This window comes from Chelonia mydas, chromosome 1, assembly GCF_015237465.2.
Source record: "Chelonia mydas isolate rCheMyd1 chromosome 1, rCheMyd1.pri.v2, whole genome shotgun sequence".
Taxonomy (NCBI): domain Eukaryota; kingdom Metazoa; phylum Chordata; order Testudines; family Cheloniidae; genus Chelonia; species Chelonia mydas.
In genome coordinates this window covers 254,498,521-254,550,639 of record NC_057849.1, presented here as the reverse complement: position 1 = coordinate 254,550,639, position 52,119 = coordinate 254,498,521, and the positions used below count along the sequence as shown (strand labels likewise).

At 52.5% G+C, this 52,119-nt stretch overlaps 3 protein-coding genes across 9 annotated transcripts; all 3 read left to right on the top strand.

Moving 5' to 3' along the window:
• Nucleotides 1-3,894: 3,894 nt before the first annotated feature.
• On the top strand, nt 3,895-14,022 carry RAC2 (Rac family small GTPase 2). 5 transcript variants are annotated; one of them, XR_006289596.1, is made up of 8 exons: nt 3,905-4,127; nt 7,367-7,438; nt 9,246-9,363; nt 10,592-10,654; nt 11,523-11,682; nt 12,940-13,072; nt 13,778-13,852; nt 13,979-14,022. XR_006289596.1 is itself a non-coding variant. In XM_007062634.4 (7 exons), the coding sequence occupies exons 1-6, from the start codon at nt 4,093-4,095 to the stop codon at nt 13,068-13,070; spliced, it is 579 nt and encodes a 192-aa protein (XP_007062696.1). In that variant the 5' UTR covers nt 3,895-4,092; the 3' UTR covers nt 13,071-13,072; nt 13,778-14,022. The 5 variants fall into 5 exon arrangements, 3 of the variants coding, with proteins under 3 accessions (XP_007062696.1, XP_043398856.1, XP_037736928.1); XR_006289595.1 differs by having other exon boundaries at nt 3,906-4,127; nt 13,772-13,852; XM_007062634.4 differs by having other exon boundaries at nt 3,895-4,127; nt 13,778-14,022.
• Nucleotides 14,023-16,478: 2,456 nt separating this feature from the next.
• On the top strand, nt 16,479-23,669 carry SSTR3 (somatostatin receptor 3). The gene is made up of 2 exons (XM_037880991.2): nt 16,479-17,999; nt 21,433-23,669. The coding sequence occupies exon 2, from the start codon at nt 21,470-21,472 to the stop codon at nt 22,697-22,699; it is 1,230 nt and encodes a 409-aa protein (XP_037736919.1). The 5' UTR covers nt 16,479-17,999; nt 21,433-21,469; the 3' UTR covers nt 22,700-23,669.
• Nucleotides 23,670-30,465: 6,796 nt separating this feature from the next.
• On the top strand, nt 30,466-39,236 carry C1QTNF6 (C1q and TNF related 6). 3 transcript variants are annotated; one of them, XM_007062635.3, is made up of 3 exons: nt 30,466-30,573; nt 34,798-35,047; nt 36,467-39,236. In XM_007062635.3, exons 2-3 carry the CDS (start codon nt 34,804-34,806, stop codon nt 37,012-37,014), a joined length of 792 nt encoding a protein of 263 aa, XP_007062697.1. In that variant the 5' UTR covers nt 30,466-30,573; nt 34,798-34,803; the 3' UTR covers nt 37,015-39,236. The 3 variants fall into 3 exon arrangements, with proteins under 3 accessions (XP_007062697.1, XP_037736906.1, XP_027680897.1); XM_037880978.2 differs by lacking the exon at nt 30,466-30,573 and adding an exon at nt 33,310-33,515; XM_027825096.3 differs by lacking the exon at nt 30,466-30,573 and adding an exon at nt 33,548-34,085.
• The last annotated feature ends 12,883 nt before the right edge of the window (nt 39,237-52,119 follow it).

The following is a 52,119-nucleotide window of genomic DNA, read 5'->3' as shown; positions in this document are numbered from 1 at the left end:
CTCTTCCTCCTCCTCCTCCTCCCAGCTTCTTCCTCAAACTCTGTGAGAGAAACAAGACATGCTGGAAGCCAGCCTCCCCTTCCCCCCCATCTCCAGGGCAGCAAACCCTGGCCAAGAGCACCCCTTGGTGGCTGGAGAGGGGCACAAGGCGAATCATAGCATGCTGAGGATGTAGGTGCGCCAAGTAATTCCAGGATATAAGCCTCTTCTGCCCATAGGCCTCCAAGCCCATGGCACCTGCACTAGTAGGTCTTAAGGGGGCAGATGCCACCAGTTCCCCTAGTCTAGTGTTGGCCTTTCTTAACGCTGCAGTGCTTGACTTTGCAATCTTAATGTTCTTTTAGCACAGATTTTTCAGAATGTAAATTTCTAAGTTTTTTAAACATTTAAAAGCCAACAATTTAATCACATGGAACCACATTGACTGCCCTCTCCACCTCCCTATGGGTCACCAGCAGGGTTGTGATCTTTAGATTCACAGCACAGTCCTGTAGGCCGGAAGTAATGGCGTAACTGGTAGCAGTAAAAGTCTGTTACCTTCTCTGTGGACCTGCCACTAGAGGGGGATGGAGACACATACTTTGCCAGGGGGTTTCACAGCTATTTGTTAGACAGCAGAGGAATGGTGAAACTCTGGACTCTTGAGTTCTGTAAACTTTCAAGTTCTGTAGGGGAGTGTGCTCTAGTGGTTACAGATATTTTCCCCCAGCCTCTCCCTGTCCCCTTCTACCCTTGTCCCCATTCCTGCCCCTGTCCTCTCCCTTGTTGCTACCCCCTTGGCAGCTTGCTCTCCCTCTGTCCAACTCCTGTCCCTGTCCCCCCATTCCAATCCTCCCCTGGCTCCTGCCCTTGCCCCATCCTCCCACTCCTGCCCTTGTCCCCAGCTCCTGCACATCTTCCCCACCACGCCCCACTCTTATCCTCCCATTTCCATGACTCTTGTCGTCCCCCTCCGCCATGCTATTACCCTCCCCAATCCTTGGTTCCTGCCCCTCCCCACCCTTGCTCCGATCCCCCCATATCTGTCCCCCTCTGCTCCTGCTCCAACTTCCCTTCCCCCCCCCACTCCTTTGTATTTGAGACAGGCAGCTTCCTCCTTCTCCTCCATCCTGCCTGGGTGCCAGCAGAGGGAGCACTGAGAGTGTAGGAGGGACTGGGTCCCTGCTCTCAGCTCCTGTGCCTGGAGCCACAGGGTACGTGTACGCTGCACCTGGGAGGTGCAATTTCCAGCTCAGGTAAATGTATACATAGGGTGACCAGACAGCAAATGTGAAAAATCAGGATGGGGTGAAGTGGAATAATAGGCATCTATATAAGAAAAATCCCCAAATATCAGGACTGTCCCTGTGAAATCGGGACATCTGGTCACCCTACACATACGCGTTAGCTTTGCTCAAGCTAGTGTGTTAAAAATAGCAGTGTAGCGGCTGGGCTAGCCCACTGACTATACATCTGCTATCTCCGGCGGGGCAATATCATCACACTGATATTGTCAGCATGCTAGCTCTGCGTGAGCTGGAATGTGTATGTCTCAGCTGGGAATAACACCGGCCAGCGGCAATGTAGACATAGCCACAGCTGGTAGCTCCACGTAGAATAAGTAACCAGGAGTTTTGGAAGGGCTGCACACTGTCATGTTTCAGCACTAATGCCAACCTCTAGCAACCGGAGAAACTTCCCCTGGGGGCAGGTTATCCCGTGACTCCCTGCTGGGATTCTTGCGCCTCCCTCGGAAAGATCGGTGACCGGCCGCTGTGGGAGGAAGGACACTGGAGAACGACCTTCCCAAGGACCCCATTCCCTCCCAAGCCCCGTCTTGCTAACCCCAAAAGTTCAAGAATTGTGAGTCAGATGCCCCCCAAATCAGGAGATTAGCCCCAAAATCACGAGGTTTTTTATAGCTAATATTGTGGTTTTGGTCTGCCTGCTGGTTTTTGAACTCCCCCGGCCCAGCCCCAGTGTAGTGTGTGTGTGTGGGGGGGGCATGGGGTGCAGTAAATTTATATACTAAGATGGCCTTTGTTCCCATTACAGGGCTACCTCTGGCTGCCTGATGGTGCCCCAAAATTATAATTAATTAATTCTGTGTCCCCCCAGTCCCACACTTGCCCCTTGCCCCTGAGTGAAACACTGCTCCCCCTGCAGCTCCAGGCATCCCATGCCCCCTTCCAGGCCTGGGAATGCACCAGGAATGGGGGTGCAGGAGGAGGAGCAGAGAGCAGACTGACCCATTGTTCACAGGAGGGGAGGGAGGAAGGTAAAGAACTGCCCAGAGCTGCTAGGTGCTGTCTAGTCCCTCCTCCCCTGCTGTGAGAATGGTGTTGGCTAATCCCTCTAACTCTTCCCCTACCCAAAAACTCCTTTGGAGTAGGGGGAAAGCTCTGCCTGCTTGCTGCAGCAGTTGTGATTGGCTGCTCTTTCCCAGAAGCAGCCAATCAGAGGGGGCTCTACCACCCATCCCAGGCTGAAATTCCAATGCGGGTGGCAAGGCTGGCTGGTAGAGGTGGTCACACTGCAGTCCCTGCCTCCATCCGGCTTGGTTCTCAAGATGTTGCATTGTACAGAGTACCAGGATGGAGTCCTTGGGTCCTCTGAGAGAGAGACACAGGCACCATCTGAGACCCAGAGTCCAAGGGTCTGCCCTGCCCTGCTGGACAGGAGGTTAGGGCTTGTGATACTGGCTGGGACAATGGCAGGAGGTCTGAGATGCTTATGTAGCTAGTGAACTGCCAACCCCTACTTTATTTGGTTTGTTATATTTTCATTGAATGGCTCACAGTCTGGCCCTCCATGGAGTGTGTGCGTGTGTTTCACAGACTAAGCTAATTTCCCCTTTTGTTATACAATTATATCCCTTCCAGCCAGCTGGGGGTTCCTTGTTTAAGAATAATGCAAGCAGATTGGATGGAAGGGAGACCATCTGCTCAGGATCACAGGACAAAGTGGCTGGAAGGGGGTCTGTAATGATATGTTCACTTGCAGTTATGCTATTCAGCCACTAGATGTCTCTGTGGATTGTATAGGATTCCAGGCAGGGACATAGTTCCTGGTAAACAAAGGAGACAAAGCTGGGGCTCAAGCTGCAGGGAAGCCTGGTTGTACTGTAGTTGTAGCTGACTTGTTTAATAAAAGTCTCCTGTATGAGATGGACTGGGTCTCCATATATCATGAAGCTAGCCAAGGAGGCACTTAGATACTACAGTGACCGGCACAGTATAAAAACGTAGCTGGGACAGATAGATCTTCCTTTAGGGGAAAGGAGATGGATAGGAGACTTGTCTAGGCTGGGACACTTCTTCTTCCTCCATCAGGAGCTGCTACTGCTGCTCCACGTATGGGTGAGTATGAGGATATGTGTGTTGTTTCTTCACAGTAGCAAGCCGGGCAGGAGGGGGAGTGGGGAAGGTTTGAGGCAGAAGCTGAGTAGTGAAGCAGAGGGAGAGGCAGAGTAGCAGTAGGGATAACGCTGCTTTCCTGATTCTAGTAAAGTTCCTTGTTCAGCTTTCTCTGTGATTCTTTACCGCTCTCATCTGACAATTGGGAGGCCCTGAAACTCCTCAGTCAGGAGCTGGCTCCTCCTCCTGCACCCACAGCAGATTACCCTGACTGGTGAGTCCTCGCTGCACCCGCCCGAGAGGAAAGGAAGCACTGGGGAAGACAGGAAGAAAAGGGGGACTCCACCCTTTGCTCTCTGCAAAGGGGCGGGAATGGTGTTCCTTCTTTCTTCACCTTAATTGAACCCCTGGCTGGAGGCAGCACAGCACCCCCTGCTGCTCAAAGCTGGGGGACAGGAAGCATAGAAAAGAAATTACTTGAGTCATCTGGCTCATGAAACTGTCTTTCAAACTGCTTGCTTGCACATGCCCCGCCTTCAGCCAGTGGCCTCGACTACCAGAGGGGAGGGACTGATGGGAAAGGGAGGGTTAAGTAACATTCTCTCTTCCACTTCCTCCCTCCCCACGATCTGCTGCTCCCTTCAACGCTAGATTTGACATTACATTTGTACAGGTCTTTCCTCTGGTCACCTGAGAGCATTAGCTCTGCCTGACTCCTCCTGCCCCAGGAGCCGCCCTCCTCCTTGAGGCCAGAGAAATGCAGGCCATCAAGTGTGTGGTGGTGGGAGATGGGTACGTACCCTTCTATTTTTTGGTGGGGGTGGGGGAGGGGAGGACAGAGAAGGGGGAAGGTTGTTTCTTGGTGACATTTCACCTTCTTTGCTTTTGACTTCCTCTGAACTGCTTTCGCTCTCTTTCTCTGCCAGGCAGGGCATGCAGGAGGGCAGCCTGCGACAGAGGTCGTGCGTTATGTCGGGATGGGGGATGGGCATTTTCTGGGGCAGGTGTAAAAGGCCCACTGAAGCACGAACTATTTGTAGGTTGGCCAATCTCCCCTAGATGAAGGTGTCGCCTCTACAGTGCCTCCCTCACTGCAGCTATTGCTGGTAGAACGGGAGTCAGGTGTAATATACAGTGGGGGAGATTGTGGTTTCCCTTCTACTGGGCCACGCCACAAGCCAGCGGTGTGGGTGACTGACACATGGCAGTGATGCATGGATAGCGCCGTGGGTCCTCTTCCGTGGATCTCAGAACCTATGCTCTTTCCATGAGTTGTCCAGGAGATCATTCAGTGGGACTCCCATGGACGCAGCAGGGAGGAGATGTTCCTTTCCCCTTCGTCCCTGAGACACACCATGCCCTCCGTCTGCCTTAGGTATGTGAGGCAATGAAACCCTGGGCATCTGAGCACAGCATAATCATAGCCTGGCTTATCCATCGCTTGGCCAGTGTGCACCCTGCTGTCAGTGGATATGGCCCAGCCAAGGCCTTCAACAGCAGGAGCTTCCTCAAGGTGGGCCACAGGGGGCTACTGCCCCTGCAGGGGCACTAAGAGACAAGCAGCCAGGGCCCAGGAGAGCATCTGCGAGGCGGGAGTAGTGTCTGGCACTGTGAGGGTTAAACCACTTCCAGGCTAGGAGCTGGTGATGCTGTTATCTGGGGCAGCTATCGGTAGCATATGAAGTGACATTTGCAGAGGCCCTGCACCCCGCAGTCACTTCCTCCTTTCAACTGGCCCCAGGAGGAAGTTTGCAAACAAACGATCAAATTATAGAAACCACCTTGGAGGCAGGGGCAGGCGAGAGGGTGGGGGAGGGACAAAGAAATACAGAGCAAACCCCAAACAAATGTTGGTACCTGCCAGAAAAATACCGTAAAGACCAGAAACTAGGGGCTACAGAGCCGTACCTGAAACCACCTGCACAGGAAACACCCTGGGACTAACCCCACAGTTGCCCCACAACCTCTCCCCAGAACTCTGCTAATCCCCCAACACAATGCCAGTACTCTGCCCCATAACTCTACCACCCCCAGAGCCTCCCCCATAACTGTTAATCCCATAAACCCTATAGCTCTGCTAGCCCCATATCCCTCCCCACTGACCCCATCACTGCCCTCCAACACAATAATCCCACAACCCTCCCCCATAGCTCTGCTAGCCCCATATCCCTCCCCACTGACCCCATCACTGCCCTCCAACACAATAATCCCACAACCCTCCCCCATAGCTCTGCTAGTCCCATCTCTCTCCCCACTGACCCCATCACTGCCCTCCAACACAATAATCCCATAACCCTCCCCCATAGCTCTGCTAGCCCCATATCCCTCCCCACTGACCCCATCACTGCCCTCCAACATAATAATCCCATAACCCTCCCCATAGCTCTGCTAGCCCCATATCCCTCCTTCAGCTCCATGGCTCTATCCCCATAACCGGCCCCCAGCACAATAACCCTATAACCCTCCTCCAGAACTCTGCTAATTCCATTGCTTTAAGGTGCTGCCACCCACCTGGGAGGCAGGTCAGTATTGTTATCTCCATTTTACAGATGGGGAAATGGAAGCACAGGAAGGTTATATGACTTTCCCAAGCTCACCCAGCGAGTCAGAGCTGGGAATGGCCAGTCCATTAGCCACTAGGCCATCCTTCCCCTGTTTATCCTGGCTGTGATTCCTTTCTCTCTTTGTAATCTCTTTTTTCCTTCACAGTTGGCTCCCTTGCCCTTCACTAGAGATGGTTGGAAACTTTTCTGGGGAACCTTTTTTTGTGTGACAGAAAGTGCCAACTCATTGAAACGCTGTCTCAGGTCCAGGATGGAATTTCTGGACACAAAGAGAGCCTGGTTTCCCCCAAATATCCCATAGCCTAGTGGTTTGAGCACTCAGGCTGTGGGGGATGTAGGTTCGAGTCCCTGCTCTCCCTGCATTTCTTTGAAGTCCCTTTGGCCTGGTCTCTCTCACACTAGCACTCTCTTCTGGGGTTGGGATGGGTTGGGATGTGTTGTGGCTCTGGCCACCTAGTGCTCCACCATGCTCCATTGAAAGAGGGGTGGTGCTGGTGGCCTGCAAGGGTAGGTCTGCACAGCAAAGAAAAACCCGTAGTTGCCCGTGCCAGCCGACTCAGGCTTACAGGGCTGTTTCATTGCTGTGTAGACTTCTGGCCTTAGGCTGGACCCTGGGCTCTGGACCCTCCCACTGTGCTCCAGGCCGAGCCCAGAAGTCTACACAGCAAAGAAACAGCCCTGCTCTGTGAGTCAGAGTCGGCGGGCACAGGCCAGCCGCAGGTGTCTAGTTGCTGTGTTATACAGGAAGTCAGACTAGATGATCTGATGGCCCATTCTGGCTTTAAACCTTATGACTCTATGAGAGGAGAAGGGGAGGAGGGGGGAGGAAGCTTTGGCTGCTTGCTCAGAAGCACCAAGAGCAGCCTCGCTGCAGGCAGCCCAGCTCATGAGTGCCATGTCAGCTGGAAGGAGCGTGCGATGACGTTTGGTAGGTAGCCTCAGGAAAGCCAACATGGTGCCGTGCGCATACAGCGTGAGGTGTCCTTTCCCTCGTACTGACGCCATGTCTCAGTGTGGCATTAGAAGGTGCTGTCCTGTCGGGGGTGCCATCTGGGCAACTGCATTCTGTTACTCTGCGTTGTCACTGCTGTATCAAATGGACACATATACTCCTCCGTCTCCTGTCAGAAATTCTTTGTTGCTGTGCACTGAAAAACAGCTGCTGTGCTCTACCCCAGAATGGCTGCATTTCAGCTGAGCGGTCCCTGTGTAAGGTCTGTAAAATGCCTCAGCTTTCAGGCTAGAAAAACACTAGAGCAATGTAACATCTTCTCTCCTTCCCTTTCCCTCTAACACTCTAACCCTGCTTGTGCAGTGATTAGGGCTGGGAATCTGGTTTCTCTGTTCTTCTCCTCCAGCTCTCTGCTATGTCTGGCTTTCTGGCCAGGGAAGACGTGATATTCCCCCTCCCCCCCCCCAGCAGGAATCACAGTAACAGATCCTGGGTGTGTTTTCTGTCTCTTCCAGAGCTGTGGGTAAAACCTGTCTCCTCATCAGCTACACCACCAATGCCTTCCCAGGCGAATACATCCCCACTGTGTAAGTATCCAGCAGATGGAGGGCTGGGGGCCAGGCAGAGGGCAAGCAGGAGGGCAGAGGAACACACAGTCATTGGGAGGACCAGCTCTCTGCACCCATAAGTCAGTACTGGGTCACGTCTCGACACCAGAAAGCTGTTCATTTGTAGGCTATGGGGTTGTCCGGCATCTGGATAGTCCCAGCCTTCATTTCGCCAGCTGTGAAAGGGACAAGGGGTCCACTTCATCATTGCCCTGTGACTCCTTTACACCAGGAAGCCTGACCTAAAGGGACCACAAGGAAGACATAAGCCCTGGCACAGGGAGCCTTCATACCTGGTGCAGAGCCAATTCTGTGCTGCCTCAGGGGGAACCCTAGCTGTAGGGGACAGGGTAAAGGATGCAAGGAGCGTGTCCAGGCAGCAAGGTGCAAGGCCAGGACAGATCTGCACCACTGCAAACTCCTATAGGGGCCACTGAATCAGGGATGCAATTTAGGATGGCCCCAAGCACAGGCTACTAGCAGCTGTTGATTAGGGATGGTGCAAGCTGACGTTCCTCTCTCCCTTCACCACCGCTGGCATGTGCCCTTGTTCTCAGTGAATAGCACCGTACTGCACAAGAAGTCCCACTGAAGTCACTGGGGCTACTCCCTGTGTGTGGGGGTAAGGGTGTCAGAATCTGGCCCTTGGGGTTCCAGCTCCCTGGAAGAGCCAGGTGTGTGTTGCTGTTATACTACAGTAGCAGAGGAAAGCGTCCTGGGAAGCTGCATATAAATCACTGTGCAGACAGGGCTGGGAGCACCTGAAATCCTCGCCCTTTGGCATGGTCAGTTTGAGCTGAGCTTTTGGCCATGAGAAGCCGCCTCTTCTTGGCAGCCGGATTGTGCTGCGATACTGTCACCTCCTGCGTGCCAAACGGTGTGGTGCGTGTAGCTGTGCGACGACTTCTACTTGCTGTGCACCACACCGGTTCGTATCTAGGACCCCTGCCCTGTGTGCCGAGAGAGGCAGCCATTTTGTTCTCTGAGTTGGGGCTGCCTGTTCCAGAGGAGAGATGCACACGGTGTGCTCCCTCACGGGGACTTTACTTTGGTTCTTTCTTGTTGCTTTTTTCCTTCACTTTAGACTGAGAGCTTGTGGTTGCTCTCTGCACAGGGAAAAATATAACAAATGGGTTCAGGATGGGAGACCTACAAGGAGCACCTGTGTGGGTGGCAACTGTTCTCTGTGCTGCCAGTGAGCCTGTGTCCCAGCACGCTGCCAGGGGACGCTCTGCCCCAAGACAGGAAAGCCTCACTGGCTATAGGCATTAGAGATACCACAGCATGTTTTCTACCAGTTGGGGTGCAAGCCATGGCGTCCTGACCCAGGTCCAGTGGGGGTTTGGCAGGGAGCATGGTCCTGTGTGATACAGAGAAGGCGGATGGCGTGAAGCCGGTTAAGAGGGCAATCTGACTTCTAAAACAAAAGGGTGCAGACGAAGGCTTAGAGAGCACAGAGCTGGAGCGGGGCGTGGGGAGAGCTTGGCAAGGGGAACTTGAGAGGAAGTAAGAGATTGGGACTTCGCAGGCAGGATGGAGCCCCAAAGGCAGTGGGAGAAGCTGGAGCTGGGAAGGATTTCGGGACAGCTGGGCTATGGGGAGGTAGGTTGCGGTGGGATGGGTGCAGGCATTCGGTGAGCCAGCAGCACCGGAGCTCTGCAGGGGGGTGTCTCTTTCCCTCCTGGGCGCATGAGGAAGAGGCGCACTGTGGCCATGGCCTCCTGCCCCCTGAGCTCTCTTCTCCCTGGTTTGAGGAACCGACTCTCTCTCTCTCTTTGCGTTGCAGGTTCGATAACTATTCCGCCAACGTGATGGTTGACAGCAAGCCCGTAAACCTGGGGCTGTGGGATACAGCTGGACAGGAGGATTATGACCGGTTAAGACCCCTCTCCTATCCGCAGACGGTGGGTCATTTCTCAGGGTGCCCTGCTCCCCCACTCATCGCACCCAGGGCACATTCCCTTGGCAACATCTCCTCCCTGTGCTGGAGAAGTCGGACTTACTATTGGCCTGTGATGGAGCAAGACTTCCTCTCTTAATTTGCTCCTCTCTCAGAGCTCACCAGCCCCCGAAGACCCCATCCCCGTTATTTTATATGTATGCATTTGGGGGTCCAAAAGGGTGCAGGGATTATGGGGAATATTTTGGAGAGCCATCTAAATATCATACGGTATCATTCAGCACTAAGGTGTCTCTCACAGGATTTGAATGACTCTGGGGATTTGCAAATGAGATATGGAGACTTTCATGTCTTCTTGTGTCCTGATTGTGAGACTGGAGCGTTCTGAGTCCATGAAACAGAGCTTCTTACCTTTAAGAAGTGGGGGTGGTGGTACTTTACTCAAGCTCCATCCACAGTCTGCTAAAACAATCAGGAGTGAAATAGTTAATTGTGTTGATATGATCATCAGTAAGATTCAGAGTCAACACACATTAGTGCTATTGCCCCAGGCAGTCTGGCTGCAGATTCAGGAAGACAACACTGCATCAGTTCACATTCAGCAGGTTTCCTTCACAACTTGGAAGGGCTAGAAACAAAGGCTCAGAATTGTTGTTTTTAAACTAAAGCTTAAATTGTGCAGTGATGGGGCCACCAGAGAAGTATTTTTCTGAGTACCCAAATACCCACTGGGTCTCACTCCTGCATTTATAGTGACCAGTTTGAATCTGGCCCCACCTTGGCAGAGACCAAAACCATCCCCATCTGATGGTTGGTTGATGATCTGTGGGAAATGAGTGAGGGGGCGTCAGTCCATTTCCCAGTAGGACAGGAGTCCACATCACAAAAGCTCCACCGCCACACTTAGCAATGATAGATTCCCTCAGTAACAGCGTCAGCTGTTACCAAGGGCTGGCTGCACCAGGAGACTGAACAACCTTCTCTCCCCTCCAGGCGGCTCACAAATGTCAGGACTGAGTTGCACAGATTGGGAGCGAAAGTGCATGGTGCTGTACCTTTTGGGGGGGGATAACAAGAGAGCTTGAGTCTCCAGGGCTGTCAATCCAGCACCTTTCACCGGCCCACCCCCCTCCGATGCTGGACAGAATGCTCCAGTATAGTGCTGGGAGGGGTCCCCCTCACGCAGTGCGACGTGCACAGCCTAATCCTCGAATGTTGCTGTGTCCTTACAGGACGTCTTCCTGATCTGCTTCTCTCTGGTCAGCCCGGCCTCTTATGAAAACGTCCGCGCCAAGGTAAGCGCATCGTGGCTGGCGTGGAGGTGTCTGTGTGCAGAGGGCCGAGGTAGGCACTAACTCGCCACGTGCAGCTCAAGGAGCCAGCGAGAGCCGCATGAATAGACACTGGCCTTGAAAAAGGAACGCTTGTGCAGTGAGTGTGGGTGGTAACAGCTGATGGATTAGCTGGATCCTGAGAGCTATTTTTCTTTGTGTCTCTCTCAGGAGTAGCTAGAATATTAGCCTACCACAGCCTCTGGGTTGTCCAAGAGAGATTAACGAACAAACCAGGCTAGATTCTAGGGCCCACCAACTGTGCTGCTCCAGGACATGAGAGTGGGTAACACACTGTTCCCCGTTCTCACCTGGGTGCTTCCTTAGCACCCGCCCCCCCTCTCCTGCCCCTTCACTGCCCTGGCCCCAGCAGCTTTCACTGCTGCAGCCTGCACGTTCAGGGGGCAACTTTCAACCAAGACCAGCTCAGCACAGCTCTTATGCGTGGGTAATTTCTGGGGCATGGGGATACGTTCCCCCAGCATTCAGCTTGGGGCGGGGTGGGAACCAACAGTGTATTTCCCCGCAACTTTCAGCTCCTACCTAAAGGGGAGGGAGGCAGCTGGGGGGCGAAGCCTGAGGCTGTTGCATAGCTCTCTCCCTTCCGCCGCTCCGGTGTCTCAGCTCCGGGGGAGGGAAGTCCCACTTTGGGCTCTCTTGTCAGGGGCTTTGCCTCTGGACCCCACCATGGAGCTGATTGGAGTCTGGCTGCAGTTGTCCACACTACCACACAGGACAGTGTAGGAGGAAACAGTGGCAGCTGGATTTTATTTGGTGTGTGAGTGTGTGTCTTTCTCTCTCTCCTCCTGGCCCCTTCTCGACCTCCCTCTAGTGGTTCCCTGAGGTCCGACACCACTGCCCCAGCACTCCCATCATCCTCGTGGGCACCAAGCTGGATCTCCGCGATGACAAGGATACGATCGAGAAGTTGAAGGAGAAGAAGTTGTCGCCCATCACGTACCCGCAGGGCCTTGCGCTGGCCAAGGAGATCGGTAGGTAGAAGGCCGTACTGGCAATACGCCGAGGCCGCTGGGGGAGAGGACGGGGGTGTGTGTGTAAGCTCTCCACCAGTTTGGCATGTGCTTCCTTGGCAGGGGATGGGGAACATGGGCAGGATCCCATGAAGCTGAGTGGGAGCTGCTACCGGGCACCTGGAAGAAATGCCAAGGGGTGTGTGACAGAACAGGGTATTGGGGGCTCTGGAAGGACAGGCCTGGCCTTTTCTTTTTGTGACATTCTTTGTGAGGGGGTCCCACCCCTCAGCTCCCTGTCTTCTGCCCCTCTTCTGGCCAGGATCTTTTGCTGACACATCCCCCACCAGCTACCCCTCCCCGGCCTCTTCTAGCTGGTCAGTCTTTTCTGTGAAAGCCACAGCTGCTCTGCTGGCAGAACCCTCCTCCCCAAGTCCGGAAGTAGGAGGGACAGTGAGGTCTTTAATTTGTCTCAGAGAGACCCAACCGCTGCTTCCTCTTCCTGTCCCCGTGATCTGGAGTTTGTGCGAGTGACTCGGGGAAGATGGTAGCTCTGCCCCACCCTTTTTTGTTCATCTGTGTGTGTCTCTTTCCCCTGCTCCGCTGCACAGTACAGCACTTCCTTGCCTCGTGTAGCCCCTGAACCCGAGACGTAGCTAGGTGGGAGGAGAGGGGGAGACGCAGAGGCACAAGGTAGGGAGAAATGGGGTGTTTTCAGCTGGGATTTCAGAGAAGAGGGGGCTAGTCAGTGAAGCACAGCCATTCCCCCAGGGACGAATCACAAGCACTCGCCCCCAACCTACCTCCCATTCTCCACACAGCCACCTCATCCTCCCCTCTCAGAGCGAGGATGCTCTCCGCTCCACCAGCCTGGCCACATATCTTGACAGCCCGACCAGGGTTGGGGATCCATCAAATCTGTCTCACATAGCTGTGAAGCAGGTTTGACAGGGCTAGGGCCAAGTCAGTCTCTCTGAGCCTCAGTTCCCCAACTGTGAAATGGGGGTAATAGCACTGCCCTACCTCACAGGGGTGTTGTGAGGATTGATGTGTTACTTATTGCAAGATGCTCAGCCACTGCAGTGTTGGGGGCCAGAGCAGACAGACAGAGAGAGACAGATGGATGCATCTGTTCTGGCTGACATTGGCCCCTGAGATTTCTTCATTGATGGCGTTTCTTCTGGGTGAGGACCCTTCAGAGTTGCAGGGCTGGGCTGGGGACCTCCTGGATTCACTCTCATTTCCTCCCAGTGATGGTGCAGTCTTCTCTCCTGGCAGATTCTGTGAAATACCTCGAGTGCTCGGCGCTGACGCAACGTGGCCTGAAAACGGTGTTTGACGAGGCAATCCGAGCAGTTCTCTGTCCCCAGCCCACCAGACCAAAAAAACGGGGGTGCAGCCTCCTCTAGGGGTAGGTGAAAAAGGGCTCCCCTCCCCTCCAGACCCCAATCTATCAGCACTAAGGGGATTTGTCTCTGTCGATAACCCCCTCGCCCCTTCTCTCCCTTGAAAGGACCCTGATGCTGCCTTGATTCCCCTTCTCTCCCTTGAAAGACCCCTTGCAGGACTCCCCTTCCTGCCGCACCACACTCCTGAACTTCCTGACTCTACCCTGAAGAGAGGCTGCTGTTGCCAGCTTCCCGCAATGGGACCCCCAAACCTGCCTCTGACCTGGGACCTCAGTGCTTCCTTGGAGACAGGGGCGACCTGTTGTGGGGGGTGTGGAGCTTAAGCCCCTCCCCTTAAAAATCAACTCGACATATACGGAAAACAGCAAAAAAGCCCCTCCCCCTGCAATTTTCCTGCTTGGCCACTAGGGGCTGCTTTGTAGCTGTCCATTACCAGGCAGCCGCTGCCTCTCCTCCCTCTTCACATTGCTTCCCCTGCTCTTCCCCCACCCTCCGCATAAGACCCCGGGGAGGCAGGAGAGAGGCACAGAGTGGCCAGGGACAGGAGACAGAGCTGATCAGGGCCAGGTGAGGGAGAAAAAAAGGCTCTCTTCTCTCCTCACACCACAGCTGGGCTGGAATGGGAGGGATGGATGAGGTGGGGAAGGCAGGATGGAAGGGTACAAGCTGGTATCACAACCTGCCTCCTCTTGTTATTCCGGACACAGATTCCAGCCCCAGTCCTCAGCTCTCTCACGACACCAGGCTCTGCTGATGTAACAGTGGTTGAAGGTTTCAGCGTCTCGGACCTTGGTACTGCTTGGTGGTCACAGCGCTTGTTTGTTTCTGCTGCCTAGAAGGACCAATATGGGTCTGTAGCACTCGTTTGTCCATTTGCACAACCTCCCTCCCTCCTCCTGTCAATTTCTGTGTAGGGAATGAGAGTTAATAAACCGACTGTTCCTTCCTGCCATTGGTGTCTTGTGTCCCTTCCCTGGCACTTCGCTGCAAGCTTGGCTGTCCGGGTTTGATGCTGTGGCTGCACCATGCTGGCTGAGGCGTGTCTGGACACTCGGAGGGACCACAGCCAACCAGCCGAATCCCTCCTGCAGCCGTCAGACTGGCTGGGCGTCACCGCAGCTGAGATTCAAGCTGGGGACAGTGGCGGGGGGTTCTGAAGGCAGTATCAGCTGAAAGGGAGTGGCCTCCTATCTCAGGCTGAGCTGGTAGGTGCCTGCATTTAGCTGTTGCTAACCTTCCTTCAGATCTGCCTGTATCTGTGGGAGAAAGTCTCCTCTCCTCAGGGACCTATCAGCCAAAGGGCCTAGCCTGACAGAGCCCAGGCAAGCCTCTTCCCCAAAGGCAGAGGAAAGGTAAGGCTAGCACGTCTGTTGTGAGGGGCACAGGAAGGGAGCCTAGGACTACCTGAACTTATGGATCCTCTAGAGCACCTGCTAATACAGTCTGTCAGAGCTTACATACTTTCCTCAACGGACCTGTACACACCGTCACTTATGCCTACCCCCATACACACACCTATACATACATTGGCACTCACTAACATAGCCAGACATACAGAGAGGTAAGCAGAAAGAGGGGGGCGGGGTGGGAATGAGTCATCAACCAAGGCAAATAGCCCACCGATCTGCTGAAATCCAACAGATGAGAGCTGCCCCAGCAGGGCGATGGAATCTGCAGCTGACGGCACCTGGATGACTGATTCACTGCAGGGGCGCCAGGAGCCTTGGCTGCTGCTCAGAATAGGGAAAGTAACATTACGTGATGGCTGTAAGGGCAGATTCCCGAGCAGACTTCTCCCGAGCACTGCAGATCCTGGCTCACCCAGGCTTCCCTTCTCCCCACTCCCACTACCAGGAGTCTAACGAGTTGGAGGAGGGTTCAGGACAAAGCAAATGGTAAAGAAAAATCCAGAGGCAGTAATAGGAAAGGGCAGGTGGACTGGATTGAACCAGCTTTCCACTCTGCAACAAAGAGTTTCAAGGTTAATGTCAGCTAAGGCCTGTAACAGAAAATTCCACGGGTTAAACCCTGGTGGTGGGGAGTTCCTCAGGTTACTTCAGGGGTAGCTCAGAGGCAAGGCGCACCTCAGAGACAGCCTGTGGCACTATGTTTCATGCATTAACCCCTGATAACATTCAGTGGCGGTGGGCTCCGCAGATGCCTGCACTGTGAGATGAAGTGCCTGGGCCCAATTCACAGCTGGTGTGAGTGCTGTAGGCACAACACAGTGGAGTCTGGTCTCAAGTTCCCTACACACACAGATGTATGGGGGGGTGTAAACACCAGAATCTATCACCAACCCCAAGCTTTCAAAACTCATGAGTCAGGCAGGCCCCCTCCCTCCCCCAAAATCATGAGAGTGGCTTAAAATCTGAGGACTCATCCCAGGCCGAGGTGTCGGCAGAGGAGGTTTGGGAACTAATCGATAAATTAAACAAATGACTTTTTCACACCCCTGAGCGCCATAGCTATGTTGATCTACATTTTAAGTGTAAACCAGGCCTAAGCCAGCATTGCGGTCCTTTTATTGCAGCTCAGCTGACACAAAAAGGTTCCAGCAGAGCCCAGAACTGGGATCCCAGTCTGTTGGCTGCAAGCAAACCGGGAGGGGTTGCAAGCACTTTGCAGGATAGGATTAGAATTCAAAATGACCTTGACAAATTGGAGAATTGCTCTGAAATCAAGATGAACGTCAATGAAGACAAGTGCCAAGTACTACACATAGGAAGGAAAAATCAAATGCACAACTACAAAATGGGAATTAACAGGCTAGGCGGTAGTCCTGCAGAAAAGGATCTGGGGTTTATTGGATCACAAATTGAATATGAGCCAGCAGTGTGAGGCAGTTGCAAAAAAAGGCTAATATCACTCTGGGGTGTATTAACAGGAGTGTTATACGTAAGACATGGGAGGTAACTGTCCTGCTCCATTCTGCACTGGGGAGGCCTCACCTGGGGAACTGTGTCCAGTTCTGGGCGCCACACTTTAGGAAAGATGTGGACAAATGGGAGGGAGTCCAGAGGAGAGCAACAAAGAGGATAGGGTTAGAAAACCTGACCTATGAGGAAAGGTTGAAAAAACTGGGCGTGCTTAATCTTGAGAAAAGAAGACTTGCGGGGCAGGGACCTGATAACAGTCTTCAGCTATGTTAAGAGCTGTTATAAAGAGGACAGTGATCAATTGTCTTCTATGTCCACTGAAGGTAGGACAAGAAGTAATGGGGCTTAATCTGCAGCAAGGGAGATTTAGGTTCGATATCTGGAAAAACTTGCTAACTACAAGGGTAGTTAGGCTCTGGACCAGGCTTCCAAGGGCGGTTGTGGAATCCTCCGTCACGGGAGGTTTTTAAGAACAGGTTGGACAAACTCCTGTCAGGGATGCTCTACGTTTACTTGGCCCTGCCTCAGCACACGGGACACGGGACTGGAGTTTCGTCTCCAGCCCTACATTTCTGTGATTTTATGTTCAGTTGATGGAGTTGCACTTGTGCCCATTTGTATCAGTTCCGAATTTGGCCCTAGGAGCTCAGATATTGAAGGTGGGAAGTGGCAACCAGCAGGATCTCAGATGCGCCCCCACAGAGGAATAAGAAACAAACAGAAATCACTCTCATGAAGGAGGTGAGGAAGGGAGCCGGGGAAAGAGAAGCCATTAGTGGGAGGCCCACAGAAGGAACAATGCTTGGCAATGTGGGGTTATTGTTTTTATCCAGAGGGACGTGTTTGCAGAGGGGGCTGGATTTCTCTCCTTGGAGCCAATCCCTTTCTGTGCCTGAGATCCGATCACCTGTTTGCTGAGGTGAGGCAATGGGCAGAGGAAGGGGGGGTCTCGTTCCCTAGGAGAGCTCCAGCAGGGAAATGGAATGTGCCCTCAGATAGGTAGGTGGTAGAGACAGAAAGATCCCTACTCCCCCATTCACCCTCCCTTGTCCTATTGGAGATGCTTGTGGGACAGAGGCGGGGAGAAGGGTGCAGTGGAAGCTGGGGTTCATGCCCCCCCTCTGAAACCCCTACATATACCAATGCGCGGTGATCATGATGAAGCCCTGAGGGCACCAATTGTGCCTGCCTAGACTGTAAGCCCCTTGGGGCAGGGAACTCCTCTGCTGCACATCCATAATCCCCCACCTTGCCCGCGGCCCTATAGAAAAACTCCCCCTAGAAAGTAGGGCTCAGCCACCTGCTCCATCCAGCCTGCCTCCCCTGCACTGCGTTCTCACAGCACCCAGCCGCTCTCTGCATCTCTCCTTTCCTGCTTTCACTCTCCTCCACTCCCCCTCATTCCTTCTCCATGTCTGGCTTGCCCTCCGTCACCATCTGTCACAACCACCCCCTCATTCCTGTTCTCTCTCTCCCTCCCCCTCTTCCTTTCTCCCTCCCTCCCTCTCTCTCTCCATCATAATCACACTGGTACTCCCCTCTTTTCCTTCTACCCGTTTCTCCCTCCCCTACCATTCATTCTCTCTCTCTTATTCTCATGCTCGCTCTCCTCCCCACCCCACCAAGTCTATGCTGATTGGCTAGTGGGATCATTCCCGGGAGTAACTGACACGCTTGATATACCTAACCCTGTCCACCAAGCCCCCACTTCAGTGGATAGAGAGCTGGAGAGGTGAGTCCTGGCTCCACCGAGCAGTGCTGGGAGCTGGGTCTGGTCCCTGCAGCAGGCAAGCCCTGGAGACCAGATGGGAGAGTGTGAACAGCCAGATGTGGCAGTGCTGGAGGAAGGCAGAAAAGTCCCACCACCTCTGGAGCAGCAGAAGAGGTGAGGGCAGCAGGCACCTCTGGAGAGAAGTGTGACAAGCAATTCCAGCCCCTCAAGGACTCAAACCACACAGAGATTTCATTGGGAAATTTTTTTTAAAGGAGAAGAAACAATATGACACACATTCTCCCTGCGCGTGGAGGAACATGTAAATTCCATTGACGCGTAAGTACCAGGCAGATCTGCCTCCTCTTTCCGCCCTCTCCTCCAGGCGCTCTCATGTGCAGAAGTTGGTTCTGCAGTCCCCCCACATGGAACCTGCTGCCTTCCCTGCCCTGCTCCGTCCCCACAGACTGGGGGCTGGCGTTGGCCATGGTGTCTGTACCCAGTGCAGGGGGTGAGAGAGTCATGAACTGGAGTAGGAATGAATGGGGGCAAGGCAAGGTGGGAGGGACGGAAAAGGTGCAGGATTCGAGAGGGATGCTATGTACATTGTTGCAGGGAATTCTAGGTGGGTTTCCCATCACTTACAAAGCTGATCTATACTTGGGTGATTCCCCCCCCCCCCCGCCAATTTCTCCCTCTGATTCCTCATTTCCCACTGACAATGTGGAGTAAAAAGGTTTCTTATTCCTAAAGACTTTGGATTTATTAGATAAAAATAGAAATTGGCATTTACCTCACAAACCCCCACCTCCCTGGGTCCCCAACCCCTAAGCACAAACACACTCGTACTACTGTTATTGTTTATTTGCATTACTGGAGTACCTAGAGACTCCATCAGGTGCCCCAGTACAAAAAGTCCTGGCCCCAAAGAGCTTATAAGCTAAGTAACCAGGTTTTTGATCCTATACCCCAATAGTTTCCTCAACCTCATTGGGTCCACCACATCTGCACCCCCCTCCCAGAGGTCCAACTGCACCAATACTCCCATGATCCCCATGCCTGCAGTCAGAGCGCGCACTGAGATCCCTTGCCTCTACCTGCTGCTCTTTATGGGACTTAGATTTCAACACTCCTTACTTCCTGCCATCAGCCTATTCCTATTCTCTAGGTATGTCTACATGGCACACTAAGTCTGGGCTCTGACTCAAGTTTGAGCCCAAGCCCCCTTCCGTCCACACACAAATCAGCCTGCCTTGGTCAGCAAGCATTCAGGACCTGGGTGGGTCAGAGCCTGAGTCCAGCTGAGACTCAGGTCCAAGCCCTGTCACTGTGCAGTGGGGAGGCAGGTCAAGTCACTGACCTGAGTCAGAAGATCTGCGTAGCGCAGTATGGACATGTTAGCACAGCTGTAAGACTTGGGGCCAGCAATTGTAAACTCAGGCTTACAATGCAGTGTGGATGCTCAAGTGTGAGCTTGGAAACACTGCGTCCACAAGCCCAGGTCCCACAGACCTGGGCTTTACTGTGCAGTGGGGACATACCCTCTATCACTCTACCTGGCCCGCATGCCTGCCACTCCCCTGAAAAAATGAACATGTATATACATCACTGAGAAGGCTCTGGAAAAGCTTGGAGAAGAGCTCAAAGAATCATAAAGGTTAGAAATTGGAAAGGATTGAATCATAGAATTATAAAACCAGAGGGTTAGAAGGGACCGCAGGGGTCATCTAGTCTAACCCCCTGCCAAGATGCAGGATACGCTTTCTATTCCGTCCATCTTTCCCGGCCAGCGCATGGCAGCCCCTTGCAGTGTATTCTCAGGGCTTTGCCAGCCTCGTATTAAGTGGCCCAAGTGATGGGGCTTCCATTGCAAAGTTATTCCACAGTCCAATGGACTTCACTGTCAGGAAACCTGAGCTTCCCATTGTTCAATTTCATCCCATTACACCCCCCTTAGACTTCCCTAAACAGTTCAGCTCCCTCTCTGGGCATTTCCAGTCTATCCCTGTCATAAACCAGAAGCTCATTCAACACAGATAACAAGGATAACGTAAGGATGTCCTAGTTGTGTTTAGTAGAGAATCAGGGCAGAGGGTGCCTGCTGGAATGTGGGTACAAGTAGAAGGTGTGAAACACGGGAGGCGCGGTGGTGACCAGAGGAGGTGTATCTGAGAGGTTCATCACAACACATTCCGATATGATAAGAACCAGCCCAAACCTCAGACTTTGCCTGATGCTTCCAGAAGTTTGATTAATGTTTTAGATTTTTAATATCAAATTTTGCCTGCCCTGGTTTTGTACAGTTTGAAAAACACCATGAGGGAAAATAGTTCTTAGCTAATTTCTGAGCTGCTGGAGGTGGGTAGGATTGGAAATCGTGTCCTTTGAGATTCCCAGCCCTTGTTACTAGGGAAAAGCTGGGCTAAGCTTTGAAACATTGAGGGGTCTCCCGGCCCAGACCCTCAGGTGCGACTGCGGTGGGGAAGGTGCCGTCTATTCCTGGGGCTAAGCATCCATCCCCTTCCATGCAAGTCCTCCCCACTTACAATATGACTATTTGAGGAGCTAACCAAGCAGTGGGATCAATACACCAAAGGGTGACAAAGGCATGGGGTTGCCATTTGAAATCTCAGAGGGACTCTTCCAGATGCTAATCCAAGAGCATCGCAGACATGCCACCATAGAAGCCTCCGGCATAGCTTGGGGCAAGAGGCTGTGTCTCCACGCTTTGCCCTGTGCTGGGCTGCGGCTCCCACATGGCCCCAGCCCCGCCGCAAAGAATCGTGTCCCTCCTGTCCCATGTTCAATCTCTGCCATTGTCAGTGGAGATCTGGCACACACACAAGCTGCTTGTTTGTGCAGGGTTCACTCAGTGTTTCCATGCCAAAGCCTGATGTGATGGGCAATTGGGCATCAAAAGATTAAGAGCCCTTGAAGTTTATTTTGGTGCTGTGGAGTGGTAAGGCAGGGACTGCCCCTTCCATTAGGGACTTGGATTCGAGAAGGCTGAGAGCTGCTGCTGCGGTGCAGAGAGAGTGAGGGCGGGTGGTCGCTGGATGTATAACGCCATCTGCCTCCAATGGGAATGTTAGAAATACTCCATCTCCTCCTTTATTCATGTGCAGGGATGACGCAAACCTGCCTCTCCTTCTTCCAGGACACTAAGCCAAGCCTCTGACAGTTGCTCTGGACTTCAAGGGGATTTCTCAGCCTCAGTAGTGGGGGATGGGGGTGGGGGTGGACAATAATGTCCTGGTCCAATTGCCCAGGCAGCAGTGTTGATGCAGAGAGCACTTAGGCAATGTGGAGGCAAGGTCTGGGTGGGGCAGCTCCACTGAGGGACCCTGCCTGGGAGTTCTTCCCCAGGACGGACATAAGGAATATGCTCCTGGGCCAGTGCAAAGAGGCTTCAGCATACACGAGAAGCAGGCCCCCTGAAACTAACTTCACCAGCCCCTGAGCCATTTGCAATAGGAAACGGAGGCCTGTGATTGCTCCCTTGGGCTCTTTCCCCTGGGAAGTCCCTTGGCTGTATACCAGGCCATTTTCCTGCTGGTCCTGATCACCCAATGGTGGTTCTTAAACAGCTGGTCACATCTGACATTCTCCCATGTGCTCCAGAGACTCTGGCACCTGAACCCCCCTCTCCTTCTCACCTGTGGCTGTGCCCACGTGTCGTTATGCCTGCTGTTTTATCTGTGGCTTGTTCGGCTCTGACTTTTAAAGTGTAAATACCTTTCTTCTTCCTCTCCTCCTGCCTCCAACTCTCCAGCTGACCCAGTGGGAGCTCGCCCCATCCTTCCTCTGCCATGGACTCTCCTGCTTTTGCCTTCCCCACTCCTGTGGCTTCTGAGGAGGGGAACATCTCCACCAGCTGGGCAAGTTCTACCCCGGGGAACCTATCCACAGCTGCCAGCCCGGGCATGGATGTCAGCGGAGTCCTCATCCCTCTGGTCTACCTCATTGTCTGCGTGGTTGGGCTGGTTGGGAACTCCCTGGTCATCTACGTGGTCCTGTGCCACTCAGTGAGCGAATCGGTGACCAACGTCTATATCCTCAACCTGGCGCTGGCAGACGAGCTGTTCATGCTGGGGCTGCCTTTCCTGGCTGCGCAGAACGCTCTCTCCTACTGGCCCTTCGGCTCCTTCATGTGCCGCCTGGTGATGGCCGTGGATGCCATAAACCAGTTCACAAGCATCTTCTGCCTGACTGTGATGAGCGTCGACCGCTACCTGGCCGTGGTGCACCCCGGGAAATCATCAAAGTGGCGGACGGCCCGCGTGGCCAAGGCCGTTAGCGCCACGGTGTGGGTGCTGTCGTCAGTCGTGGTGCTGCCGGTGGTGGTGTTCTCGAACGTCCCCCGGGGGATGAGCACCTGCCACATCCAGTGGCCCGAGCCAGCCTCCATGTGGAGAGCTGGCTTTATCATCTACACGGCCGCGCTGGGCTTCTTCGGGCCGCTGCTAGTGATCTGCCTCTGCTACCTGCTCATCGTCGTCAAGGTCCGCTCTTCCGGCCGGAGGGTGCGGGCCCTTTCGGCCAAGCGCAAGCGGTCAGAGCGCAGGGTCACTCGCATGGTGGTGGCCGTGGTGGCTGTCTTCGTGCTCTGCTGGCTTCCCTTCTACGTGCTCAACATCATCAACGTGGTCTGCCCGCTGCCCGAGGAGCCGTCTCTCTTCGGGGTCTACTTCCTCGTCGTGGTGCTGCCCTACGCCAACAGCTGCGCCAACCCCATCATCTACGGCTTCCTCTCCTACCGGTTCAAGCAGGGTTTCCGCAGGGCCATCCTGAGGCCGTCCCGCCGGGTGCAGAGCCAGGAGGTGCAGAGCCAGGCACGCCCCCCAGAGAAGACTGAAGAGGAGGAAGAGGAGGAGGAGGAAGCGGAGGAGAGCGGGGTCAGCAAGATTGCCCAGAATGGCAATGGCAGACAGGAGTGTCCCCTGGCCAGTGCAGCAGCAGGAGGCAGTGAGCAGAAGCCACTCCCGGAGGAGCCTGGGAGCTGTGATAAACCCAATGCACTGCACATCAGTTATTTGTAGAGAACGGAAGGGGGAGGCTCTGTCCCTCGGTCTCCTGGACACTCCAGTCTGTATCTGTGGGGGGTTGTGGACTGCGAGGCAGCAAGGTCTAAGGTTCCACTTGAAGATGAGGCGAGCTCGAGGAGTGTCGGGAAGGGCAGAGCGCCTCCTGTGACTTCAGAAATCCCTGTGGGAGGGGCGGGGCAACAGCATCTGGGCTGGGCTCGGAAGGGGGACCGGATAAGGGCAGACGGGGGTGGGGAGCTGCAGAGAGGAGTCCAGCACTGAATCCCCCTATAACCCACATAGAGTATTATGAGTGGTTGCCAATTACTCTAATGCCCTCGTCACTGCCCAACTTCTTCCAGTGTCCATGGGAACCAGACACTCTGGAGCAGGATCATGGGAACAATTCCCACCCCCCAACAAATACATAAAGTCTGCCCCCTAGGGCTGTCATAGAATCATAGAATATCAGGGTTGGAAGGGACCTCAGGAGGTCATCTAGTCCAACCCCCTGCTCAAAGCAGGACCAATCCCCAATTTTTGCCCCGATCCCTAAATGGCCCCCTCAAGGATTGAACTTACAACCCTGGGTTTAGCAGGCCAATGCTCAAACCACTGAGCTATCCCTCCCCCCTGTCCTCCCCCGCTGCTCTAGTATCTCTTGGGGACAGCTCCCCACCTCCTGTATGACCTGATACCGTCTCAACTGCATGGAATATCCTGGTTCTTTAAAGGGTTCTCATGTCCCATCTGCAGACTGTTCTGATAGGGCTGGTTTAGGACAGTGGGGCAGAGTATAAGACACACCCTTCCCCATCTCGAGATCCCAGGGTTTCGTGGTGTTATTGTGCCCTGGTGGACGACTGAAGAAGACTAAGAGGCCACGGTTTGGGGGCAGGGCGTTCTGCAAGCTGTAATTTCCACCACCCTCCTCCTCTTATCATGAATAGACATAAAGATTTAGGACCCCGTGAACAATTTCAAAGGATCAGTCTGTGTGGTGTGCGTATGATTATGCTGGGAGGATGAGGGCACATGTGTGAAAAACGGGGGTGTCTGTGGGCAGTTAGGGTTGCCAGGTGGCTGGTTTTCGACTGGAAAGTCCAGTCAAAAGAGGACCTGTGCAGTGTCTGGTCAGTACTGCTGACCGGACACCAAAAGTCCGGTTACCGCACTGACCAGCCTCCGCTGCCGGGTGGGTGGGAAGAGCAGCTGCTGCTGGAGAAGCTCAGTTGATGGACTGGAGAGAAGCTTAGGAACTGGCTCCCAGCTCCGGGGGAGAGGAGGTAGGTACCGCCTTCTCAGCTGGGCCCCGGCGTTCTATGGCCCCTCGCTCTGGTAACCAACCGCTCCCCTCCACCCTCCCATGTCCCCTCACTCTTGCTCCAGGGACTGACACCCCCCTCTGCTGGGCCCCTGATTGCCCCCTGCCCTGCCATGCCCCAATTGGGCAAGCAGGCAGGCTCCATGTCAGCTCCTCCCAGCCCGCTCTGCAGGTGGCAGACGAGTCCCATGGGAGAGTGGAGCGAGCGGCTGGGAGGGGGCTGTAGTGTCTGGTTTTTAAAAAATTGGAAAGTTGGCAACCATACTGGGAGTGAGGGTGTGAATTTTTGAGAATATGGTAATGCCCATATAGATGTATGGTGGGCAGATTTGTGTGTGTGTGTATAGGGGTTTGGGACTGTTTTTTCCATGGGTGTGTGTATGTGAGGTTTTTGTACAGGTACAAGGATTGATTTTGTCTCTGTGGGGGTGTTTGTACAGGTGCAGGGATTGATTTGTCTTTGGGTGTCTCTGTGGGGGTATCTGTACAGGTGCAGGGGGTTGATTTGTCTCTGGCGGTGTCCGTGGGGTGTCTGTACAGGTGCAGGGGGTTGATTGTCTCTGTGGGGGTGTCTGTATGGGTGCAGGGGGTTGATTTGTCTCTGGCAGTGTCCGTGGGGTGTCTGTATAGGGGTGGGTGCGCATGGGTACGAAGGTGGATTTATCTGCATGTGTGTGGTGGAGAGGTGGCTACATATGGGGGTGTATGTGTGAGCTTCTCTCCCTCTCCCTTGCTCCATTCCTGCAGGTTCTGATAAATGCCTCTCCCCATATCTTGAACTTTTCTATAAATGCTGTTGCTAAGATACAGTGATCAGTACGAGCGACTTTAAATCCAGAGTCTTCGGTAGGATTCTGGGCACCTTCCTCCAGGGGCGGCTTTGGGGAAATTGGAGGCAGCGTGGGCGTGTGTGTGTTAAAGACCAGCCAAAAGGAGAAAGTGCTCCAAGAGATAAGGAAGATCCTGCGGGATGTGTAAATGGTGTCTCTCTGGGGCAGAAATACTTTTCAGTTCAAGGGGCACCTCCGAGAGGGAGGGGGCGAGACTGTGAGGGGCTAGTTGTATCATCGTAGGGAGCAGCCACAAGACCAAAAACACAGAACAGATTTGAAGCCAGGGTAGAAAAATGCAGCGGGAACAGCAGAGAAAGCAGGCTTGAATGGTAAGATCAGCCGCACAATGGAATCACGTTCCTGAGGAACAAATTCACTCAGAATCAATATGTGGCTAAATGAGAACTTGTTGGTCACTGTGGGGATACCCAAGCCCAGGGAAAGCAGCCAGGGCTGGGCAAGGAGTGTACTAGGGTGGGTGTCTTCCAGCTGGACTGGCTGTCAGGGAGGGTTAACAGATACTGACCCAGCTGTCTTGGTGCTGGATTGTCTGTGACTGGGGGTGGGGTTGGGGCTGATACCCCTAACCCTGCAGTCCCAGCACTGGACTCTCTGTGAGTAATAACCCTCCCCCCACCCCAGGCCCATCGTTTCTTCTCTTTGAACCCAGTATTTTGGTACCAGACAATCCATGAGTGAAGAGTAATCCCCACAAATCCCCTTTTCTGATTCCTGAAGCATCCACCCTTGTGCCAGATATTGCAAGACTCTCTTTGGTGAAATGAATTCCCTTTGCTTGGCCGGGAAAGGGGTGCACATATAAAGATAGGTATATATCACAACGTGAGATTTCAGGGCCTTAGTATCTGATCTCTTTCCTTGTAAATCACTTGTTGTGGTGACTCTTCATGTCTCCTCCTTTCTCCTATATCTTTGGAGGCTCAATCCATGCAGAGATACACTCTCATGGACTCTAATGCAGTCTACAGTCTAAGGAGCAAACCCACAGCAATTGCAGGGAGTTAGCCAATCTCAGTGGCTAGCCAAAAAGGCCATTCTGACTGTGGAAAGAATTCCAGCTGTCATCTGGTCACCAGGAAGAGACGGGATCATGAGATCCCCACCAAACCATGACGAACTTCCAGAGCTCCCGTCTATGGCATGGTATAAGAGGCAACAGGTACTGGAGAGGAAAGGGCCTAGATTCCACAATGATAGAGGTAAATAGAAAAGGAGTACTAGTGGCACCTTAGAGACTAACCAATTTATTTGAGCATAAGCTTATGAAGTGAGCTGTAGCTCACGAAAGCTTATGCTCAAATAAATTGGTTAGTCTCTAAGGTGCCACAAGTCCTCCTTTTCTTTTTGCGAATACAGACTAACACGGCTGCTACTCTGAAACCTGTCATTATGAGAGGTAAATAGGTAGATGTCTTGATCCTGCTATTAGGTGGTATCACAGCAAGGGCAATGCTGGGTAATTCTGGAGCAGAAAGGACTGCTGGAAGACAGTAGTGAAGATGGCACTGGACTTCTGGGAAGGGAGACAGCTGATGGCTTATTTCTGAGCAGTGGGTGGAATGAGTGTAGCAGCCAGGAGAGGACACAGCAGGAGAGAGGCAGCTCAGAGTACATGGAGAGCAGACACATGAAGGTTTCCCATCTCCTTTTAGACTGGCTACATGACTGCTCTAGCTCCTGCCTTAGGGAGGGAGGGATCCCTGGCTGTCAATTATATTATCAATGTACTATGAATGCCACCTGGGCCATAGGATGAAATAGAAACCCTTTGCCAGATTCATGGATTAGGGGGAACTCATGGTCAACCTCTGCAGCCCTCTCTGCTACAAGAGATCAGGAATGAAACCTCAAAGACATTTTTGCCTGCAACCCCTAGGTGCAGAAACACTAGGCTGCTCAGCCCTGCAGACGGGACTCAGAGTGCCCATTGGAAAGGCCGCTCTTTGTCTCCCAACATGGAGCTGGTTGAAAAACGGTATGTTTGGGGGGAAATGTTCAACCGTTTTTATTTTTTCAAGCTATTTCGTGAAAAATTGCAACATGTTCTAATTTTTGCACAGAAACAAGTTCGCCCTCCCACGTTTTCTACCTTTCCCTCCTGGTTTCCCCCCTTTTTTCCAGTTGCAAAATGGGGGGGGGGGGGGAAGGGGGCGGAGAAAACAAATAGAAAATGAAAAACAAAGCTTTTTTTTTTTTTTTTTTACTTTTTTCATCAAAAAGTCAGAAAAAAAATTAAAACCAAAAATTGTCTGCAGAATTTTCCCTTGTTGATGAAAAGGCTGGTTTTCATTGAGGGAGAAGGGGAGTGAAAAATGTCAGCTAGTTCTCTCCCACAGCCCTACCTGCCCCTGCTCCTCCCACTGCTGAGTTCACAGCTGCAGTCTGCTTGTGTTGCCGTGTGCAAATTGCATTCATGTGGCTGGCCCTGTGCGTCCCTTCTGGTTTGGGCCCTGCAGTGGGCTGGCTCTGGGAACGATAGGGGCTGAAGTCATGCACAGCAGCTAGTTGAATTCTGGACATGTTCAGGGGGATTTGTTCTAATCAGACGTGGAAATGGATTTTTCTATTCTGGCTGCAGAGACACAGAGATAAGGGTGCCATCAAACCCTCCACCACACAAAGGGTTTCATTCTTATCACGTAGAGACTAGAGCTGCAAGTCTAGCAGAGGCCACAGCTCTTCCAGCAGCCCCTGCAATGCCTCTTTCCTGCTTGTATTTGATCATAGTCAGGGTGCTTCGAAATAAAAGGACCCCGTTCTGCTGGCACTGCAAGAATGTGTGTGTGCGCTCGCCAGCAGCCGCGTGTGTGTGTATTTAAAGCTGGGCTCTGATTACTGACCTTGAAAATATACTCCCAACACAACACCCTATGTAACCCCACTAAGCCACAGTCTGCACCCACACAATCACTGAGCTGTACCTACTCTCTGCTCGACCATACCCTGCTGCTGTAACTTTGTTGAAGAGAACTTTGCAGAGATGAAAAGGGCCACGTGGAGGGGTTCAACCTCACTGAGGAGAGGGCACGTTACAAGGCTGTGCTGCTTACACAGCCTGCACTTGATATCCTTCTCAGCTATTTTCAGGAAGCCATTGTTTACACGATCCGTATGGTAAAACAGCAGCTCCGATAAGGTGAATGGCAAACCCACGCAGGCACATGGCATGTGCCTTCGCTTCTGAATTGTTTGGAGCATGGGTCAAGGCTGCAGGCTGGGGGTGGTTTCTAAACAGTTCTTGATGCAGGAGAACCAAACAGATAAAAATGCAGAGAGATGTGAACAGATTAGATGCTCCCTGCTCTCCTGGGGAATGCAATAGCGAACTGAAACCCTTTATCTGCTTGAACGAGGGGAAAATATGCAAATATTTGCTCATGAAAACTTAGTGTTCTTTGCCTTCCCAAGCTTCAAATATGCAAACGCAAACATAAGGCACCCACCTTGCACAGATCTCACACCCAGACACACAAAACCCCCGGCACAGAAACACAGACGCAGCGCCCATCTAAACACATGCACGCTCAGCGTAACAGGTACCATCTAATAAGTATACACTCTCCCTGTGGGACACAAATGCAACCCTAAAAATATACACGCAGATGCATACATGTAAAAACATATCATAGAATCATAGAATATCAGGGTTGGAAGGGACCACAGGAGGTCATCTAGTCCAACCCCCTGCTCAAAGCATATATGTGCATGCTAACTCATGTATGGTGCCTATTCAGGCATTTAGAAACACGCTTGCAACACATCCTGTTCCCTGCAAATGGTGTTATATCGGCATCTCCAGTTAGGTGAGGAGCAAGGGGCTGTAGTACAGGAAGACACCTTGCCTAGCACATTCTGTGCCTGTTGTCAGCCATAGGTACAGCTGCACCCATGTTTTTAAGGCCTGCAGTAGGCAGGGCTAAACTGCTTGGCCACCATGGCTTCATCCGACACTCACTGCAATAAGTGGTAGTCTTTCCACTGACCATAGTGGGATTTGGGCTGGGCCCCATGCGAAGAAGACTTATAGCGTTGCCAAGACAGGCAGCTGCACTTCCTGCTCACAACCGGGCCCAGAACATGCCAGTGTGGACAAGGCTTGAAGCAGAGAGAAAGTCTAATCGTGACTGTAAGTGCTGCTCCCCGTTTCTCCTGCAGGGGGAGCTATTTGCTCACATTGGCCCCTATCCCGCTACACCTGCCCCCCCCCCTGCAATGTCAGGGGCTGCCCAGTTCCCAGCACAGCTGTCAAGGCAGATTTGAGGGGGCAGGAGTAGGGGTGAGCAAGGCCTAAAACATGAGATTCCCATTACTCCCTTGCAGACAGTTCCTAGCGGTGGCCAGGGTAACGCTGCCACACGTGCTGCCCAACACAAAGCATGCAGAATATTTCCTCAGGGTGGGAGGTGGGTAGTTCTGTCCTGCAGAAGTGGGGTCTCCCCACCTGGAGGCGCCCTGTGCTGGGAGGGGCACAGTCTCCTCCACTCTGAAAATGTGGAATTGTGCAGGGCAGCTGACTGTGGGGCTGGACATGAGGCAAGTGGGAGGAGAGTGGGCCATGTGAGCAAATGAGTCCCTTGTGTGAAGAGCCAGGACTGAGCAAACGGCTTAGATGGCAACCCAAACCAGCCCTGCACTCCAGCTATCTGTGAGACCCCTCTCATTTAGGTGACTTTAATGTGCTCCTCGCTGGGGGAGCCTGGGCGAAAGGCCCTGCAAATGGGGCAGACGCAGGGGTGCAATGTCACCGCCTGTGCACCACGAAGCAAGTGCGTTCGCGCTGAGCTGCTGCACAGGAAGAACAGACGAAAGCAGAAGCAAACCTGGACGCAGGCTGTACTTCACATTTTCCAAAGGCGCCCTAAAATCCTGCAGCTGCCCTCCCTAGGACGTGGACCAGTCTGGGGCTCTCCTTCGCTGTCATTTCAGGCTCCATCTAGCCTTAATTCATCCTCTGGCAGAGCTGTGGGTGGCACTGCACTGGGTGCATAAAACACAGGCCTCGGAGGGTCTACTAACACGAAGTAATTTAGCCTCATAACACCCCTGCAAGGTAAGAATTAGGGCTGAGATGATCAGATGTGACTAGTAATTCTGGGGGCCCAACCTGAGCTGCCTTAAAGGGGCCTGGTTGTCAGAGGGCAGGAGCTCAGCACTTCCTGACAATCAGGCCCCTTTATGGTGTCTTTTAGGTACCCAAATATTCAGGCACCTAAAATGACTGGTCATTTTTCAATATCTTGGCCTATTGGCCCATTTCACTAAGGCCAGGAGAGCCTAAGTGACTTGCCTGTAACACAGTGAGTCAGTGGCAGGGCTGGGAAGATAACAGAGGACTAACAACTCTCTGCGTTGACTATTAGAAAGCACTCACTCCTTTCCAGGACAGAGCTGGCTCTGCTTCTAAGGAGTAGGCCCTGCTCTAAAAGGGGAATCAGCTGTTGAGTTGAACAAGTAATGGGGGCGAGGGGGGGGGAGAGAAAGGCGGGAGATTGCTTAGCCTGGTACAGTCCAGAGCATGAGGGAGGGACTCACAAAGGACCAGACCCTCCTCCAAGGGAGGATGGAAAAGACAGTAATTACATAAGAGCCCTTGGCCAGCAGCTGGTTTCAATCAGCTGGGCCTCCTCTCACGGGCTCCTCTTGCAGTGCTAACAAGGAGCAGCTGAGGATACACGTAGCTCAGTGCAGGACCTCTCTTAAGGGGTTCAGAGGTAAGGGGTTCCCTGTCTTCCACTTGCAAGGCAAAGCACCTGGAGAGTGGGAAGGGGTGGAAATAGAAAAGCTACTTAATGATAAAGGATAAGTGGCTGGGAAGAAGTGGGAAGGGGCTATTTGCCTTCCTCCAGATATGCATAATGCCTCTAGCCTAGAGAAAGAGCCAGCTCTGCTCAGTGACTGTGGATGATGCAAGGAAGCGTGTGTTTGTGCGTGCAGTGCTTGGATTGCAGGGGGTTGGAGGAGCTCCTGTGATTAGGCCAGGAAGGGGTCAGTGCAGGGGAGGGGACAGTAGTCCTTCTCAATGGGTTAGGGGCCACTTGCAGGGGATGGGTGGCCAGGAGACAGGGCAGGGGTCAGTCTCTGTAGATAGGTTAGGAGTCATGTGCATGTGATGGGTGGGGAGGGACAATGTAATGAAGGGGACAGTGGGGAAGCTCATTTCTTTCACCCTCCAGGTTTTGTCCAGTGGGGGGCGGGGGAGCAGCTGCACTTCAGCAGAGAGTACTGGAATCCAATCTGGCAAGAGCTTTCCCGGGTTGGCTTCAAGGCAGAGAGAAAGCATATGTGTGCGCGAGCGCAAAGCCCTGTGGATTCCCCATGTGCTCTTGATCAGATGATAAAATAGCCCATGTAAACTGTGTTTTCACCCACCCCGCTAGCTCACAAGAGTGTAGCGAGAAGACTGGAGAGAAGATGGAAGCCAACCTTCTCCCACTGCTCCAAGGAAAAATGTCTCCCATAGATAAGGTGCTGAGCTGCAAAAGGGGCTGGAAAATATCTTACTTGGAAATAGTCAATAGGTCCCAGATGAGCTAGGCGAGGGGTCAGCAACCTTTCAGAAGTGGGGTGCCGAGTCTTCATTTATTCACTCTAATTTAAGGTTTCACGTGCCAGTAATACATTTAAACATTTTTAGAAGGCCTCTTTCTGTAAGTCTATAATATATAACTAAACTATTGTTGTATGTAAAGTAAATAAGGTTTTAAAAACGTTTAAGAAGCTTCATTTAAAATTATATTAAAATGCAGAGCCCCCCGGCCCGGTGGCCAGGACCCAGGCACTGTGAGTGCCACTGAAAATCAGCTCGCGTGCTGCCTACCCCTGAGCTAGGCCAAGATGACTCGGAGATTGGCTCTACCGTCATATTCACTCAGTGCTGTGGCTTCACTTTCACACCCCGCAGTAGGCTCCCAACCCTAAGAATAATAATGTTTAGCATTCTACAAAAAATTAACTAATTAAGCCTCACCACTAAATATGGGAGGTAGCCAGTTCAGGGTCATAATCTCTGTCACTATCAACTAGCACAACTCCATTAGCAGGGAATTTGGCCTAGAATCCCCATTTTACATATGGGGAAACTGAGGCACAGAGAGGTGACCAGGAAGGTCCATGGCAGAACCTGGATTAGAAGTCAGGAGTACTGTTGTGAATTGCTGAAGAGCACCTCTGCCCTGGTGAGTCCACCCTGCCGGCTGGGACGAAAGGGGCATGTGTCTATGTGCGTTCACTTGTGGGGGTTCCAGTAGAGTAGACAGGGCAATAACATCCCCAGTGCTCCCCCTCCCTCCTTTGCCCCACGCTCTCTGCACGTATTTCCCCAAACTTTCCGTTTGCTTTACCAGTGGTGCTGGGGTTCTTGCCAAGCCACAGCTACTCCTCGGGAAGCGAGCCGGCTGTAACCGCCTCTGACTCCCAAACTAAACAAATTGGAAAAACTTTTCCTTTCCTCAGGCTCCCATGGCCTGTTAAACATTCTCCAGGAGTGGAGAATTACAGGAGTGGAGCAAACCTGCTGAGTCGACACTTATGCTCACAGGGTGGAGCGGGAAATCGCTTTGCTCACCCCTGGCTGTCCATCCCCCAGGAACGGGGCCCCAGGCCTGAGCCAGGTCTGACTAGACAAGGAGCCTGGAAGGCCTCTGGCTTAGCTTAGCTGAAGTGCATGGGGAATTGAGGGTAAAGGGAACCCTGCAACAGCACGGCATCTCGGCCCCAGGCCCATCACGTAAGGCCCATTGCAGATGGCATGATGAGCTAGCCCAGGGCTGGCTACAAAGAGCCATGTACACACCTGGCTCGAGAGCGCTAGCTGGGGAAGAGTTGGTGGCGTGGGCTTTCCCCAGCGAGGTCACGTTCCAGAGCGTTTCCAGCTGGAGACGCCCTTTCTGGGCAAGATTTCAGGCAGAGGACATGACCCGCGTGCCAGAGAGGGAACCAAAACAGGGAAGAGACAGATCCCTGCCCCAGTCAATAGGAGGCGCTGTAAGGAAATGGAGCAGAGGAGGGAACACTGGGGAAAGCCTGCCCTAGCCACCCAGTAGGGGCTGGGGGTGAGCATCAGCTCTGCCCCAGTGGCAGCAGGGGGGCTAATGCACTGGCAGGCCAGTAGCAAGGAGTGGATCATGCTGGGGGGAGGTTTGTGCCGGGCTCGGGGGCCGCTGTGCCGCAGCAGAGCAGAGGGGGCTGGCAGGGAAAGGTCAGGCCTGGAGGGACTGTCTCGGCCAGAAGGGCAAGTGATGGACGGGGACTTGCCCAATGCCCCTGCTCCCGAGGGACACCCCCTGTGCGCGTCAAACCCGAGCAGGGAGCTGCTGCCACTGCCCCCGGAGGGCTTGAAGGCAGGGCCCGGGGCTGGGGCGAGGAGGGGGGGGGGTCTCCTCGCTTTCCAACCTTCCCCAGCCGCACGCAAGGGTTAAAGGCGGCGGTGCGGGGAGAAGGGGGCGCGCCGGGGGCGGGGAGGGAGGCGCAGACCGGCTCTGCGCCGAAGCCAGCGGTTTGCGGTGCCTTTGGCAGCAGCGAGCGAGCGAGCTCCCCGCGCCCTGCGACTCGGGGCGGGCGGCGCCAGCAGAGGCTGCCCGGCCAGCAGCGGGGCGTGAGCGGCTCGCAGCGCCCGGGGACCCTTCCGCCGGCGGCCTGTCGCCTCTCCTCCAGGGTGAGCCGGGGGCGAGGGCTGCGGGTTGGATCGCAAGCGCGGCTCGCCGGGGCCCTTTGCGCGCCCCCCTCCCCCCCAGCTCCGGCGTAGGCGCGGCCAGGCGGGGCTGAGCAACCACGCGGCCCCTCCCGCGCTGCCCCTCGGAAGGCTCCTGCTGTGGGAGCGCCGCAGGGCCAGAGCTGGCCCTCGGGTGCCTGCCCCAGGCTTCGTGCCGCGGAGAGCAGAAGCTGGCCACTGCTAACTAAGCCTCCAACGCCGCTTCCCCCCCCCCCCCCCCCCGCATGTAAATACTGCTACTCCCCCGCGGGGGGCTGAGCTGCAGAGAGGGGGGAAGTGACTTGGCCAAGGTCACAGACTCAGTCAGTGGAGAGGACTCAGCAGCATGCGCTTGCTAGTCCTGTGAGCGGGTCACCAGGCCGCACCCTGAGACCTTGGCCGTGGTGGAACAGCACCCACTGGGGCGTGAGCTGGCTAGATGCTCTCTAATGGGATTTAGGGCAAGGCTCCAATGAAAGAAAATACCCATTGCTGAGTGAGCCGCAAGAAGTTTGTCTGGGACCCTCCCGCAAGGTTAGAAAGTGATTTGAGGCTCCCATGAGCTAACAGGTTTATCGTTCCCCTACAAGATCTCCTGTCCGTCCTGATAGCAGCAGACCGCTCAGGAATACCCTGGTAACGTGCTTTCCCCCCGCCCCCCGATATGTCAGGGCATCAGCTCAGAAGTAGGTATGGTTTCGGCTTTGCCAGCTGTATGAGGTGAGAAAATGGCCCAAGCAGGATGTTTTTAGTGTTGTAAGGTCACGACCCTTATCGCAGAGCTAACCTCAGACCTGAGTTTGTTTTCCTCACCAGGGGCTTCTGGATTTGCCTCTTCTCCTTTTATTGCAGCCTGAAGATTGAATCCCCAGGCACTGGTGCCCTGGGTTCCACTGGTTGCACTGTGGGCGCTGGTGCTGTAGGTTCTGGAGGACAGGCCTCCTCTTAGTGCCAGGGCTCCAGGGAGTCAGGCATGCCCTAGCAGTGACACCACTGAGGCTTGGACTGCAGCCTTAGCCCTCCAGGGACAGCCATGTGTTAGATTCCAAAGTAGCAGCTCTCTACAAAACAGTTACTAACTCTGTCTTTCTGTCTCCTTCTTTCCCTCTCTGCTCCCGCGATGAAATGAACTGGCTTTAGCCACAGAGAATGGAGGTGCAGTGCCCTGCCCTTTCATGTTGGCCTCTGCCTTGGCTCAGTCATCCCCTTCTTCTGTCTCTCTCTCTTACTGGCTCATGTCTTCCAGGTCACTATGGTAATGATTCAGCTACGAGCTCGCGTGGCCTTCCTTGTGCTCCCTCTGTTTGTATTTGGGGCACCTGCCGATGAGCCCGACCCCAAAGAAGCAACAACCCTCCCAAATGGCTGCAGACGCTGCTGCGACCCACTGGATTCCCGTGGCTCCTCAGAAATCACCCCCGGCCCTGCCGGACACCATTCGTCCCTGTACCCAATGCCGGAGGTGCGTCCATACATCAACATCACCATACTGAAGGGTAAGTGCCAAGCCGGTGTGCCTGGGACCCAAGGTCTGCTTGGGAACCAGCTTCACCCTAGTGAAAGATAAGGTTCTGTGCTGGCATACCAGTGCCCACAGACTACCAGTGACTTCAGTGTTACCATACAGAAGGGCAGCTGGTACATGCTAGCATAGCCAGTCCATCAGTTATACCCATCAAACTCCCAGTTGCCAGACTGAAGGGCATGCCCCAGCATATCCAGTTCCTGATGTCCAGACTGATGGACGTCTAGTTGTCTGTCATTATCAAGGGAATGTGCCCATGCTGGTACGTGTAGACTTAGGCTCATGTCGCCAGAGAGGTGCAATCAGCCTGTAGAATGCTGGTTTTCCCCTGAACCCAGCAGTCGTCCTGCTGTAGCCTCTGAATTCAGGGGAGCCACGTCTTCGCCTGCTTTCCACTGGCTCCTGTTTATTGTCACTGGGGGAGAAGCATCAGCAGTTGCCTCTTGCCAATCTGAACCTACTTCAGGATCAAGCTGTCCTGCAGTGCAGAGGGAGGGAGCAGACTTCAGGATCAAGCTGTCCTGCAGTGCAGAGGGAGGGAGCAGCGGGTCTTTCCCCAGCCAGGAAGAAGGAGAGGGTGTGCTGTTAACAAAGACACAGTGCCAGCACTAATGTCCTGTGCAGGGAAGGCTAATGGGAGGCCATCGCCGTGGATCTCATGTCATCTGGGAGAGGGAGGAGGGGAATGACGTGAGCCCTAACATTCACTTTTCTCCCCAGGCAGCTAGGAGGATGCTTGCATGAACACCCCAACACTCATATTTGCAAAGTGTGACTTCCAGCCAAGACCTGCTCCAGGCAGCTCCTGCTGGCTTAGCTCAGGGTGGAATGGGGGTGGCTCCCCAGTGCAGATCAGCTACTTCCTCAAGGGTCCCCATTTGAATCTCAGCTGTGCTTAATGCATAGGATGTGCATGCATGGTGAGTCCTGGCACCGAATGGGAGATTCTGCTCTTTGGACCCAGTTCATCATTGCTCTGCAGCCCCTTTGTGCTCGCTAGGCATAGGGGTGCTCAGAACCACCTCCAGAACAGCTCCCAGCACTGGGGGCATTCTGGGGCCAGAGCAGGGAGGGGGTGGCCGGGGGAACCGGTGCTCAAGGAAGTTTGCGTTCCTGCAAAGCCCCAAAGAGGCCTGTGAAACAGGGTAACAAGTTAGGGGTGCCCTAGCCTGTGTGGGAGGCTGCACTGGCCCCCACAGCCCCTGAACGGGGAAGGCACAGACTACCTGTGCTGGTGTCTGCACAGGGAAGAATCAGGTTCTCTCTATACAGCTCTAGTTTCTGGCCACAACCCTGGCCTCCTCAAGACAGCCCAGTGCTTGGCAGCTTTCACATCTCGCTTGGCAGCTTTCACATCTCATGGAGTGCATCCCTCTGCTTTGTTTCCTAGGAGACAAAGGAGATCGGGGGGAGCCTGGGATTCCAGGGAAATGGGGAAAAGAGGGGGCACCAGGCGAGCGGGGCTCCCAGGGTCAGAAAGGCAGCAAGGGGCAGATGGGTGCCCCGGGGGATCCCTGCAAGCACCAGTATGCCGCTTTCTCGGTGGGCCGCAAGAAGGCACTGCACAGCAGCGAGGGCTACCAGGCCCTGATCTTCGACACCGTCTTCGTCAACCTCTACGGCCACTTCGACATGTTCAAAGGCAAGTTCTACTGCTACACGGCCGGCCTCTACTACTTCAGCCTAAACGTCCACACCTGGAACTTCAAGGAGACCTACATGCACGTCATGCACAACGACCAGGAGCAGGTCATCCTGTACGCCCAGCCCAGCGACCGCAGTATCATGCAGAGCCAGAGCCTCATGCTGGAGCTGCGGGAGAACGACGAGGTCTGGGTGCGCCTCTACAAGCGGGAGCGGGAGAACGCCATCTACAGTGATGATGTGGACATCTACATCACCTTCAGCGGCTACTTGATCAAACCCAGCCTGGAATGACCACCCTCCTCCCTCTCTGTCCTTCTCTCTCTCTCTCTCTCTCTCTCTCTCTCGCTCCTTCTCTCTTTTCACTGCCCACAATCACTGCAAACTACAGGGGAGGAAATGGACTGGGGGTTCCCTGGGAGGGTCATGGGGTGGGAGGGCACCAGGGAGCCCGAAAGAAAACACCAGCTGTCCAAATCAGGGCCATCCTCATTCAAAGTGTGTCATTGGCTTCCAGGAAAGCCCCATTTGCCTTGAATGGAAGGTGCCTCAGGTCACCACTAGTCTTGCTAGGCCATGTGAGCCTTCCCATGGGCTAACACAGCGGTAGGGACACAGGTAATGATACAAAGCAAGGGAGTGATGGTACAGTCCCTGGCTGTGGAAACTGTCGCTCATCTGGGACGTAGAGGACCGGATCCTCCGCTGGTGTAAATCGGTGTCGCTCCACTGAAGTCAACAGAGTCACACCCAGGTACACCTGCTGTGGATCTAGCCCTAAGTGTTGAAAGAGAGCAAAACCCTGTCGGCCATCAGCAAAGCTCCCCTCCAAGCCTCCCATGGGGTGCTGTCCAGTCTCAACTCTCGTGTCGGGTTCAAAGCTATCCCAGCTTTGGACTGTTCCTTTTCTGGAGGCTGAAAGCAGACCTGCTCCTGCTCCCCCACCCCCACCAGATTTACACCAGTGTAATTCTATCGACTTCAGCAGCGTTCCCCCTACTGCACGCTGGTGTGAGAAGAGAATCCAGCCCAGTGGTCAGCCACTGGATTCCACTGCCGCAGTCCCCTGGGCATGACTGGAACATGACTGAGACCATCATTCCTTTAAAATCCCACCTCCAATCCATTTGAGAACACAATGGGGAGGGACTGGCTGAGTCTGGTGGTAGGTAACACCTTCTACTGCTAATGCACAGGGTCAGCTTCTGTCCAGTACCTCCCTGCTACTCCAATGGAAGAGGGATAGCCGGTGGTTGCTTGGTAGCCTGTACAAGGTGAGTTGGGCATCTCAGTCCTGCTCCCAGTGAACAGGTGTCCACATCATCAAAAACGTCCCCACCTCTGACTCTGTCTCCTTTGCTGGTGATCTCAGTGGAGAAGCCACGGAGACTGAAATACACGCCCACCCCTCGCCGTCGGGTCAGACATGTTGGCAGGGCTGCACGGCAAAGCTTGTGCTGCCACGGCCTGTGTGTGACAGCTGGGGTTTTCAGCGGCCCTCAGCGCTGACCTCGCTCTGCTCCCTCTGACATCAAAGGGAGCTTTGCCACTGACTTCACTAGCAGCAGAATCAGCTCTGAGTGCTTTTACAAACCCCACCCTATGTGTCCTGAGGACACAGTAAAGACGAGATGCCAGGCTGTCACTGGGTCCGTTTTCCACAGGACGGAACTCACACCAGAAAGACATCAGAGGGAAAGAAAAGGAGAGGTGAACTCGAGGGCACTGCAGGCCAGTTTCTCTCGTGTTCATATTGCTGCCCCTGATTTCCTCGGGATGAGGAGCTGAGGGGAAAGGATCGAATCCCAGGACCTTCCCCACATGACCCTCAGAACCGCTTGCATTAGCACAACTGGTATGAAAAGCAGGGTCCCTCCAAGGAAGGTTGGTCCTATCAGGGGCCCTGTGTGTCTGATGGAATGCCAGGGTATGACGTGTGAGGAACATGGAGCCTGGAATTCCCCTTTCCCGGCCCAGTGGAGTGTGGAAAGACTCCAGAGTCGGGCTTGGGGGAGTCGCAAGGGAGCCGCATGTGGGGGGTGAGGTTTAGGAGTGAAGGAACTAGCAATTGAATTCCTCTCCCTCTCTTTTTAGAAGCCACAGACTGCCAACCCAGCTGTTGTGTATTTACAGTGTGTGGCGTCCTTGTGTTTCCCCAGAGAGCAGCCGGAATCTCTAATGCTGAATAACTTCCAGACCTGAGCTCTGAACTCCCTCCCTTTCCAATGTCACTGTTTACTTCTGCAGGGCGAGGGCCAGCTCAAACACTCCAAAGGGGCAGCTGGTCGGTGCTTAAAATGCATTGGGGGGCAGGGGAATGTGCATTTTGTGGGCCAGCTTCAGCCCTTTGGTGCTAAACCAGGTTTCAAGAGAGTCACTGGTGCTTACTGGGTGGGGTGTCAGGGTAGCAGAGACACACAGTACTGTGGACTTAATGGTGCTTTACATTACAGAAAACTACCAAGAACTTTTGTATATATGTTTTCAGTTTTATTAAAACTTTTTTTGCACTTTGAGATGATTTCCCTTATAGGATCATTTCTTTCTGTCTCCAGTCAGGTTAAGGCAAGGGGCCCCACTGGTCTGGGAGGCCAGAAGACCTGGCTTCTATTCCTGGCGCAGTCACTCACCCACTGAGTGACTCTCAGTGCCTCTGTTTCTCCATCTGTCAGACGGAGATAATGATGCTCAACTTCCTTTGTAAAGGGCTTTGAGATCTATGGATGAAAGGCGCTATGTGAGATTTGTCATTAGTAGGACATTTCTAATCCTTCATAGAAAATGTTCTCAGCTACCAAAGCTCCAAGACAGTGCAGGAGTTATTGGAGAATAAACTACTAGCGAAGGGAAAAGTACAAGTCGTTTGAGGGGTCTTTTTAGCTGAACATGGGGAAGGAGCTGGAAGTCGCTTGTAAGAGAACAGATGTTTTTTCTTGTGATGTTGCTGATCTTGGTCCTGGTTGGCTGCTCTACACAGGAAGAACGGGCTTTCCCTGTGGTATTTCCAGGAAGATGTGACGTCTGAACCATAGCGGAGGGAAATGAAGTAATTGAATGAACGTTTACAAACGTCGGTAATGTTACGGGGCGGGGTGAGGGGGGAGTTTGAGAGCCAGGTTGAGGTGATGGCTCAGGCTGGGGAGATCTGCGGGGGAAAGTGGAGGCCTGGGGATGGCTCAGCTTTGGGTCTTATGTAAGACCCTGGTCTCAGCTGCCTCATGTGCCAGGAGCCTCTGATTGGTTTTTAACTCATTTGGGATGGGATGGGGCAGATATAACTACATTCCTCCTCCCTCTCTCCATGGTCCCAGTGCCAGTTCCGGACTCCAGGCTGGAACCTTGCACATCTCCGGGTCCTGCCCGAGGCGCTGCGGCTTTTCTCTCCTACCCCACCCTTAATAGAACGAAACAAACAGGAAGATCCTCAGGAAGCGCAGAGCATGCTCACAGCCCAGTGCCATTAGTGGAGATGCTGCTAGAATCGGCTATGTCTATTCCACCCCAGTGTAGCCCCTGCAGGAGCCATTCGGTAGGGTGGGGTGTGGGGCTGACATGCTCAGCCTTTGTGTGACTTGAGCAAATAGTGCCCTTTCTTTTGCTCCCTCGCTGATCACCCCCACCTCATTCCACACAAGGGGAAGCTGCATTAATGGCCTAGCTAGCTTGGCCACCTGGCACTGAGTGACGGGCCATCCTGACTGAGAAGGAAGGTGCCCAGCACACCAGTGAGGGCTGGCCTGTGAGTCAGCCATTTACTAGCCAGTGTGATGTGTACTAATCTCAGGTGGACCATGGCATTTTCCTTTGTGACTCCACATATACAAGGTGAATGAGTGATACCAAGCCTTAAAGGGATCTCACAGCCCAGCTGGCTGCATAACCATACTATTTCGTTAGTGCCTGTCAGAGCATCAGGGCTCAAATAGCTTGTTTGACCCACTGACAAGGCTGCTTCGCCAGCCACTGACTCACCTCAGGGTCTCCGAGCCAAACTCATAGCTAGTGTAAACAGCATTGACTTCAATGGAACTGTTCTGGTTTACAGGAGCTGAGGATCTGGCTCATCCTGTTTTGAGGGATCACATGAATAACGTGGTGAAAGAGTGGCAGTGTAGCCTAGTGGTTAAAGCACTCATCTGGGATTCAAGAGTTTGCGGGTTCTGTTCCTGACTCTGCTGCTGATTTACTGGGTGCTTGTGCAAGTCAGGCTGTCAGTGTGTGCTAAGTTTCCTTATCTGTAAGAAAAGGATACTGGTCTCCTTTGTAAAGCAGGTTGAGAGTGGTGACTGAAAAGCCCTGTATAACAGGTGGGTTTTATTATTCGTTAGTGTTCAAAGGTGCCTGCCAAAGGACTGTCCCTTTAATTGGCTTCCTGCTGCTTCCTGCCCCTTTTGTGATCTAACAGGTAAAGTGGGGGAAGTGAGAGATCAGAGGCGTGAGGACAGGCTATCCTGCTTTCTGGAGGAGGAAATGGTGGCTGCAGCCCCAGCCCAGTTGGAGAGCTGTGCAGTAGCTCCTTGCCACGTGTTACTCCCCCTTCCTACCCCCCCCCCCCCCCAAGAAAAGAAAAAGAGATGGAAAAAAAATCAAAGGAGAAGCAGGGAGGGGAGGGAGAGAGAGCCCAGCACCAAAGAGAGCGTCCCAGAAGGGGACCACCTTCAACAGCCATGCCACACATGCAGTGCGGGGGGGGAGCACAAAACACGGTCCACAGGCCAGTTGTTGCAAACTCCAAGGCAGCTGTCAGCTGGCCCCCTGGCCTAGCTGGGCGTCGCGGTCGGCCCCGAGGGGAGCGCTGGTATGCGTGTCAGGGCGTTCAATGGGCTCTACTGACGGGCCCGCCGGGGAGCTTTGCTCAGCGCATTCCGCTTGGGAGCCAGCTGTGCTGTGATGTGGCTGGTTTTCCCCCCAGCCCATCCTGCCCTTCCCCCGCCCCTGTGAGATGCTCGAACCCAAGCGAGGTTTACAGCTGGGAGCAGGGAAGAATGCTCTGGCCAGCAGCACCCAGAGCTGGTATAAAAGCCGGCTGAGCAGCCCCAGCGTCCCTCCCGGCACGTTCCCGCTTGGTGCCCGTGGCGAATTAATCACCGCACAGCTCGCCTCCTTCTCTTTTCCATGCTAAGTGCAGGGAGCAGGCGAGACCCTCCAGCGGCAGAGCGCCCCCTCCTGGCTCCAGGCTGGGCTGTGGGAGGTGGGCCGTGGCAGGTGAGACAGAGAGAGCAGCTCCATCAGCAGTGTGACCCTGCCACCATGGAGGGAGAGGGCAGCAGGACAGCAGCACAGTGCCTGTGCTACGAGGCTGGGGGCTGGAGCACGGCCAGGTGGTGAAGGGCAGACTCTCCAGCAGCACTGCAGGGTCTAGCTCGGAGCCTCAGTCTGGTATCACCCATCCCCAGGTGGACACATCTCACCTTTTACCCACGGAAACAGTTGCCCTTTTCAAGCCCAGCCTTGCCGTTGAGACGAGTTGAGGAGGAAGCAGTGGAGGGGCTGGGGCGCTGTGTGAACGGCTCCCTGGGTCACTTTGATCTCCCCCTTGCCCAGGTTTGAGTGGCAGGACAGAGGACATGCACTCAGGCTTGTGACGTGTTTGCAGCCCACGGGCTGGTCTTGTTGTGCCTCTGAGACACTTGCCTCACAAACTGCCAGGGCGTCACTGCAGACTGAGAGCCCTTTTCATTCCCTATTGTCAGTGGTTAAAGTAGATTGACCTAAGATGAGGGGCTCTTGCCACACTGCGGGCCTGATCTATTGAAGTCATTGGGAGTCTTTCCACTGACCTCACTGGGTTTAGGATCAGGCCCTGTCTGAGGGGAACGGGGAGCTTTGGGGCAGTGCTCCTTATCTCAACTAGGGAGCCCTCCCTCTGCTTTCAGGAGGGGAGCTCCCCACAGTCCCCACTTTAACTCTGGCCTGTTTCCATAAACATAGTGAAATGACTCTGACACGGACCGCTCTCTAGGAGTCCCGGGTTCCGCTGGCAGAGTGTCAGAGGTGACCAGATCTCCAGGGCTTCTGGATAGGAACCCTACCACAACAGAAACACGTGTGTGTATGTGTATGTGTGTGCATGCAGGTCAATCACGATTTTCGGGGGCCTGTCATCTGTCTGTCAAGCCCAGCTTGTAGGTCATTTAAAAAGTCCAGCATGTATATTGGTTCTCGTGACACCTACACTGGGCCTCCCGGGGCTGTGTTAAAGCAATACACATCCTCAGGCAAATCATGACAGTGGCCCCACCCCCTACATGGAGCAGGGGTGGCTGTGAGGCAGGGTAGCAGCAGACCACACACACACACAGAGCAATGGGGTGTACGTTTTGGCCGGGCTAGGTTTGCAGCACTCCTTCTGCTCCTCCCACGGAGTTCTTGGCCTTGTCCCCTAAGCAGTGGGTCTTGGAGTTAACAGCCATTGAGGTGGAGCGACTGTTTCAGGCTCTCTGCAGACTCAGGCAGACAGTGCTGCTTTGGTTACACATTTTCAAGCTTTGCTTTGCAGCTATGAGGGCTAGAACCTTTTTTTAATGAAAGCTGAGAGTCTGCTGCTGTCATGTGACTCCAGGAACTGGGCCGCAGGCATTGGCCTGAGGTACTTATGCTTTAATCCAGCCTCCCCCTATTGTGAGGCAGCATCAGTATTATTATGCACTAAGTGATGACAATGCCCTGGGCGCTGGTGTGCGATTTGGTTGTGTCACATGATTCTTTTCTCCTGCAGGGTTAAAAACAAGCACAGGACAGCTCTTGGGGTGGGAGAGGGTGGAACCGTCTTTTGCATTGCACTCTGCTTGGCCAGCATTCTGGTGGGCGCACTTTCCCCTTGTTTTATGTTTCATTCCAGTGTCAGCTGGCTCTGTCATTTCAAAGACCCTCAAAGGAGGGCCCTGGGTGTGAAGTGGAGGGGAAGCAATCAGAGGGTCAGATGAGGACTGAGAAAAGCAACAGGAAAGGGTCAGAGACCTAGCTCTCTCACCTGAGCTGCTTCTCTTTGGTAAAAGTGGCGGGTTGCATTTGTTCTGCTCAGCAGCAATTCACACATCTGGCAACCACAACTCCTTCCACCGCCCACGTTCTTCCTCCCCCTCCTATGGCTTACAGCAGGGGAAGGGGGATTTTTCACCAGGCTGCCAGCATCACTTCCAAATGGACAAAAACAGTTCGCAGAGAGCTTCACCCTGGTCCCCATTCAGTGGGGGTGTGTTGATTTTGCATGGGCCCGTCTCCTAGGGTGGAGGTCAGTGCTGGTGAAAAGTACCAGCCTGGCTGCCCTTGAGGCTGAAACTCATGACTGATCCCTATACCGGGCTTAGTGCTGCAGGGGCCGCAGCAGTGTGCGCGCACACACCCTGCCCAAGGAATCCCGAGCCTGACATGGAGAGACCACATCGAAAGGGTGAGCAGTCCCCGGAGTTCATTCTGTCCATGGTCTGTTTCCAAGCAAAACATTCAAGCTGAGCTAAACTTTTGAACTTTTTTGATGCTCCCTCACCAGTCAGGTGTGCGTGTGTGTACGCATGCACAGCAGGGGACCCCGGAGGACTTCTCCACACCCCACCCTCAGTGGCATACTGCATCCCTCTGGCTGCATCCCTCTGGTTGTGATCACCTCCACAGAGAGGTTGGTGGGGGCGCCACAGGGGACACAATTGCTCAGTCTGCTGATGAGCTATGAGTAGAGGGAGAACGAGATATTAACGGCTTCAGTGCTCTGTCACTTACCACCTGTCTCGCTTGAGTAGCCAGCACTTCATAGGATGCTGGCATTGCAAAAGACACCTTCCCCCCCTCATCCCCGCCTCCTAGGAGCTGGCAGATAATGGGTTAAGCAACATCCCAGCCTCCCCTTGCCCTGAAGGTCAAATCGCATCTCCCGCAAGTCTCCCCCATGGTGCTCCCCTGAAGTGGGCCTGGTGAGTGGAGCGCCTTAGGCAGTTTTTAGCATAATACCCCTGAAATGTTACGTGCAAGTGGCTCTGTGTCACTCCTCCACTTAAGCAGAGCCTGAAGGCTCCTCGGTGACCACATGTGGATAAAAATAATCCCCACCCTTCCTGCCTTCTCCTCCTGGGAGCCACACCACTCTCACCACAGAGCTGACACACATGCAAAGGCCCCGCAAAGAGACTTACTCAGGGCTGACCACCAGTAGCCATTGTGCCTGCAACGTGTCGTGTGCAGCTGCAAGCCGTAGAGTTCCAGGGCCCCGCTCCCTGCCGCAGCTCCACTGGCTCCCTGACACCCATTTACGTCGGCAGAGAACTGGCGTCGTTCAGGGGAAAAGTCTGCCGGGAGGCAGCTCCGCCAGCAGCTCAGCAGAGCTACTAAGATAATAGGTGCCACCAAGCGGCAGGCACTGAAGACAAATGAGGGGCACTTCATGTCATATTTCTTGGCCTGGCATAGCCCTCTGGGCTCTGATGTGCAGGAGGTGTCTGGTCGACATGCCACTGGTCTTCAGGCCACTCAGCTCTTTGATCCGTGCGTTGTCCCAGGGCTTCTTTCTTGATTTCTTCCTCCCAGGTCCCTGCAGAGTGGCCTGTAACACTGTCCTTCTAACAGTTCCCTACCTCCCGGGGGCGCTGTGCGGTGCTCCCATACTGCAGTGATAGGAGCCCTAGGAGAACACAGATGGCATCTGGAAGGACAGCCCACACCCTTACATTAGCAAAACCATAGACTTATATGGCGTGGGTAAAAGGCTGCACCAATGAGGAGCCGTAAAGGCAAAACATTCAGAGCCACCAGTGCAAATCACAGGGCTTTAGGGAGGCACACTCACCTCTTGCACTGCTGAAAATAAATAGTTTCTATTCAACCACATTAATGTCATTAAGAGTAATAATAGTTGTGTTCACGAGCCACCTCCCCCTATTCAGAAACCAACCTTCTAATCTTCTCTCTCTAAAGCTGCCCCCACAGACAAATAGAGGGGGAGACTTTTCATGGGACAAAAGGGGCAGGAGCAAGGTTTTAAGCAGAAAGGGGACTGTGGTTATAATGAAAAACTCCTCTGGAGAAAGAAAGGAAGTGTGATTAAACATCAAATAGGCCCTTGTAATAACTGCTCTGGGTTTATTTCCATTGCATTTCCCTGAAGCAGCGTGTACTTTCTTGAAGTCATTTTGAACGTACAATAAACCTTTGAAATTATCTTAATTTATTAGGCCTTAGAGCCTTTTGTTACTGCATAACAAATCTGTTGTGTAGTTGAATACAAGCTACTCTTACCGTAAGCACACAAGGCTCTAACATCCCGGGGCCATCGTGTGACGGTAGGGTGATCAGATAGCAAGTGTGAAAAATTGGGACAGGGTTTGGGGGTAATAGGCACCTATATAAGAAAAAGCCCCAAATATCGGGACTGTCCCAATAAAATTGGGACATCTGGTCACCCTATGTGATGGGATTCCCGGGGGACAATGTGGAACTGTGGGACCACTGTACCCCCTTAACACTCCAGCCTGGGCTGTCTCTCACAATGCTTTGCCAGTGACCAGCAGCAAACCCCTCCAGGCACTATCATCACTCAGCCACCAGCATGCAGAGGCACAGCCAGTTAACTTGCATGAATTCTCTCCAAGCCACTCATGAACTATACACAGGTAAACAACAGCAAATCTCCCTAGCCCCAGCCTTGCACCCCAGAAATATACCATCTTACACTGCTCAAGACCTTCTCTTGAACGGTGCAAGCTTCTTAAATAGTTCGCCACTTCGTCAAAGGAAAGTGGACATGCACTAACCTTTGGAACCTGAGCAGATTTCCCAAGGACTTTAGACAAACTCACTGGTAAGGATAAAACATTAAAATAAGTTTATTAACTACAGAAAGATTGATTTTAAGTGATTATAAGTGATTATAAGCTTAAAGGTCAGAGACAGTTACCTTAAGAAAATAAAAAGTAAACAGGCATTCTAAATCCTAAACTTTTAGACTAAGCAAAAGTTGAATCAAACAGCTTTTCTCGCCTCACTGGATGTTGCAGGTAGGTTACAGTTCTTAATACACATCTGGCATTTCCTTCTCAGCCTGGGACCAGTCTCCTCAGTTCAAGTCTTTGTCTTCTCACTGTTTATGTTGCATTCAGCATAGGTGCTGGAGGAAAGAGGTGGTCTCATGATGTCACTGTCCCTTATTTTATACTCTTAGTCCCTGGAAAGGTACTGGCCTGGGAATGTCCTGGTGCACCTTGCTGAATCACAGAGTTGAGCAATTCTCATTGTGTGGTGCTTGCCCAACTGTCTCTTATTGAACTGTAGATTTCATGTTTACAATTCCCCCACTGATCAATGGTTGTTTAATGCCTGCCTGGGTGTTTGTCACCTCCATTTTTGTCACTGGAGAAGTAGCAGTGGGTGACTCCCAAAGTCACAACATGTTTCAACAACATCCGTATTGCAAAAGCTCATAACTTCATACATACTAATGATATACATATTTTGACAGAACAATGAGTTTCAGCAGACCATGGCCTTTCCTGTGGTATCTTAAATGGCATGCTGTATATGAAATATCACAACCCCATCTACCAGTGATGAATATGGGGGTTACAGGGTGCTCCTTTGAGGTATAGCAGGTTACAGTTCCCTCCTTACTTTATTGCAAGATGGTCAGTTTCTGACAAACTCGAAGGCAGTGTGTGTTAAGTTTCTTTTGAATTTTAACAACATAATTCCCAAGTGTTGCTAAACATTGTAGTGTTAACTGCATATGCTCCTGCAAAGTTTTGTGTACTTTTTAGCACTCTGTTGACTAGTTCAGTGAACTCATAAGTTAACAAGTGTGTTTTCTCTGGCTTACTAAAAAGCATCTCTTTATACCTTTGCATTACTGCTAACACTTCTGCTTTCCCAACTAGTGTTAACTCAATATAGATATTAATGTTTTCCAACATGTAGTTATCTTGGCATCCAGTCACTAAAGCAATGAGGCGGTGTGCCTCAGTTTCCCCTTCCACACAGCAGTCCAGGTTTATTATGGTTTCTCTGCTGTAACAAGCTTTAAGTCTGTTTACAGGTAGTAGCTGAGAAGGCTGTAAGGCTTCTGACATTACATATGTTCTCAGTTACCATTTCTAGCATGTCCAAAGGCTTTTCCCAAAAATTGTGCATAACATACCATACCTTATCACAAGATTTAACATTAATACCATACTTTTTATCACAGATGGGTGTTTACAAGTATCTTTATCATACCATGCCTTCTGGTCAGACATTCTGGTTCTGAGGTTTGTTTGTTCAATACCCATTGTGTCTTTTTCTCCTTCTTGAACCTTTGCATGTAATCATTTACTGACTTTGCTTTCACTACCATGTCCCCTTCTGCATGGATTCTTAATCTACTCATATCTCTGGGATTCTGGAACCTCAGGGCCTGGTGAAGTAAGGGTTAAGGGGGATCCTGCATATTGGCTGACCCTTTGTTGTGCTGTCTCCCTACCCTGGGACTGTACATATGAAAAAAATCCATCTCCCCTCTTAGGATTACCCTGTGTTCCCCATTCCCAGCACTGAGTCCTTCCCCACCTCCTTTCCTTAGATTGTTGCGATCCCTGCTCTCTGGGTTCAGAATGTTCGCTCTTTGACCAGATGTTTCTGTTCTCAGCAGCATTTCCTTTGCTGCTTTCTGTGCCTTACCAGCCTGGAGGAAGACCCCCTCCCCTCGGCCAGCTGGGTCATTTGTGTGCTCACAGACAACCGATGTTTGGAAGCTTCCTGGACTCAATTTCTCGGCTGTTACAGTTGCGTGAGCTGCATCTTGACTTAAAGAGACACAGTTATTTTCCACAAGCATGTCAGGATCAGTGTCCTGGAAAACTGGGACCTGGATTGGGGCACCACCCATCACCCCTTCTCTATCCCCGAGAAGTCAGCTGTGTGACTGTTTCCCTCTGAAAGGTCAGTTACACAGTTCCCTCCCGAAGCTGAGTTACAGGCTGTGGGTGCACAGATGCTGAATCAGCCACTTTGTCCTGGGCATTCTCTCCCAAGTGACCACTGTGGAGACATTTATGTGCTCTCACTATTCTTTCCCCATGATGCTGGCTAGGCAAAGCCAATTGCTTATAGGGTTGTTATCTCCTACAGAAATTCTTTCCCTGTTTTCCTTCTCTGGGCCCCCCTCTAGGACACATCTTTCTATGCTCACTAGAGTGGGATCTATCCCTGGTTCATCTGCAGGGCTCGCAACTAACATCTGGAACAGCGACAGGTACTCCACCCATCTCCCTTCCTGAGGAGATGCTGCCTTTAGCTGTGGTGCAGGAGCCGGTCTCAGCTTACCCCCCCCCCCCCACCCCCCCACACACCTGGAAGCATACTGCAGAGGAATTTCTCTCATTCCTTCAGCAGTTTATGGGACTTTACCCTTTCCCTCTGGGGTCCCAGCATAGTATTCCTTCTTGCTGTGGGCAAACACCTTAACAGCCTGAGCTACCCAGAAAAATCATTCCCAATAAGCATGTCAATGGGGATACTGTCCGCTATTCTCACTTTTAATTCACTTTCTAACCCATCAGTTTCTACGTCCATTTTGGATAAAGGCATAAGAATCCTGAATCCTCCTACTAATAAAAGCTCTGCCCTCTGTCCTGGCAATATGTCACCTTTTTGAATTAAACTCTGCTTAACCACAGAAATCAGTGCACCTGTATCTTCCCATCCTAAGTATTCCCTGCCATTAATGTTGACAACTTTTATATGCTCTATGTCTGGTTCTGCAGAATCCAGTCCCACAAAACCAATACGATAAGTTTCAGGCACCTCAGAGGCTTCTGTGCTGAGGACAGCAGCACTAACATGGGCTACGTGTTGCCTGCACAGGGCATTTATTCCTCAGGTGATCAGTGGAATCACAGTGATAGCACCTTTTGGGCTTGTCTGTTTTCAAAGGAGGTTTGTGATGGGGATTAGAGGAATGGTTTTGGGAAGGTGAATACCCAGCCACCCTCCTTTCTACCAGGGGTAAAACAGGAACCTCCCTTCCCACTGGTTTAAACTCCTCTTTCTGTTGTTTACTTTCAGTAGATGCCTGGGTCTACTCAAAGGCGTCATTTAGAGAAGTCATCTCCTCCACAGAGATCACATCTGTATCCCAGGAACACTGTTTTACAACCTCTTCACATATACTTAGGAAATGTTATTGACCAATGAGATCAATCATTTGCTCAAGGTTTTCAATTCCTTTCCCCCTCACCCATTTTCTGATTGAGTCATTCATCCTGTTTACATATTCACCATTATTCGTACCAGCACCCCTCTTAAGAGTTCTACATTTTACCCAATATATTTCAGGGGTGATTTGAAACTTTTGCAAAACAGTATTTTTAAATGTGCAGTAATCTAAAGCAGCCTCAATTGGCATTTCATTGAATATATTTAGAGCTTTACCAGTTAACTTTGCAATCAGGGTGGGGACTTTCTTGTCAGCAGGAATTTCATGAACTGCACCCAGCCTCTCAAAAGTAGTAAAATATTCTGTGATATCATCTGTTTCCTTGTATGCAGGACCTAACTGGTCCCAATTGTGGATTCTTGGAGTGATGGGACTAGTTGGGCTTCGTGATTTCTGGTTCTGCTTTTCTAGCAAGTGCAGCTGGTGTTTTCATTCTCTCTCTTTCTTTCCTCAGCTTCTTTGGCTTTCAGCTCTAGGGCCCACTGATGTGCTGTCTCCCATTTAGAAGCCTCTTTCTCTTTCTCCTTTATCTCCAGTTCTTTCATTCTTAACTGACGCTCACAGTCTCTCTCTTTTTCCACTATCTGTAATAGGTATCACAGGGGTAGCTGTGTTAGTCTGTATCCACAAAAACAATGAGGAGTCCAGTGACACCTTAAAGACTAACAGATTTATTTGGGCATAAGCTTTCGTGGGTAAAAAACTCACTTCTTCAGATGCATGGAGTGAAAATTAAGGATACAGGCATAAATATATATTGGCACATGAAGAGAAGGGAGTTACCTTACAAGTGGAGAACCAATGTTGAAGCCCAATTCAGGCAGGGTGGATGTGGTCCACTCCCAATAATTGATGGGGAGGTATCAATACCAAGAGAGGGAAAATTGTTTTTGTAGTGAGCCAGCCACTCCCAGTCCCTATTCAAACCCAAATTGATGGTGTTAAGTTTGTAAATGAATTGTAGCTCTGCAGTTTCTCTTTGAAGTCTGTTTTTGAAGTTTTTTTTTCTCGAAGAATGGCTACTTTTAAATCTGTTATAAAATGTCCAGGGAGATTGAAGTGTTCTCCTACTGGCTTTTGTATGTTACCATTCCTGATATCTGATTTGTGTCCATTTATCCTTCTTTGTAAAAGGATAAATGGAACATACAAAAGCCAGTAGGAGAACCCTTCTATCTCCCTGGACATTCAATACCAGATTTAAAAGTAGCCATTCTTCAACAAACAAACTTCAAAAACAGACTTCAAAGAGACACTGCAGAGCTACAATTCGTTTGCAAACTTAAAACCATCAATTTGGGCTTGAATAGGGACTGGGAGTGGCTGGCTCACTACAAAAACAATTTTCCCTCTCTCTCTTGGTATTGACACCTCCTCATCAGTTATTGGGCGTGGACCACATCCACCCTGACTGAATTGGGCTTCAACATTGGTTCTCCACTTGTAAGGTAACTCCCTTCTCTTCATGTGCCAATATATATTTATGCCTGTATCCTTAATTTTCACCCCATGCATCTGAAGAAGTAGATATTTTACCCACGAAAGTTTATGCCCAAATAAATCTGTTAGTCTTTAGGGGGCCACCGGACTCCTCGTTGTTTATCTGTAATAGGTATATCTCTAACTTTCCAGCTGCTTCACTCTCGCTCATCTTTATGCCTTTCTGTCACTATTTCTTTCCCCTGAAATAAGCAAACAGAAAATAACAAACTTGTAACCTTCTTTTTGACTGCCACCACATTTAAGATCCCACTTAAAATTGCTACACCAGTGCATAAAGTGCAAATCTCACTCAGTACAACAGGTTGTGCATTTCAGCCTGCTCACTGCACCACTGTGACAGGATCCTCGGGGTACAACCTGGAACTGTGGGACCACTGTGCCCCCTTAACACTCCAGCCTGGGCTGTCTCTCACAATGCTTTGCCAGTGACCAGCAGCAAACCCCTCCAGGCACTATCATCACTCAGCCACCAGCATGCAGAGGCACAGCCAGTTAACTTGCATGAATACTCTCCACGCCACTCATGAACTATACACAGGGAAACAACAACAAATCTCCCTAGCCCCAGCCTTGCACCCCAGAAATATACCATCTTACACTGCTCAAGACCTTCTCTTGAACGGTGCAAGCTTCTTAAATAGTTCGCCACTTCGTCAAAGGAAAGTGGACATGGACTACCCTTTGGAACCTGAGCAGATTTCCCAAGCACTTTAGACAAACTC

What these genes read in the sequence shown, in the direction of transcription:
- RAC2 (XM_007062634.4), top strand. Translation starts at nt 4,093, where the DNA reads ATGCAGGCCATCAAGTGTGTGGTGGTGGGAGATGG. An exon ending in GGCGAATACATCCCCACTGT is followed by an intron (nt 7,439 to 9,245) that starts GTAAGTATCCAG and finishes TTTGCGTTGCAG; the next exon opens with GTTCGATAACTATTCCGCCA. An exon ending in TGCGCTGGCCAAGGAGATCG is followed by an intron (nt 11,683 to 12,939) that starts GTAGGTAGAAGG and finishes CTCTCCTGGCAG; the next exon opens with ATTCTGTGAAATACCTCGAG.
- SSTR3 (XM_037880991.2), top strand. Translation starts at nt 21,470, where the DNA reads ATGGACTCTCCTGCTTTTGCCTTCCCCACTCCTGTGGCTTCTGAGGAG.
- C1QTNF6 (XM_007062635.3), top strand. Translation starts at nt 34,804, where the DNA reads ATGGTAATGATTCAGCTACGAGCTCGCGTGGCCTTCCTTGTGCTCCCT. An exon ending in CAACATCACCATACTGAAGG is followed by an intron (nt 35,048 to 36,466) that starts GTAAGTGCCAAG and finishes TTTGTTTCCTAG; the next exon opens with GAGACAAAGGAGATCGGGGG.